The 71608-nt window shown below is 47.3% G+C and overlaps 4 protein-coding genes across 4 annotated transcripts in view; 3 read left to right on the forward strand and 1 right to left on the reverse strand.

Moving 5' to 3' along the window:
- Window positions 1–4991, reverse strand: part of ZNF283 (zinc finger protein 283) — an 18570-nt gene extending 13579 nt beyond the window's left edge. Inside the window, exons 1-3 of the mRNA XM_082676982.1 lie at window positions 4847–4991; window positions 1704–1770; window positions 1307–1394 (exon numbers count right to left, since the gene is read on the reverse strand). Coding sequence (XP_082533108.1) covers window positions 1307–1394; window positions 1704–1735 — 120 coding nt within the window. The 5' untranslated portion in view covers window positions 1736–1770; window positions 4847–4991. The remainder of the gene's footprint in view (window positions 1–1306; window positions 1395–1703; window positions 1771–4846) is intronic.
- Window positions 4992–7236: 2245 nt separating this feature from the next.
- LOC309836852 (proteasome maturation protein-like) lies at window positions 7237–7912 on the forward strand (the record flags this gene model as incomplete). Its single annotated transcript, XM_082677041.1, has 2 exons — window positions 7237–7615; window positions 7833–7912. The coding sequence occupies exons 1-2, from the start codon at window positions 7270–7272 to the stop codon at window positions 7910–7912; spliced, it is 426 nt and encodes a 141-aa protein (XP_082533167.1). The 5' UTR covers window positions 7237–7269.
- Window positions 7913–24734: 16822 nt separating this feature from the next.
- On the forward strand, window positions 24735–28238 carry LYPD5 (LY6/PLAUR domain containing 5; the record flags this gene model as incomplete). Its single annotated transcript, XM_082677490.1, is given in 8 exon segments — window positions 24735–24816; window positions 26509–26637; window positions 27181–27293; window positions 27297–27357; window positions 27586–27626; window positions 27630–27732; window positions 27980–28117; window positions 28120–28238. Coding segments are annotated over 8 exon segments (786 nt in total).
- A 12843-nt stretch (window positions 28239–41081) lies between these two features.
- On the forward strand, window positions 41082–53437 carry KCNN4 (potassium calcium-activated channel subfamily N member 4; the record flags this gene model as incomplete). Its single annotated transcript, XM_082677878.1, has 9 exons — window positions 41082–41240; window positions 44124–44219; window positions 45474–45904; window positions 47952–48087; window positions 50618–50728; window positions 50924–51042; window positions 51360–51429; window positions 52625–52792; window positions 53104–53437. The coding sequence occupies 8 exons, from the start codon at window positions 41082–41084 to the stop codon at window positions 52787–52789; spliced, it is 1287 nt and encodes a 428-aa protein (XP_082534004.1). The 3' UTR covers window positions 52790–52792; window positions 53104–53437.
- Window positions 53438–71608: the final 18171 nt, after the last annotated feature.

The raw sequence follows: 71608 nt of genomic DNA on the forward strand, positions 1-71608 counted from the left end.
CAGCATTTTTTCTTATTATGATGAATCAAATATGTAAAATGTTTTTATTACCTGCAATTCAGTTCATCATGTGGATATATGAGATTAATAACTATTATACATTCAGGTTGAACAAAACTTCCAAGATTTTCTTAATTCTAGGAGTCTATTATCAGCCAGTACTTAAGAATCTGGATCATCTTTTTACATGGTACCATCAACCACCTGTTGCTTAACACATTCCTTGTTCCCAAGTTGGAAGATATTGATAGAGTATATCAGACACAACACAGGTGTCACATCCTGGTCAATAACTAAACAGACTTTGACACTGGTGTTTACTGATAAGGGAGTCCCTGGAAAGAACCACTCACTCCCCGCTCTAATCCTAAAAGCTTGCAAAGCATGTGATCCCATACAAACTGAGGCTATGCCGAAGAAATCCCATATTCCATCTCGTCTTTCTGGAAAACTCAGGTCTGTGAAGAAGTTCCACGTTTTCCTGTGTGGTCCAAAGGGACCCTCATCACTAACTCATCACACCGCAGACCTGTCTTGGGAATGAGAAATTCTGATAAGGGAAATGGGGCAGCCCTGGCCGAACAAAGATGGAAGTGATGACAAAAGGCAAGACCCAAGACAGCCTGCCATGGATACGTCCCAGTTAAACACCAAAGCTCTTCCAGATAATACACAGACTACTGAAACTGTTCTCGTGGGTGGCCATCCAGCTGGCTAAGGGCAGAGTATCCTGACCGACTTCTTTGCTAGCTGTATCTTAGCCTGAAAAAGAAAAACAATTGGGGGAACTTCAGCCATTTTTTTCTAGATAGGACATGAACTAATCAGCATCTTAGCTTGAAAAAGAGAAACTGTTGTTTTCCAAATGTCTGCAGTCTTTCATTCTCTCCTCTTTCCTTCTTCTATGAAATCCTCTTTGTGCCTTTGAAAGATGAACTCAATCTACTGTTGGTTTTCCTTGTATACAAATAAAAGCGAGCTGATTGTTCTCTATATTTCTTTACATTATTCTGTGACAGACACTCAAATATTTCCCTTAAAGGACTCCATTCCTTCACTGCTCTTGATGGAAGACTGAACCGCAGGAGACGTTGAGTAATGTGCTCAATGAATATGATGTCACTGATTGGAAAAGGCACAGAGGGAGGACGCTGGGCTCTTTGGCATCATCCTTTACTGGAACAGAAGGAACCGAGAAGCAGGTTCAGGCATGGGGTTCTGTTAAGTAGAAAGCTTTAGGGTTAATTCAGGAAAAGATTCACATGACCTAAAAATCACAACACTTCAAGGAGAAATACCAACTTACGTCAGTCATGGTTCTAGAATTGCAGGAACTAATTAATGCTCCATAGGGTTCCTCTACTGGTGAAGCACAGAGTCCAGAAAAGCCAGAGCTGCAGAAGGAAAAAGAAGCTTTAGATCAGGTGTGCTTAAGTGATCCTGTCCTGCCTTAAGCAACTGAATAAAAATACATCAAAATATTAGAGATGATTAACTCTACAGGATATAATTTTAACTTCCTTCTCTATACATTCCCTGGATTGCTGAATTTTTTGCAACACACCCGCATTAACTCCATAATCAGAAAAATAAAGATATTTCCAAACGTAGAAAACTGAGTGACAGGGAATTCAGTCATTAGGAAAACTGAACAAACAGGCCCAACACTGAAAATCGGTGGGTCTGAAACAAATGACACCTACCAGCTCTTCAACATCTTGTAGCTGTAGCTCATCACTACAGTGAGACACTTTCACTGTCAAGATTCTCCTGTGAATGAACACAAATTATGTAAGTCCCCTTCAAAGTCGCAGCAAGGAAATATATGCATATAAACAGAACAATATTTGGTACAGAGTAGATACTTAACAAGTGTGGCTACACCTCTCTAATTCTTCACTGAATGGTCAATTTAAAACATTTGGATACAATCCTTGAAAAATGTCTTTCAAAACTCTCTCTTATTGGATGGCATCCATATATAACTCATAATATTCTTAAGTACTTTTGTTCATAACTATAACTATTGCTTGATATTTTATCATTTACATTTTCCCTTCCTTTGATTCTTTATAAACATAATGTTTATTAGGTGCATATTATTCCATCAAATGGTATACCGCATTTACTTAACTGTTTCCATGTCATTGGATTCTAAATTTGTAAAAGCTCCTTCCAAGCTATTATAATTTTATTCCAGACAAATGGAACTAGATCTTTTTGGGGTCACGCATACTCGGTAATCTCATGAAATTAGGGACACTCTGCCCACTTAGAAAATTAATTTACAAATATTTACAAAAATTCTGTCTCTATTTCAAGGGATCTGTGATCACCTGGATGCTTATAAATGGAATAAGAAGACCTCAGGTTAAGATTTCCTGTTCTAGACCATTTGAGCCCCTGGTAACTTTTTCAAACTTGCAAGCACCCACCACAATCATTTTATTTCTCTTCATATTTTGATCTATAAAAAGTTGATGTGGAATGATCCAGAATCACCACATAACAGCAAATCTTAATATTTACTAAGCCTGTATCATGGGGCAGGCCCTGTTCTATGGAGCTTTACACATATGAACTCGACTTACATCATTATAACTCCATTAGGTAGGTATTACTTTGTTCCAATTTTGTAGACATGGCACAGAGAGCCTGAGTCGTTTATTTACACTCACACAGCAAGTAACAGGTAGAGCTGGATCCAGATGCTCTAGATCCAGAGCCTTACTCTTAACCACAGCACAGTACTACCTCTCAGACCCGCACAGAATTGGACCTGAAATAACTCACGTTTGGCAATGCTACAGATTTCTACCTAAAAATTATCTGAAAGTCTCTGCCCTTGTGGGTACAAACTGCAAACCACTACTGTAATAGGGAAGAACCTTTATGTTCTATTACAAGTTAATCACTAAAGATATGTTGCCTATAAGCTTAAATTATACATAATGGCCCATCTCTGGGAACCCTGCCTAAACCCCCCAGGTAATGAGCATTAAGCTAAAATACCTTTGTTTAGCTCACAGGAAACATCCTGACCAGATTCACCTACGAATGCCCACAGGGAGGAAAAAATGAACACATCCCCTCCAGAGGCTGACAGGAACCAGGAAATGTTTGACTTCACTCCCTCCCCTTTCAGTATAAAAGAAGCCTGAATTCTAATTCAGGCCAGATGCTTCTTTGGGACATGAGCCCACCGTCTTCTCAGTCTGCTGGCTTTCTGAATAAAGTCGCTATTCCTTGCCCCAACAACTCGTCTCTCGATTTATCGGCCTGTCCTGGGGCAAGTAGTTTGAGCTTGGACTTGGCAACACCATGCTCAAACCTCAATCACATTCCCACCCCTGAAAGCCTCACAACATTGTAATTTACTACCTGAAATAACCAATCCCCTCCTACCTTGCCTTGCTTTGAAAACCATGACTGTGGAACAGATAAAAAATAATTTGTATTCGATACCACCTAAATGCTAATCTCCTCAAGTAATCATAGTCTAAAATAAAGCCCTAACATCCCACCTCCAGCCCACCTTTTGGAGGTGGTGTGCTTCTATACCATCAGAATGCTTAGAGACTTCCCTGGCAGTCCAGTGTTAAGACTCCGCCCTTCCACTGCACGAAGGAGGGGCGGGTCCCATCCCTGGTCGGCAAACTAGGATCCTGCGTGCCACGCGGTCGGGCCAAAAAAAAAAAAAAATTGCTTAGAAAGGGAAAATGTACTGGAGGATTTGAACAATTTGCCATATGAACGGATGGCTACTGACTGAGGAAAAGGACAATAGGGGGCCTCTGGGAAGAGGGAGGCACCAGCATGATGGGTCATTCACCAGAAGAAAGACCCAAGATAGACACTACTAGTCAAGTGTCTTGAAAAATAGTCAAGATATTTCTGGTCAAGGAAAGCAAATAGCGTCATGATCTAAAAACAAAAGTAACTATGAATAAAAAAGAAACACAAATTCACCTGAACCTTAATTTCTAAATATGCAACAATTCTGTCCTTCTCAGGGTCCTTTTCAGAAACCCAGCAGCAACTAGGGTTGGGGGGGATGGGCGTTAGGGGCAGCAGGAGGGGGTGGGGAGAAATCACGAGACACCAGTATTTCTTGGAACACAGACAAACCTAACTAAAATCAAAACAAAATAAAACACTCCCCAGGGCCACATCTGCCTTCATCCACAAACGGAACATACACAAACGGAACTCAAAGGGAAACTGGAATTGAGTTGACAGCAGTTCTTGGGGACAGAGGTCTGTTGGTAGTGGAGCTGAAACAGGTAGCCGGTCCCCCAAGGAGGTGATTTTTCTAGGAATCCTACCTGTAGGACCTCCCCAATCATGTCTTTCCAGGAGCCTGTCACAAGGACACGTCCAAATGTCAAATTTTCATCCCAAGACTAGATCTGTACTTTCTTACTGGAAACGTACATTCTAGGGCTTAGTCCTGGAATTCTTTTCTTGCGGTCACTTAACTCTGGCAGCCCCTAAGAGAGTCTAGAAGGAACCTAGAGCATCCCGCCCAAGCAAACCACACCTACAAACAAGGTCACGCACTTCATGATCCCGTCACACATTCCCAATAGCACACACCGTTAGGGAGACACACCCCGGCCCTGTCACGCCGTCTGTCACACACCATCCTTCTCAGCCTCTCGTTCGCACACAGGCTTGAGGCTCCGGACACGACTCGCCCTGTCCGCTGCCCGGGCCTTCTCACCTCGAGCGCCTCCCAGTGTCACCCCCACACGCACTGCTGGTTCCGACAAGGCTCTGGCGAAGTCCGCTGAGCCCTCCCACCCTCACCCGGCGCTGATCACTTCCTCGGACGCGACTAACTCACCGCGCAGAGTCCAAAAATCTCGAAGACACCGGAAAGGCACCCAGAAACGGAGGTTAGTTTGGGCCCAGAGGGTCATGGGAAATAAGAGCCGGAACATCCTCTGAGGCTCGGAGCCCGACGCTTCCAGGCGCTCTCCGCAGGCAATCTCGCCCTGCCCCGAGAGGTCCTGTGCCCTGAGACTTCTGGGAAATGTAGTCCGCGGCAGACGAATCCCCAGAAGCTGGGAACCTGGACCTTCAGAATGCTCGCAGCATGCAACTCGGCTCCGCCTATCAGAGACGCCTTTTCTAAAGCCCACCCGAATCTCTGGTCTTAGGTGGGAGGAATAGTTCGAGTCTTGGTCGAGCCTAGTGGCTCAGTAGTCTTTAGCATGTCTCTGGGCGAATTAAGAGGTTCCCAGCGAAGGCTGAGGAACGCATTCTGGAGTCCAGAGCGGGGGCGGGGGGGGGGAGAGGGAGGGGGCGCGTGACCAGGGACTTAGGCCTCAGTGAGCGGGGGCATCCTGGGTAAAGTCCGTGAGAATGACCCTGAGCGGGGTCACGAGCTTACCTGGGCACGAGAGACTGGAGCAGGGTCTGGCAGTTGAAAAGATGAATGTGCCTTGCTTTGGGTGCGCTTGTGGGTCCAATTCGGTGTCTGGAACCCTGTGTAGACTTGTTTATTTTCAAGGTATAGTCTCTGCAAATGTGAATCTTTGTTTCCTTAGGTGTAAGGCGGTTTGTATCAGAGGTTATATGCTACTGTTGGAAAGCAACAATGAGTGGTCGTGAATGGATAGTGTGACCATGGAGACTTGTGAGAAGGTCTCTGTAGGACTGAGAGACTTGAGGAGGTCTGTGTCTTTAGGTATTTCTATTAATGTCAGTAACCGAAGATGACAATATTTGTAAGATGTTTTTTCTGATAGGCTTTTCTTTTGTGTGCATACCATGGTAATTGTGAAAGTGGAACACTGTCCAGCTGGGATTGAAAAACAGTACAGTGTTATCTAGCTTGGCATGTTAGTTTGATTATCTGACTACCAACCACTATATGTGCCTGGAAATTGTGACTGTGTGTTTTGATAGTGAGTGACAATAAACCAGTTTTGTTACGTATAAAGTAGAATAGTGTTATTACATCTTCTTGGAGAATCAAATTTAATATGCAGAAAAAGACTTGCAATTTATCTGCCAAAAGATTTGGACGTTTTATGATGAATCAAAGATGTTTTGGGAAAGACTGCAAATCAGCATAACTTTCAAAAAGAAAGAAGAAACCAAAGTAACAGCCAGTCTTGGAGTGGCTGAGGTAGGCTTCCAATCTTCATGATGTTAAGAGAACTTGAGCAAATAACTTTGAAAACCCTGGATTAAAGAAATAACTTCCCACGGGTAGAGGCAGATAGATTAGAGCAGAGCCCAGAATTAGGTAATCAGATGTCCTAGCTTATAGGTCAGACAATGCAAGGAACCTGTTTGCGACTACATAATTATAGTCAATCAGAAAACTACTTGTTTTATTTTTAAGAGTGATCATTGCATTTTAAAATATTCTAAATATACAAAACCAGGTTTCCATTTCCTAGGCAGGGCCTGTTGCAGTTGGCAGTTTTGAACCAAAATATCTGTAGCTTCCTCTGGCAGACTTTTTTTCTGATCTGAAATGGTAGGTAAAAACAGTTAATGGATATAGTATTAGGGAAGAAGGTAAAATTCCGTTCCTATTACAAGTTCAGAATAAAGTCCCAAGTGTTCCTGAAAAAAACGCATTTTTTAATATCTTTATTGGAGTATAATTGCTTTACAATGTTGTGTTAGTTTCTGTTTTACAACAAAGTGAATCAGCTATAAGGATACATATATCCCCATATCCCCTCCCTCTTGAGCCTCCCTCCCATCCTCCCTATCCCACCCCTCTAGGTCGTCACAAAGCACCGAGCTGATCTCCCTGTGCTATGCAGCTGCTTCCCACTAGCCATCCATTTTACATTTGGTAGTGTATATATGTCAATGCTACTGTCTCACTTCATCCCAGCTTCCCCTTCCCCCGACTGTGTCCTCAAGTCCATTCTCTACGTCTGTGTCTTTATCCCTGCCCTGCCACTAGATTCATCAGTACCACTTTTTTAGATTCCATATATGTGCATTAGCATACGGTATTTGTTTTTCTCTTTCTGACTTACTTCGCTCTGTATGATAAACCCTAGTCCATCCACCTCACTACGAATAACTCAATCTCGTTTCTTTTTATGGCTGAGTAATATTCCATTGTATATATGTGCCAAAAAAGGATTTTCTTTTCTAACCTTTTTTCCAAGTCTCTCTTTTGCTTCACCCTAATTGGCTTCATCACAGCTAAAAATCCTTAAAACAATTTCTCTGTCATCAAAATCAATAGCATTGGGTTACAGGCTGAGAGGCTGTTTGCAGAGCTAGTTGAAGATGAATGTCAGAGGACTTGGATCTCAGCAAAAGGATAGTATTCCAGTTACTGAACTTTCAGCAAGTGGACCTTTTGAAAGTCATGATCTTCTTCAAAAAGGTTTTTCTTGTGTGAAAAATGAACTTTTGCCCAGTCATCCTCTTGAATTATCAGGAAAAAAATTCCAGCTCGACCAAGATAAAATGAACTTTTCCACACTGAGAAACATCCACGGTCTATTTGCTCCACTAAAACTACAAATGGAATTCAAGGCAGTGCAGCAGGTTCAGCATCTTCCATTTCTTCCAAGCTCAAACCTTTCATTGGATATTTTGAGGGGTAATGATGAAACTACTGGATTTGAAGGTATTCTTTTTTTTTTTTTGCGGTACGCGGGCCTCTCACTGTTGTGGCCTCTCCCGTTGCGGAGCACAGGCTCCGGACATGAAGGCTCAGCGGCCATGGCTCACGGGCCCAGCCACTCCGCGGCATGTGGGATCCTCCCGGACCGGGGCACGAACCCGTGTCCCCTGCATCGGCAGGTGGACCCTCAACCACTGCGCCACCAGGGAAGCCCCTGAAGGTATTCTTAATGACCCATCAAAAAGTGAATTAATGGGAGAACCACATTTGATGGTTGAATATAAACTCGGTTTACTGTAATACAGTGTGCTGTTCATGGAAATAGATGGGTTGCATCTTGTTTAGAGTTGTCTTTTTACTATAATTTGACATGCACAACATTAGAAGTACTGACACATGAGAAAAATCAATAGCATTGCTTTCACTAATATCATTGCAGTAACAAATCTGGAAATGAAACATGCCCATCAGAAGTAGGATGTTTAATTAGGTGTGGAGTACCTATACAGTGGGATAGTGCACAGCAGTGAAAATGATTGAATTTAACAAATATGATAAACAAAGAGTTATAGATATATACATACAGTATAATTCCATTCATAAAACTTTAAAAAGAGGCGAAACAAATGATATTTTCTGTGTAAGTGGTACATAATAAAAAAACAAGGGGACTTCCCTGGTGGTTCAGTGGTTAAGAATCTGCCTGCCAATGCAGAGGACACAGGTTCAAGCCCTGGCCCAGGAAGATCCTACATGCTGCGGAGCAGCTAAGCCTGTGCACCACAACTACTGAGCCTGCACTCTAGAGCCCACGAGCCACAACTACTGAAGCCTGTGTGCCTAGAGCCCATGCTCTGCAACAAGAGAAGCCACCACAATGAGAAGCCTGCGCACTGCAACAAAAGTAGCCCCCACTCGCTGCAACTAGAGAAAGCCCAAGTGCAGCAACAAAGACCCAATGCAGCCAAAAATAAATAAACTAATTAATTTTTTTAAAAAGGATACGATAAAATTCAGGAATGTGGTAGCTACAGGAAGGCAGGATGATGAAGAGATAAGTTGGCAAAAGGATTCAAAGTTATTTTGTGTATTCTGTTTCTTAACTGGATTGTATTTACACACTTGTATACTTTTAAAATATATTTATTATAAAGAATTTATCTGTGATGAAATTTTAAAGTTTTTTATATAGAAATTGAAGGCAACCATGTGTATTTGGGTATGTACTGTATGAAGATGAAGAAAGTTATGGGATATGTATGCCAGATTTTAAACAATGCTCTACACAAGGGGAGTGTGGGAGCTTGTGAAGGTATGTGCAGAGGAGAAACTTACAGGTAAGTGATGTGAAAAAAAATGCCTGTTAAAAGTGTAAAATACATACATCTCTGTTATTTACATGTATATGTGTTAGAAGATACTAAGAAATACTAAGAATCATTATAACAAGGTAGTGAACTTTCAGGTGTTTCACTTGGTATTTTTATGCCTTGCTTGAACTTTTGACAAAGTCTATTTTGTATAATATAAGTATGGCCACCCTTGTTTTCATTTACAATTTGCATGGTATGTCTATTTCCACACTTTCACTTTCAGGCTCTGTGTGTCTTTAAATCTGAAGTGAGTCTCTTGTAGACAAAATATAGCTGGATTTTGTTTCTTTTTTCATTCATTCAGCCATTCTGTCTTTTGATGGAGAAGTTTAATCCATTTACATCTAAAGTAATAATTAACAGGGTAGGACTTACTATTGTCATTTGTTAATTGTTTGCTGTTTGTCTTATAGCTTTTTTGTCACTCTTTTCCCTTGCTGTCTTCCTTTCTGTTTCATTCATTTTTTTTTCTGTGTGTGTGTGTGGTGATGTGCTTTGATTCCTTTCTCATTTTCTTTTGTGTACCTTCTATAGGCATTTTCTTTGTGGTTAACATGGGACTTAAACAAAACATCTTAAAACAAGCTGTATTAACTGATAACAACATCATATACAAATGCTCAGCACTTTTATTTCTCCCCTCACACATATTTTATGTTATTGATGTCACAAATTATGTCTTCATATTGTGTATCTACTAACGTATTTTGTAGTTATTATTTTTACTTCTGTATTTTAATCTCTATTCCAGAATTAAATGTGATTTATGTACCACCATTATAATATCACAGAATTCTGTATTTGTCTATACATTTACTTTTTCCAGTGAGCCTTTTCCTTTCATATTCTTTCATGTTGCTGTTTGGCATCATTTCCACTTGAAGAACTTCCTTTAGCATTTCTTGTAAGGCAGGTCTAGTGGTGATGAACTCCCTCAGCATATTATCCCACTCCCTCTGGCCCGCAAGACACCTGCTGAGAAATCTGCTGAGAGTCTTATAGGGGTCCCCTTGTACATGACAAGTTGCTTTTCTCTTGTTGCTTTCAAAATTCTTTGTCTTTGACTTTTGACAATTTGATTACAATGTGTCTCACTGTGGATTACTTTGGATTCATCCTATTTTGACTCTATACGGCTTCACTTTTTAATATAAATTTATTTATTTATTTTTGGCTGTGTTGGGTCTTCATTGCGGTGTGCAGACTTCTCATTGCAGTGGTTTCTCTTGTTGTGGAGCAGGGCTCTAGGCATGCGGGCTTCAGTAGTTGTGGCGCAGGGGCTTAGTTGCTCTGCAGCATGTGGGATCCTCCCAGACCAGGGCTCAAACCCATGTCCCCTGCATTGGCAGGCAGATTCTTAACCACTGCCCCACCAGGGAAGCCCCTATATGGCTTCTTGAATCTGGATGGCATACATTTTCCCAGATTTGGGAAGTTTGGGGCCATTATTTCCTTTCTTTCTTTCTTTTTTAAATCGAGGTAACATTGGTTTATAACATTATATGTTTCATGTGTACAACATTATATTTCTACTTCTGTATACACTAAGGCATGCCTACCACCAAAACTTTAGCTTCCATCCCTGACTCTACAGTTGACCCCCTGTTGGGAAGCCAAGATATCGAGTAATATCCTCTGAACTGAGAAGGAACTTTGAGGCTGAAATATGAAGCAGGCCACTCCATAAAGGGCAATTATGAAGTTTTTTATGGGTAACTTACATACAGGTGGGAAAGATCTGCTGGATGGATGATCCAGAAGCATTCGCAGCTGCACTCCATGTCATCGAAAAGGGCACAGGGGAGTTCAAAGGGGCCGAAGCTAAAAATAGAATCAGACTACCAAGTAAGAAGCATACCCACACTGACAAGAACTGGGGATTTTTCCTATCTCTGGGGGTCTCTTGACCATTGACCATCTGCATCAGCAAAGGCATTCTTCCAGTTTTCGTATCAGATGAAGGCAAGGGCAAAAATTGATAGGGAACTTATCTGGCTTGGGTGCATTCCTTGTGAGTAGGCTAAAGTTCAGTCACTCAGAAAAGGGAGAGGGTAGGACTGTGGGCCTGAGATGGAGTTGACAAAATGGAGTCAGTGTGGTGAAGCCACACACTCCCTTTAACCATTTCACCTTCCCGCACCCACCCCCTATTCCTTCCCCTCTGGCAACCACCACTCTATTCTCTATATCTAAACATTTGGTTTGATTTGGTTTGTTCATTTGTTTTTTGTTTCTTTTTCTATATCTCACATATGAGCGAAACCATATATTATTTGGTTTTCTCTGATTTATTTCATTTAGCATAATACCCTCAAGGTCCATCCATGTTGTTGCAAATGGCAGGATTTCACCTTTTATGGCTGAATAATATACCTGTGTGTTTGTGTGTGTATCTCCCACATGTTCTTTATCCATTCATCTGTTGATGGGCACTTAGGTTGTTTCCATATCCTGGCTATTAATAATAATACTAAGATGAACATAGGGGTGCATATATCATCTTCAAGTAGTGTTTTTATGTTCTTTGGACAAATACCCAGAAGTGGAATAGCTGGATCATATGGTAGCTCTATTCTTAATTTTTTGAGGAATCTCCCATCCTTTTTTCCAAAGTGGCTGCACCAATTTACATTCCCACCAACAGTGTAGGAGGGTTCCATTTTCTCCAACACTTGTTATTTCTTGTCTTTTTGATAATAGCCTTTCTAACACATGTGAGATGATGTCTCATTGTGGTTTTCATTTGCATTTCCCTAATAATTAGTGATGTTGAACATCTTTTCAGGTGCCTGTTGGCCATCTGTATGTCTTCTTTGGAAAAATGTCTATTCAGCTCCTCTGCCCATTTTTAAGTTGGATTGTTTAGGGTTTTTGTTGTTGTTGTTGTTGTTGAGTTGTATTAGCTTTAATTATTGGCCATGTGATTGAATTTGATCTGTAGCCTCCCCACCCCCGCCAAGGTAGAACCGATATCACATGGTTCAAATCCCCAACCCTGTAATCACACAGTTGGTCTTTCCAGCATGACTAGCCCCTATTCTGAAGCTATTGAGGGGTTCCCTGTGAATCACCTTATTAGCATAAACTCCAGTGTGATCTAAGGGGCTTATGAATAACAAAGACATTCTTATTACTCAGGAAATTCCAAGGATTTGGAGTCTCCCTCCCAGGAACCAGGCACAAAGGCCAGTCTACTTCTTTATCATTCAACAGTGCTGCAAAGAAGACACAAATAGATTGAAATTAAGAGGACAGAAAAAGATATACCATACAAAAAGCAACCAAAATAGAGCTGAAGAGGTTAACAAATTAATAGATCTATGAAAGGATCAAAATAAACCGTTAAGTGAAAGGCCCAAATATAATGGAAAACTAATATCTGGGAAGTACATTATTTAATATAGTAGGAGAAAGATGGTTTATTCAATAAACAGAGTTAAGTAAATGGACTAACAGTATGTGTGTGGGAGTAATTATATACCAATTTTATTTTATATATATATACACACGTGTGCACACACACATTTACAATGCATGGAATAATTAAATGACTCAGTGAAAATCAGGTAAATATATACTTAAATTCTGATATAGGCATGGATTTTCTAAGCATAACACCAAAGATAAAAACACTAAAATACTGAGAGGTTTGACTTGATAATTATTTGTAAATATCCAAAAAAAAAGCCTGAATGGCAATAGTTATATTTTTAAAAATTGAATTGGGACAGAAAGTTTAATGTATATGATTGACAAACAGATGATAATTTTAACACAATGTGCCTGCTTCACTCAGTATTGTTTTTTTGTGTGTGTGTGTATGTTTTTTTTGGTTTTTGTTGTTTTTTTTAATAAATTTATTTATTCATTCTTGGCTGCGTTGGGTCTTCGTTGCTGCACACGGGCTTTCTCTAGTTGTGGCGAGCGGGGGCTACTCTTCATTGCGGTGCGCAGGCTTCTCATTGTGGTGGATTCTCTTGTTGCGGAGCACAGGCTCTAGGCGCACAGACTTCAGTAGTTGTGGTACATGGGCTCAGTAGTTGTGGCTCGCGGGCTCTAGAGTGCAGGCTCAGTAGTTGTGGCGCACGTGCTTAGTTGTTCTATGGCATGTGGGATCTTCCCAGACCAGGGCTTGAACCCGTGTCCCCTGTATTGGCAGCCGGTTTCTTAACCACTGTGCCACCAGGGAAGCCCCAAGATCATCTATTTTGTAAAGAAATGGGATCATGCTATACATATTGTTCTGCTATTTCCCCTTTTCACTTGAACACAATTCCTCTACTTCATTTTACGTCAGGTATAGAGATTTAACTCCTTCTTTTTAATGTTGAATTATTATCTAACTGTCCACTAGTCACACTGGCTAACAAGCATTTGAAATGTGACTAGTTTGACTAAGGAACTACATATTAAAATTTTATTTAATTGTAATGATTTTAAATAGCCACAAATAGCTACCATGTTGTTCAGCATAGACTAACAATTCCTCAAAGGATAAACATAGAGGTTAATTTCAGTTCTTCAGTATTACAGACACGGCTTCAGTAAGCATTACTGTATCCACATCTTTTTCTTTCAAGTCAGCATTTTTGTAAGCTAGAATCTTATATGTAAAAATTCTGGTTGATTAAGGGTTTGCTTTCAGACATTGTGATAGATACTACCCAACTCAACTGTAAAAAGACTGTAGTCATTACCAACAGCTACCTATGAGCATTCTCATTCCCCCACATTCTCAACAATAGTGTATACTATCAACATTTGTTTTTGATATTTGTTAAGTGAAAACATGGTAAATCATAAGTTTCCATTATCAATTAATTGCCTCAGCTCACAATGATAAGCTTAACCAAAAGACGGTGCTGGAGGGACATTGCAGGACGAGGAGGTAGGACTTTGGGAAGCTTCCCCATCCCCAGATCAACAAAACAATAAATCAGGCCCTCATTTGTAGTAACTGCCAATTCCCATGGTGTAAACAGTCCTGTCACCGCCAGTTTCTAGCTGCCAATGTGGTATCACTGAAGGTGGAGTTGGGAAGAGATGTACAGTGATACACCACGATATAATTATTTCCGCCCTACAGACACAATTGACATAATCTCAATAGCATAGATAATAGTTAGGAAGTGATGTGTTGGGTATTTATTACCTTAGTTTTCTAAATGCATTTATCGTAAGTCTACATAACTTTTAAATACAATCAGCCCTCCATATCATGGGTTCAGCATCCGTGGATTCAACCGTTAATCAAAAATATTTAAAAAATCCCAAAAAGTTCCAAAAAGCAAAACTTGAATTTGCTTCATGACAGCAACTATTTACATAGTATTAGGTATTAGGTACGTAATACCTAATACAAGTAATCTACAGATGACTTAATATATAGAGAAGGATATGCACAGGTCACATGCAAGTACTATGGCATTTTATAAAAGGGACTCCGGCATCCTCAGCACTATCCACAGTGAGTCCTGGAAGCAAACACCAGCAGATACTGGGGGACTACTGTAATGGTTGTGTTAACACGTCTCAATTTTTCTGAGAATCTAACCGTAGGGACCGGCTCCGGAACACTGCTACATCCATCTACAGCCATTCAGTCTGTCCCACGACTGTCACAGTAACACAGAGTCACACACACACACACACACACCCCACCTGCTGTGTCCCCAGTGCGGGTCCAGGAGCTGGCGCACCTCAGGGACCATCAGCCTACACTGGGCCTTCCGGAGCGCAAAAATGTTCAGGCACAAACGTGGTCAGGTAAGTACTACCGCTGGGGACTCACCCTAGACTCCCACGCCCAAGACGTCACTCACACACGGCAGGCGCGAGCCGGCGCTTGCGCACTGCGAGCACCGACTACAACTCCCAGAAACCTCCGGGGCGGAGACGCCCCCCGGCCCTTGGGTTTCCGATGTCTCCTGCTTTTCCGGCTCTGGACTACATTTCCCACAGGCCACTGGGCCCCAATGACCGTCGGTCTCGGAAGTCCACCTAGAGCTTCCTCGTGGTTCTTGGGCTGCGCGTGTGAGCAGGTTCAGTGTAAAGACAAATCATTGCGGGGCGTGGAGGGGAGGGCTTTGAGAACTCCGACCCTAGCCGGCGGTGGGAATGGACGGAGGGAAACGCTCCAGGTAAACGCGAGCTGTGACGGAGGTGATGGTGTGACAGACAAGAGGGGAGGGGTCGTCAAAACAGGTGAGGGTGTCTCCAGGCTGCGTGTGATGGAGAGTCAAGTATGCGACAGCGCTGGAGTGTGCTTCAGTGACGGTGAGGGACAGACGTGGTGTAGGGGTTGTGTGTGAACACTGCGCGTGGTAGAGCCAAGGATACGTCACGCTGTGTGAAAGGTGATATTGCATTTGCATGATTGTTCACGTGACGGGGCTGAGCTATCCTGTGACAGATGGAATGGTGTGTGTGTGTGTGTGTGTGTGTGTGTGTGTGTGTGTGTGTAAGTGGGCATCTGTGCACACGAAATGGCCAGTGTATGTCTCTGTGACTGCATGTAAAATACGTTGTATACGTTTATCTGGTGACCATGACGGAGCTGGAGTGTTTCTCCGCGGCCGTGTGACAGAGTATACGTGTGTGTGCACCAGAGAGAAGAGAGATTGCAGTTTGTGTATGACAGGATCAGGATGAATGTGTGACTGTGGTGGAAGTGTGTTTTTGTGTCTGTCATGACAGGGCGAGGGTATGAATGTGTTGTGTGGTTGTGACAGGTCTGGGGTGTATCAGTGATTGTGTGATACGTGTGTAGGTATGACCATCTATGCGTGTGCGTCAGCATATATTTCTGTCACTATGTGTTACAGGCATTGTGTATGTTTGTTAGGTGGGTTGTTTTTTTTTGAGTGGGTTCTTTTTTTTTTTTTTTTTTACGGTACGCGGGCCTCTCACTGCTGTGGCCTCTCCCGTTGCGGAGCACAGGCTCCGGGCGCGCAGGCTCAGCGGCCATGGCTCACGGGCCCAGCCGCTCCGCGGCATGTGGGATCCTCCCGGACCTGGGCACAAACCCGTGTCCCCTGCATCAGCAGGCGGACTCTCAACCACTGCACCACCAGGGAAGCCCGAGTGGGTTCTTTAGTATGATGTTTTCTTCTTCTTTTTAAAAAAACACACACTCAATCCAAAGAAATAAGTTCATTTCAATTATTAGTTTGCTATGAGTTTTCATTATTATGAATCTCTGTTGATTATTTATCAAATGTCTTTTCTGTGTCTACAAATATGACCATAAATTTTTCCTCTTTATTTTGATAACACAGTAGAATACATGTTTTTGGTACATGGTAGAATACATAGATTTTTTAAAATGTTAAACCAACCTTACATTTTTGGAAGAAACCAACTAGGGCATGACATAAGATTTTTTTTCTAAGTTGCTGTCTACCTCTTCTAATATTTTGTTAGTACCTTGATTTATACTGCCAGCATGTTCTGGAAAACTCAGGCTGAGAAATGAGTGTAAAATTGATCCTGGGCTTGGAATACCAGGGTGCTTGGAGAAATCATCAAGGAAATTCTCTGGAGGATTGTAACTTCCATTCATGCATTGAAGAGTTTTTACAGATAAACCCAAAGTTAACATAAGGAAACAAGCCACCATGTATTACAGTAGCAAAAACAGCAAACAACATAAATAAAATGCCAAGAAATTAAGGTATGAATTTTATTGGGTACAGATAAAGATATGAACTCTATTGGGTACTTATGATATAAGTTCAAAGGAAGAGGAAACTAAAAAGGATGAAAATTATAGGCTTTGTCTATCTTGGGAAGTTAGAAAACAAAGAATAAAAGAATGAATAGGAGAAAATGGGTCAAAGCAAATTATAAGCATAAATTAATGAAGTAGAAAACACTGATGCAACAGAGAGGCTAAACACCAACCACTGCTTAATTAAAGTGAGTATTTGAAGTGATGCACTTCTGAGGTGATTAATTAATAAAACAGAGAAAAGGCACAAATAAATAATATTAAGAAGGGAAAAGACTACACAAAAATAGAAGACTTTTTAATTAGAATAAATTTGAAAACAGATGGGAATTCCCTGGTGGTCCAGTGGTTAGGACTCAGCACTCTCACTGCTAGGAGTCAGGGTTCCATCCCTGATCGGGAACTAAGATCCCTCAAGCTGCACAGCATGGCCAACAACAACAACAACAAAATAGATGACATAACCAATTTCCTAGAAAGATACAACTTAAAGAATTGACAAGAAGAAATAGAGGGATTTCCCTGGCGGTCCAGTGGCTAAGACTCCGTGCTCCCAATGCAGGGGGCCAGGTTCAATCCCTGGTCAAGGAACTAGATCCCTCATGCATGCCACAACTAAGACCTGGTGCAGCCAAATAAATAAATAAATAAAGATTTTTAAGAAGAAGAAGAAATAGAAACTTTTAATAGGCAATTAACCACTCATGATATAGTATCAGTAGTTTAGGCTCTAAACTCTAATCATAACTAGGCTCAGATAATTGTATAGAAGAATTTAATTAGGGAAGGGCTCAGACACATGTGCTATCTCATTCATATCCTCTCAGCCTCACCTGTGCCTGGGGCCTTGGGAAAATTGTTTCTCTTGATTCACTGATGGGGCAATCATCCCTGCATGAACTCTGGCCAATTCCACATGGGCACAACCCAGTGCCTGACCTCATGCTGGCACTGGGCACCTCTTGCCTCAAGCCACCTAGGCCCATCTGGTTGTGCTTTTATCTTGATCACACAAATAAAATAGATTCTCCAAAGGGTTTTAATAGATGTTGTGGCTCAAACCTGTAACTTCTTTATGGGTAAAAGTTCATGTTTGTAAATATTTCTCTTAGTTGGCCCTGTGGGTCTTCCTATGTTCTTCATTATTGTTGCAGTTATTGTGTGAATGGGAGATGAATGACCAAGTTTCAAATCATTTAGCCCTTTAAAAATAGCCTGAAGAACCTAAGTGTCCATCAACAGATAAGATGGATAAAGAAGATGTGGTATATATACAAGGGAATATTACTCAGTCATAAAAAAAGAATGAAATAATGCCATTTGTAGCAATATGGATGGACCTAGAGATTATCATACTAAATGAAATAAGTCAGAGGAAGACAAATATCATATGACATCACTTATATGTGGAATCTAAAAAATGATGCAAATGAACTTCTTTACAAAACAGAAATAGACTCACATAGAACACAAACTTATGGTTACCAAAGGGGAAAAGGCAGGGGGAGGGAGGGATAAATTAGGAGATTGGGATTAACAGATATACACTACTATGCATAAAATAGACAGCAAGGACTTACTGTATAGCATGGGGAACTATATTCAGTATCTTGTAATAACCTATAGTGGAAAAGAATCCGTAAAAGAATATATATATTTGAATCACTTTAATGTATACCTGAAACTAACACAACATTGTAAATCAACTCTACTTCAATTTTTTTAAAAAATAGCCTGCCGAGAGGGAAGAGGAGAGTCACATTAGGGAAAGATCCTTTGCTTACTACATGATTTATATTTATAAGTGAAGCAAAATGATATCTTCCATTTGCTTTTATTGGTTCAACAGTGATAGTTAAATAGAACAAAAGTAACACAAGTTATTCCCCTCCTTCTATCCACACGGTTAATGCCCTTCCACACTGATTCTGGGCAAGCCTTGTGACTTGTTGGCCAGTGACATTAGCAAACATAACTTGAGCAGAGGCATGAAAAGCACTTCCTTATTGGAGGTTGCCCTTTCTCTCTGCCCTTTGGAAACATGTCATTTCCATGTGAAAAGTGTCCAGTCTAGCCTGCTGGAAGATGAGAGGCCATATGGAGGAGAACTGAGGCCTGACTGATAGCCAGCCGACTACCAGTCTCGTGAGTGAGACCATCCTAGATCATTCAGCCCATCAGCTGACCATAGAAACATAAGAGAGCCCAACAGAGATTGGTCAAGTCAGCCCATACCAGAAGAACAACCCAGGAGAAACAGAGGATCAGGAGATAAATAAAGGGCTTGTTGTTAACCCTTTTTGTTTGTTGTTTGTTATGCAGCAGAAGCTAACTGATGCAGAAACATAGATAGAATAAGCAAATGTTAATATAGTTGACCCTTGAACGATGCAGGGGTTGGGATGCCAACCCCACACACAGTCGAAAATCCATGTATAACTTTTGACTCCCCCCAAACTTAACTACTAATAACCTACTGTTGACCAGATGCCTTACCAATAACAAACATTCAGTTAACAGGTAATTTGTATGTTATATGTATTATACTGTATTCTTACAATAAAGTACGCTGGAGAAAAGAAAATGTTATTAAGAAAACCATAAGGAAGAGAAAATACATTACAGTATTGTTCTATATTTATCGGTACCATAAGTTTACTTGTCAGTTTACAAGATGAATGGTCTGTCAGTACCTACATCAATATTGTCTTATATGATACAAAGCACTGTAGATGTTATATGTATTACTAACACTAGACATCAAAAATAAAAAGATAATGTGAAAAAGCAATTCATATTTATTTACAGGTATAACATTATCATGCATTGATCACAAAGAAGCAGCAATATTGCTTTATGGTAGCCTAGAGTAATTGATACAATTGCTTTATGGTAGCCTAGCCTATATACTAATGAATGAATCATTATAAAATTTTTATGGCATACAGTATTACAGTCATATTCATAATACAGTATTGAGAACATTGTTACTTTAAAAAATAAACACCTATGATGATAGGCTGATACACAGTTTCCCCAGTTATAAGAGAGAGAGGCATACTGTACAATACTGTAATTCTTTGAAAGCAAAGTTATAAAACAGTGAGAAAACTAACACATTATTGATTTTATAATATCACCTTATGCCTATGTAAGGATAGACTAGTATCTACATATATTTGTGCATCCATGGCATACCTAACTTTAATTTTTTTCAATATTTCTAGGCTACATGGTTCATCTGTTAGTTTTTTCAAACTGTTGCAAATCTCCAAAATTTTTTTCCAATAAATTTTGAAAAAAATCCAAGTATAAGTGGACCTGCACAGTTCAAATCCATGTTGTTCAAGGGTCAACTGTACTTTAGATCTAGATGATAGGTATATGCATCATATTTGAACTAATTTTCAACACTTTTGCACCTGAAATTTCTCACAATAAAATTTAGGAAAATACTCTTTATTTTCATGATATTATGATTCTCTACCATTTCATATCATCTTTTTATTTCAAAGCTAATCAACTAAGCATTGCTTATATTAAGTTGATTCAAAATATTTACCTCTTGCCTCTAATTTAGATCTTTGTTCCTCAAAAAAGAGAATATTTAATAGTTCGTTATGAACATATTTTAGAAACTACACAGGGACTTCCCTGGTGGCGCAGTGGTTTAAAATCCACCTGCCAATGCAGGGGACACAGGTTCTATCCCTGGTCCGGGAGGATCCCACATGCCACAAAGCAACTAAGCCCATGTGCCACAACTACCGAGCCTGCGCTCTAGAGCCCACGAGCCACAACTACTGAAGCTCTCACGCCTAGAGCCTGCACTCCGCAACAAGAGAAGCCACCACAGTGAGAAGCCCGTGCACCACGATGAATAGTAGCCCCCGCTCACCGCAACTAGAGAAAGCCCACATGCAGCAACGAAGACCCAACACAGCCAAAAATAAATAAAATTTAAATTAATTAATTAATTAAAAAGAAAACAATTATTGCTGGATGGACAGAGTCCCAGACTGCACTGATCCTTACATGCGAGCACTTTGGGGAATTCTGTCCAGTAGGTGATATATACTAAGACAGGGATGCACACATTTAGTAAACTGCTTAAACCAAATCTGGGGGGAAAGTTATTTAAGAGGCCAGGTCTTTGTAAATGTGCATGGAAATGGAAAAGTGCGTGGAAGCTTACAGAATACAACAAAAGATCCTTGAAAAATTTCCAAGGCATTCTGTAATAGGGAAGAACAAATCTGACTCCATATTGGATGTGTTTCTTTTCCTTTAACCTTTGTATTCTATTGCTTTTGCTTCGAAGTAATCACTAAAGGGATGTCGCCTGTAGCTTAAAGTATACATAATGGCCCATCTCCTGGAACCCTGCCTCCCGTGTCTGAGTGTTAAGCTAAAATACCTTTGTTTAAGCTCACAGGAAACATCCTGACCAGGCCCTGACCTGTGAATGGCTGCAGGAAAGAAGAACCAGCAACTATTTGCAACACCTTATCACCTTTTTCACTTTACCTCCTCACCTCCCCCACTTTGTTCTATAAAAGAAACTAGCATCCAAACCTGGGCAAGATGGTTCTTTAGGACGCTAGTCCACCACCTACTCAGTATGCTGGCTTTCTGAAAAAAGTTGCTATTCCTGGCCCCAGCAACTTGTCTCTCCATTTACTGGTCTGTCCTGCAGCAAGCAGTATGAGCTTGGACTTGGTAACAATTGGACTGACCCACGTAGACGCTCAAACACCGGGCAGTTGAGGACATCCACATGGATGCTCCTGTAGGTGGTTGGGGCTGGGCAGAGACTCTAGGTAACACCCCCGATCTGCCTCCTTTCTCTCTTCTTGAAGGAGCAAATCCTTGTGCTGCCCATCCTTTAAACTGGATAGTGAATAATGCAGCAAAAATTTCTATACCACTGAATTTTAAAATATCATTCAAGCACTCTACAGCTACTCTTCAGCTTCTAATAAATGTTGGAATATATTGAAAATACATGTATCGCAAATAAATTTGAAACTATTCAATATGCAAATATGTTGATTTGGTGACATCATATGACTAAGAATTCAACTCGAGGTAGTGGTTAAACACCCTTTTAGAAATTGTACGTTACGTTCCTGAAGATTGCATCTTAGAACATAAGCCAAAGTTACACTTTGAAAATCACCAACTTTTAAATGTTGTTTTAAGGAAAATTAATATTTTGAGAAAATAATGAAGGCATCTAATTCAATGCCCTTAAGAGCACCAAAGGGGGTAAGAATAACATAGGATTAGTAGATATGTTAAAAATTGTTGAGTCTGGGTGGTGGGTATGCTATTCTCTGTATGCTTGTGTGTGTTTGAAAATTTCTACAGTAAAAAGTTTTAAAAATAGCTCTTTAATGGCTACCACAGAGCATCCTCCATTTTCTCCAATCTCTCAAATAATTAATCACTTAATTACAAAGCTTAATTACTAAAACGTGATTACAAAAAAAAAAAAAGAATTTCTGGGTTCATAGGGAGCTTCGAGTTCATGCTCTGTGGATGGATGCAAGAGCCCTGCCAAAATCTCTAGACCTAGATCACTGGGTCTCCATTGGATTACCTGGATGAAATAAAATTTATATTTTATGGCAAGACAAGAAAAATTTAAACATAAAATTATTTTCTACCAGTTTGGGCCTCTGCCTTTCCCTTTAGTGTGTATTGTACATCTGCATTGAACAGGCTTCCTTAGGGGATAATGTTCCTTCTTAATCTTGTAAGGGATCACAGTAACCCACTACTTGCTCTGTACATACAGATCTGGATTGTATAAACTGTCAATACATCATTTGTTGGATAACTCTTTGCCTCAAAAGCTTATATAACTGTGCTTTGACCTCTAATGGGCAGAACAGTCCTCAGAGCTTTCTGAAAGACTGTCTCCCAGGTTATAATCCTCAGGTTGGCTCGAATAAAATTTTCCATTTCTTTCTTAGATTGACCATTGATTTTTTTTTCATCGACAGCCTCCTGCAGTGGGACACACACACACACACACACACACACACACACACACACACACAGGCTCACACACTAAATGGGCTGGTCAGCCAACTCTTCAAGCCTCAGTCTCTGAAACTGTGAATACCTCCAATGCCCCCACCTTCCACAGGGGCCTCAGAAAACCCAGCCTCCTTTCCTGGCCAGTCTCTACTCTCCAGGGGTTGTTAGCTCCACCCTCTCCCTGAAGGGCCAGACCCTGACAGAGAGGCAGGAACAGGAGAAACAGGAAAAATAATTTGGATACAAAACAGGTTCAGGGAAGTGAGGCCTGTTGGGAGGAGCAGGGTTTTGGCAAAACGAGGGTGAGTCCAGAACCCTAGTGAGTATCCACAGTTCCTGGGTGTTTGCTGTCAAAGAAAAATCGCACCGAACAAAGTTAAACAGGCACAGGAGACTTTATTCAAGACTATGGCAATAAGAGAGAGAGACTGAACTCAACTCCACTGAAACAAAAGGTGGGAGGGGTTTTCAGCTGGATAAGCTAGTGGGAAAATGCCAGAGACGGAGGGGAGGTTGGTGCATGGGATGGTCCAGCACCCTGACTTACTCCTGAGTTTACAAATGTTTTTCTCTGTAATTAGGCATCTGTGTTTGCTAACTGCCACTTATTCAAGTTCGGCTCCTACCCTCCAACAGAGCCTGAGGGTCAGGGGTGCTATCTTCCTTGATGATGACATTTTGGAGGGGTGGCTCCCAGGTCCCCTGAGAAAGACATTCCTGGGCTGTAAAACTGGCAAGAGGCTGGGAGAAAATTTACCTACATTTCAAAGGGACAGAGAAAGAATCGGCAATGACAAGTTTTCTAAAGTAAATGCTCTAAGGAAAGGGAAATTGGGGGCGTGAAGTCAGGAAGAAGCCCGTGTCAAGTTTAGTCAAGCTCAGGAGACCGTTAAGGCTGTCGTGGTCACCGCTATTGTGTCCCCTCTGCCCATTCATCTGGGGGTTCGTGACCCTAGGTCTCTGCACATGCCTGGTACCCACCCTGCATGGCACGGTGAGTAGGTGTGATCCCAGCAGGCAGTGCCTCCAAGCGCAAGAAGCAAGGCAGATCAGGAGATGCCAATTTGGCATCAGCTCCCACTACCCTCGATAGCATCCATCTGGAAGTTCCCATCTGCCTGGTGTCTGAGTGTCCACATGGGTTTGGCTGAATCCTCAGGGGACAGTGTATCCCTCCAGTTGTCTGCCTGTGTCTCTATCTCCTCCGATGTTTTAAAATTCATTCATTTCAAAGTCTAATAAAAAATGTATTAAACACCTTCTGTGGGCATGTCCTGTTCATCAAGTCTGCGTTTGTCTGCGTGTCTACATCTGCATCTGTCCACACCGGATGTGTCTGTCTTTTTGCATCCCATGTGTAACTGCCTCTCTGGGAGTCTCTATCTCCCTGTCAGTTTGTTTCTGAGTTCCTCGATTCACTCATTCCTACAACATCACAAACATCCCCTGAGGCCTCTGAGGAGTTCACAGCCTGATGCAGTGACAGACACTAGCCCAACCCAGGGTGACCAAGGCTGGGAGACGGAGGTATTTGAGGCTGAACGTGGGTGGATGATTGTAGGCGGGCGTGGCAGGTCAGAGAAGTCTTCAAGGAGGAGGTGATGTTTGTGTCTCTGGGTCTGGAGACGTGGGCCCATATAGATGGTATGTGTTGGGATAGAGGAAGAGAAGAGAAATCAAGAGGCCGTGAGTGCCAACCTCAGACTAGAACACAGTGTTGGGGAACAGGGTAGAAAGAGAGCCTGCAAAACACGAATCCCCCCAAAGTTAAGGGTTACAGGCCCCTAGCTCCCTCCTCCCTCAGATCCAGGAGTCCAGGCCCCATCATGATTATCTAGGAGGAAACGAGCCCAAGCAAGGGAGGGCGGGGGTGGAGGAATGCCTGCCGGCCTGGGGCTTTGCTGGGAGAACCAGCCACGCAGAAATCAGAGCAGGAGCTGTCCTCGGTGTCTCCACTCAGGTCCACAACCTGGCAATGGGGGGCCCCAGAGCCACCCTGCTGTGCCTCTTTGGGGCTGTCCTCTGTCTTACAGGTATTCAGACTTTTGAGTCCAGTGGTAAGAGGGCAGTTGGGTGGGAGATAGCTGGACTCTCCTGGGTCTGAGGGAGCAGAGAGTGGGGGGCGGATTCCAGGGACTCAGGGAGGAGCGAACTAGGGGCCCTGATTCCTGGGTCTGAGGGAGAAGGGGCTGGGGGCCCGGACTCCTGCGTCTTGGTTGGGAGAGGCCTGGAGACTGTGTCCTCTCCAGTTCTCTTCCCCTCCTCTGTTCTTTCCATATCACTCATTTCCTCCAGCGTCTCTGTTCCACTACTCCAGCCTTTCTCATCCTCTTTGCCCATGTCCTCATTCAAAGGTACCTCTGGGGAGCCATGGGGGCTCTTTCCAGAACTGGCAGGAAACCTTGGCCTCATCCTCAGGCAACCCCTTCCCCTAGTTTGCGTAAGGACAGGGACATAGTCATATCAGGACTGAAGTGGCTACAAAGGCAGGGAATTTGAGAGGTGGGAAGGAGGTTATGCCTGCATATAACAACTTTGTGTGTGTGCGCACAGGCACGTGCACACGCTCGTCCACGGAAGAGAGTTCGATTTCTCTGTGTGTCCATGTGTCAGGGTGTCCTGTGGGTCTCTGTGCTTGTGTGTGTTTATCTGTACCAGGTTTTGATGTCTGGGTGTTTGAACAAATGCTTTTATGGGTCTGTTTATCTCTGAGCCTCACTTTCTTTTTAAAAGAGATGTGTGTATAATTTTGCATCTCTGTTTCTCTTTGTGTTTGTGCATCTCTATGACTGGTGGGCCTGTATTTCTCTCTGTGTATGTGTGTTTGGGTATTTTGATGTGTATCTGTCTCTCTGTGTATCTGTTGTGTGTCTCTATGTATCTTGCATCTGAATATGATTTTAAATTGTTTGTTTTTGTAGCCCTCTTTTTTGGCTATCTCTAACTTCGCCTGATTTCAGGGTCTCATTTTATTTGTATGTCTGTGATTCTTGGGTCTGTATTTGTCTCTCTCTGGGTATGACTTCCTGTGTTCCTGGGTCTGTGTGTTGTGATTATTTCCGTACCCACACAGTTTTCTGTCTGTGAGTGTGATTTTGCATGTGTGAGATCCTGTGCCTTGGTTTCCGGGGTTTCTATTGGAGGGTCTGGGTGGTACTCGTTTTGCTTGTAAATGTAGAACTCAGTGTGAATGCATTCAGGATACTCTGTGAATATTTGTGAGATCTGCATGAGCCTGTGTCAATTTTGTTATTTTGTGTTTACGTCAGTGTTTAAGTGTTCTGTGTGTGTGTACCTGTATTGCTAGGGGCTGGCTCTGTGTGCATTTGTAGCATGAGATTGTACATCCCAGTGCCTATACTGGAGTGTTTGTTTTCCATCAGTGACCTTTTAGTGCTACTGGATATCATGAGTATAGTTGGGAAAGGGATAGGCAGGACAGGAGTGAATCACTTCCTCCTTTATCAAAATCTTGGAGGGCTTCCTGGAAGAGGATGGAGATTCGGAAGAGCCTGGGGAAAAAAAACCTGGACTGGCAGGTGCAGATGCCATTGCTGTGCCAAGAGGTAGACACAGCCATGACCAGCCACAGCAGCAGCCCCTGCTTCTTTCAAGGCAACAAGGCCTGTCTCCCCTCAGAGCAGAAGAGCCTGGCCCATGTGGCTGTCATATGCAGGGTGGAGCCTGATTTCTTGCACAGGCTCATCCTTGGCCTGTTCCACTCACTCCACCCCTGCTCCTCTCCCCAGGGTCCCAAGCCCTGCAATGCTACAGCTTTCAACACTTCTACTTCGGGCCCTTTGACCTCAGTGGCAGGAAATTCCTCAATGTCTCCTGTCTCCTCGGATGCTCCGAGGCTGTCTTATCCCTGAACACTGGTGAGGGGCAGGAAACACACAAAGAAAGGGCGGGAGCGGGGGACAAGGACAAGGATGAAAGATTAGACGGGGTGGGGGGGATGGGGGTGGAGGAGCAGACAAGGGGTTGGGAAGGAACTGGGTAGAAGAGGGGAGGGAAGGTCAGGATAGAGATGCAGAAGTGGAGGTTGGAGAAGGGGTAGGACGAAGGAGGGGATGGGGGGGCAGGAGGTGGGAGGAGGAGACAGTGGGGGGCCAGGAAGAGGAGGTGGGAGAGGGGCAGAAAAGCGGAAGAGGGGAAGGAGAGAAAAGGAGGAGGAGGAAAGGGTTGGTGATGAGAGGAGAGGGGGAGGCGGTGTAGAGGGAAGCAGAGTATGACAGGGAGCGAGGGACTAAAGAGAAGGGCAGGGCTGGAGGGAGAAGCCAGGTTGAGTGAGAAGCGAGAAGACAGAGGAGCAAGAGACTTGAGACTAGAGGGAGAGAGGTGGAGAGGAGGGGGCGTGGGAGAGGAGCAGAAGGGCTGAGGGGGAGGCAGCGCGCCAGACCCCATCCCCTCGCTCCCAGGGTACCGCGCCTCAATGACCATGGTACAGAAGGGCTGCTGGACAGGCCCGGCTACGGGCCAGATGCAGTGGAATGACAAGGCGCTGCCGCCTAACTACTCGGTGGTGCGCGGCTGAGGGACCGACCTTTGCAACGCGAACTTCCAGACCCACGACTCCCTCGCCAACCTGGGCCGAGGTATGCGAGGGGCGGGGCTGGGTGTGGGGCGGGACTGTACGGGGCTGGGAGGGGCCCCGGCCCGCGCGCGCGCCCGGGGAGGGGTGTGGTCTCCGTTGGGCTCCTCCTCCCGGCGCGCTGGGATTCCAGCGCCCCAGTCGGGCCAGACGGGAGCCCTGGCGCAATGCACAACCCGCACGACCGTACCGAGGACCGTTACCTGAGTGTGCGTCCACGCTCTCTTGCCAGCGCCCAACCCGCCGACGCTCAGCGGCCCCAAGTGCTACTCCTGAGTGGGGATCCACCCGGAGGACTGCACCCCGGAGAAGTTCTGGCGGGTCCAGTGTCACCAGGACCAAAGCATCTGCTTCCAGGGCAATGGCAGCATGACCTTTGGTGAGAGGCTGGGAGGGTGAGAGGGCCTGGGCAAGGGGTGTGGAGGCAGGGCAGGGCTGACAGGGAGACACGGCCCTGGTCTAAAGAAGGAGGCATGGTCCTGGACTGAGGGAGGAGGCATGGCTCTGGTCTAAGGAGGGGACTGGAAGTAAGTCTGAGGACCCAGTCATGGCTGTGATCTCTGAGGTGGAGGTTCAGGTGCAGCTGCCTCCCTCGGTTCTGACCCTCCTCACTGCCCGCCTCCCAGGCAATTTCTCAGTCCCTGTGTACATCAGAACTTGCCACCGGCCCTCCTGCACCACCCAGGGCACCACCAGCCCGTGGACAAACATCGACCTCCAGGGCTCCTGCTGTGAGGGGCACCTCTGCAACAAGGACTCCATCAGCCTTCACCAGCGCCTCGGGCACCGTCCCTCCTGGGGCGCCCCCCCACCGTCATAGTCCTTCTCCTCATGGCTACCCTGCTGGCTAGCACTCTGGGAGGACCCCTCGGGCTCTCCTCATAGCCCCTCCAGCCCCTTCCTGAGCAGGATGCTGGGGGCAGGGCACACGCGCCCTCTTCTCACTGCTTCAGTTCCTGGAATGTGGAAAATAAGAGCTGCACTCCCGTGTCTCTCTCTCTCTCTCTCCCCCCTCTCCCCCCCTCCCTCCCGCTTCCCTACTAACGCCCAGCCCTTACCTGGTCAGCAGGCCTGGGAGAAATTGGGCAAGGTCCCTAGCATCCCAGGGTGGGGAGAAACAGCCACATCCCACCCCGCATGCAGAGCAAACCTGATCATAGATCCTGCTTGCTGAGCACCAACCAGGCCCAGGCTCACCACAACCCCACTTCCTGGTTGTGGGTTTCCTGGTCCTAGGCTCTCCCTCCAGAGCCTGGAGCCAGGCTGCATGGGTTCGAGTTCCAGCTTCAGCATGTTGCCTGTGGGTGACCTTGGGCAGGTTACTTAATCTCACTGAGACTATGTTTCCTAACTTGTCAGGCAGAGGTGAAAATAAAACCTACAGTAATGACAAGGTCCTACTTCACAGTGGTTGTGGGCGGGATTTAATGAATTCCCTCTCTTTGTCATCTTGATCTGTGATCATCTGTTTGAATATTTAGTCATTTAAAAATACTCATTCAACACCTACTTATTGCTGTCTGCTAACTGCAGTGCACGAGAAATATCTGGTTTGGGTAAGAGGGAAAAGGCAGTAAGAAAGTAGAATGGGGGCTTCCCTGGTGGCGCAGTGGTTGAGAGTCTGCCTGCCGATGCAGGGGACACGGGTTCGTGCCCCAGTCCGGGAAGATCCCACGTGCCGCGGAGCGGCTGGGCCCGTGAGCCATGGCCGCTGAGCCTGCGCGTCCGGAGCCTGTGCTCCGCAACGGGAGAGGCCACAACAGTGAGACGCCCGCGTACCGCAAAAAAAAAAAAAAAGTAGAATGGATGCTATTGATAAAATTTTAATTTATGAAGGAACCTTCCTACACTGTTGGTGGGAATGTAAAATGGTGCAGCCACTATGGAGAACAAAAACTAAAAACAGAACTACCATATGGCCCAGCAATCCCACTCCTGGGCATATACCCAGAGAAAACCATAATTCAAAAAGATACATGCACCCCAATGTTCACTGCAGCACTATTTGCAGTAGCCAAGACATGGAATAGACCTAAATGTCCATCAACAGATGAATGAATAAAGAAGATGTGGTATATACATACAATGGAATACTACTCAGCCATAAAAAAAGAATGAAATAATGCCATTTGCAGCAACATGGGATGACCTAGAGATTATCATACTAAGTGAAGTAAGTCAAACAGAGAAAGACAAATATCATATAATATGGCTTATATGTGGAATCTAAAAAAAAATGATACAAATGAACTTATATACAAAACAGAAATAGACCCACAGACGTAGAAAACAAACTTATGATTACCAAAGGGGAAAGGTGGGGGAAGGGATAAATCCTAATTTAACATATACACACTACTATATATAAAATAGATAACCAACAAGGTCCTACTGTATAGCACAGGGAAGTATATTCAATATCTTGTAATAAACTATGATGGAAAAGAATGTGAAAAAGAATATATAAATATTATATATATATCCTATATATATAATGATGTGTGTGTGTGTATATATATATATACACACATCATTTTGCCATACACCTGAAGCTAACGCAACATTGTAAATCAACCATACTTCAATTAAAAAAATTAATTAGGACTTCCCTGGTGGCGCAGTGGTTGAGAATCTGCCTGCTAATGCAGGGGACACGGGTTCGAGCCCTGGTCTGGGAGGATCCCACATGCCGCGGAGCAACTAGGCCCGTGAGCCACAACTACTGAGCCTGTGCGTCTGGAGCCTGTGCTCCGCAACGGGAGAGGCCGCGATAGTGAGAGGTCCACGCACCGCGGTGAAGAGTGGCCCTCGCTTGCCACACCTAGAGAAAGCCCTCGCGCAGAAACGAAGACCCAACACAGCCAAAAATAAATAAATACATTAATTAATTTCTTAAAAAGTCCCTTTAAAAAAATTAATTTATGAACATCAGGACCACCACCGATAATCTTTATATAAAATAATAAAGGGAAAGAACAGGCAGGATTAAAAGATATGGATAGACAAATATATGAAAAGATAAAAATAAAGGGAGAAAGGAGGGAAGGAAGCAAAGAAGCAAGGAAAGGAAGAAGAAAAAAAAAGCAAAGAAGAAAATATGCATATCTAATACCGTTTGCATTTCTGTAACTGGTCACAAGGCCATAGTTGAAATGTTTAATTTCCTTCTTCCGTTACTCATTCCAAGTGTCCTTTGCCCTCAGCTGGCTGGTGTTATTTATCAAGTTAGGCAACCGAAACCCTCATTCCTGAAAGGTCTAAATCCTTAGTGGTCCTGCATGTTTTTGAGGGGGTTACATATACTATGGGACATGAAATCTCTAAGGAGTGCTCCAGAGAATGCCTTGGGTTCCAGACACGGCCTTCCTTGGATCTACTCTGCAGGAGGAACCCAATTTCCCCTTAGTAATTGAGATCAGTCATCCCAGCAAATAATCTTCTTCTTTGCCCATTGGTTCAGTGGAGTGAGGAGCCCTAAAAGGCCAGGTGAACGTCTCACCTTCCCACTCAGTGGAAGCATTGCTGTGTCCTCTAGTGGAAGCAGGAAGCATTCTTTCCTTGGGAACCAAAACCTCCAAACCAGCAGAGCTCAAAGTCATGGGGATGGGAGGCAGAAGTTCTGCAAGGGGCTTCCGTGGTGGCGCAGTAGTTGAGAGTCCGCCTGCCGATGCAGGGGACGCGGGTTCGTGCCCCGGTCCGGGAAGATCCCACATGCCGCGGAGCGGCTGGGCCCGTGAGCCATGGCCGCTGAGCCTGCGCGTCCGGAGCCTGTGCTCCGCAACGGGAGAGGCCACAGCAGTGAGAGGCCCGCGTACCGCAAAAAAAAAAAAAAAAAAAAAAAAAGGAAGTACTTGGGCTGGAAGCGCTGGCAGGTAGAGAAAAAAAACCTCTGACTGGGGGTTAGGGCATCAGGAGTGATTTCATAGAGAACGGAGCCTGTGCTGGGTCGTGAATGATGAGGGGCGTCACCAGGTGGACAGAATGAGGAAGAGCATTCCAGACAGAAGGGCCAGCCCACACAAGCTCATGAAAGGAGATACTTGGTTTGTTTGCTTTTTATCATTATTATTATTGGAGTACAGTTGATTTACAATGTTATGTTAATTACTGCTGTACAGCAAAGTGATTCAGTTATACACATATATACATTCTTTTTTAAATATGTTTTTCTATTATGGTTTAACATAGGATATTGGATATAGCTCTCTGTGCTGAAGAGTAGGACTTGTTATCCATCCCTTTTATAAAAGCTTACATCTGCTAACCCCAACCTCCCAATCCATCCCTCCCCCAACCCCCTCCCCCTTCACAACCACCAGTCTGTTCTCCATGTCCTTGATTCTAGGAAACACTTGTTAAATGGCAGAGGGACAGCAGGACAGAAGCAGGAACAAGTAAGAGACAGAGGGAGCTGCAGGGAGGCACAGTCAGCAAACATTTATAACCTATTCTTCTGAGCCGGTGACGCCAGGGACCCAGCAATGAGTCAGACCCAACCCTGTCCTCCTGGTCTGGAAAGAGTCAGTCACAAACTCGGAGGCTGATTGTTGGTAAATCATAAAGTATGGAGGTCTAGGGGAGCTCCAAAGAGGAAGACCAGGGAAGGCTTCTGATAGGAACGAATCTCTGAGAAGACACTTAAGTGACAAGTAGGAATTGGCAAAGGAGAAGGAGGAAGGGCGGAGTGCAGAAAGGCTTGGTCTGTGTACAAAATGTGAGAAAAGATGAGGATGAAGTGATGGCAGCGCTCCTGAGGGGCTTAAAATGTCAGATGAAGCTAAAGTTTCCTGAACTTATTCTGCAGCCAGTGGGGATCCATGGAAGGGCTTCGAGCAGGGGAGAGGTATGGTCGAAGCCAGGGGATGGGAAGCTCTCCCTGTGAGCACGCAGGGGACAAACTGGGGGAGTGAGACTGAAGGTAGGGACACCAAGGAGAGGCTGGTGATGGGGTCTCTCATTCATGGTCTCCAGGGTCAGGGGCCACTTAGTGTTGAGGGGCTTGGAGGGAGAAGGAAGGAGTGAGAAAACAGTGTGTCAGGGCTGAGGAGTAAAGTCCCTTATGCATGAGGATTGTGGCTTCCTCTGGAGATTGGGAAGAAGGCGGTGGTCATAAAGAAGTACACAGGAAGATTCTGGGGAGTGGCAGTATTCTCTCTGGGTGTGTGGTAATTTCATGGGGATACACAAATGTAATCATTTGTCCAATATAAATCTCTATATGGTATGCACTTTCTGAACATATGGTATATTGCATAAAAAAATACTAATGCCAACAGCAAAGTTAAGGCAAGAGCCTAGGTTTTTGGACTCCCATATTGTGGCTTTCTAATCTTTGGTGACAGAGGTCAGGATGCTGGCTATCTCTGGTGTATCAGTTGGGAGACGGTTCAGGAGAACCTCCTGTGGCAATGGCGATGATCTATGACTTGCCTGAGGTGATGGTCACACGTGTCTATACACAGGTAGAACTGCATCAATTTGTACACTTAAGACTTGTGGGGGACTTTCCTGGTGGTGCAGTGGTTAAGAATCCGCCTGCCAATGCAGAGGACATGGGTTCGAGCCCTGGTCGGGGAACCAGATCCCACATGCCATGGAGCAACTAAGCCCGTGTGCCACAGCTCTAGAGCCTGGGTTCTAGAGCCCGCGAGCCACAACTCCTGAGCCCACGTGCTACAACTACTGAAGCCCGCGTGCCTAGAGCCCATGCTCCACAACAAGAGAAGCCACCGCAATGAAAACCCCGCGCACCGCCACGAAGAGTAGCCCCCGCTTGCCGCAACTAGAGAAAGCCCACGCGCAGCAACGAAGACCCAACGCAGCCAAAAATAAATAAATTAACTAATTAATTTTAAAAAAAGATTTGTGACCTTTCCAACGTGTAAGCCATAACTCCACAGAAAGCAACAAAATTAAAATACGACATACAATTAAATGATATCATGTCTGGGATTTGCATGAAAATAATATAGGAAGTGAGGAAGCAGGTGGAGGCACAGATGAAATGCAATTAACCATGAGTTGCTTTTGTTAGATGGGTACGTGACGTTTATTATATACTCTTCTGTTCACTTCTGCTTGTTTGAAGTTTTGCATAATAATAATATATATACGTATACGTATACATGGATAGATAGATAGACAGATAGGCGATAGATAAAACAAATACCTGTTGAACCCAGTGACCCAGGCACTTCCTCCCTTCAGAACTCAGATGCCTGCTGCGCTCAGTGACCCAGGTGGTCCAGTGCTTGGATCACACTCACAGCGCCCCTCTCCTAAGATTCTGTTGCCCTCCCCAGGTTAATGCAGGTGGGAGCCTAGGTCAGCACCAAGGACAGATCCACAGCATTGGGTCTCAGAACCACAGACAGCAACTCAACTAATAGGTGAGACAAAGGACACGGAAATGAGGAAATGACATCCTTCCGATTTCCAGAACAGTGTGGAACAGGGCAGGAGGGTGGAGTCGAAGAAGAGCCAATCAGTACTACTGAATAAGAGCATTCCTTCAACAAATAGCCATTGAGCATCTCCTCTGTGCCAGGCACAGTTCTAAACACTGGAGATGGCAAAATCCCTGTCCTGAACAAGTAGGAAAATAAGAAAACAGGATCATTTAGATAAATGCCATGCGCCATGATAAAGACGTAGCAATGAAATATGATGCAGTTATTTATGGGGTGGGAAAGGAGCATTTCTGAGGAGATGGTCAAGGAAGAGACTATATTGAAAAGAGAACTGGATGAAGTAAGGAAATGATCCAAGAGGAGACTGGAGGTAAAAGCATTCAGGCAGAGGAAGAAGCAAGCACCAAGATGTTGAGGCAGGAAAGAGCGTGGCATGTTTGAGGACCAGCAAGAAGGCCAATGTGGTGGAGCAAAGTAAGTGGACGGGAAAGGGCAGGAGGGCTTTTGGTAAGATAGGAGTAGACACACAGAGAGAAAGAGATAGAGAAAGAGAGACAGGAAAATATGAAAGACAAGCAGAGACTGAAAGAGTCAAGAAAGACCCACAGGCAGAAAGAGAGAAGCAAAATAACACTAGCTGTAATTTATAAAGTGCATTTTCCATTATCTATTCTATTACCTATTCATATATACGTACTCATATATATTAATATATACATACTTTTTTTTTTTTTTTTTTTTTGCGGTACGCGGGCCTCTCACTGTTGTGGCCTCTCCCGTTGCGGAGCACAGGCTCCGGACGCGCAGGCTCAGAGGCCATGGCTCACGGGCCCAGCCGCTCCGCGGCATGTGGGATCTTCCCGGACCGGGGCACGAACCCGCGTCCCCTGCATCGGCAGGCGGACTCTCAACCACTGCGCCACCAGCAAAGCCCTACATACTTTTTATTACGGAAAACTTCAAACATAAAAGTGAACATAAAAGTGTAATATTTATTGTTATTATTATATAACAAACCACTCCAAAATTTAGTGTCTTAAAACAAGAAGTGTATTATTTTTCATGATTCTGAGGGTTGACGGGGCACTTCTGCTGGTCTCATGCAGCTGCATTCAGATGGGGCTGGACTGGGGCTTTTGGCCAGAGTGCTTTGATTCTCCTCTGCATGGCCTCTCCATGTGACTAGCTTGGGCTTCCTCACAACATGGCAGTCTTAGAGTTCTAAGAGAACAAAAGCAAAAGCTTCTAGTTCTCTTAAGAACTGGACCTGGAACTGGCCCAGCATCATTTCTGCCACATTCTATTAGTCAAAGCAAGTCACAAGCCAGCCAGATTGAAGGAGAAGAGACAGAGTCTACCTGTTGGTGGGAGAAGCCACATACCAGCACAGAGGAGGAGGAATTACTGGAGCCAGCTTGGGAAACAATGTGCCACGAGGGCTTAATGTATGCCAGGTCCCGTGCTGAGGGCCCCACATATTCCACCTTACCTAATCCTCAAGCAACCCTGTGACACAGGGTATAATCATCCCCCCATTTTACAGGTCTCATAGGACACAGAGCTAGGGATAGCAGAGTTAGATATGAACTCAGGTCTGTCTCTAAACCAGGCTGTATGTGTGTTATGTTATTATGTTCCACCCAAAAATAAAGTCAGTGACCATGGCCATGTCAAGGCTTAACCCAGGGCTTCCCTGGTGGCTCAGCGGTTAAGAATCCGCCTGCCAATGCAGGGGACAGAGCCCTGGTCCAGGAAAATCCCACATACTGCGGAGCAACTAAGCCCGTGTGCCACAACTACTGAGCCTGCGCTCTAGAGCCCATGTGCCACAACTACTGAAGTCTGCACTCCTAGAGCCCGTGCTCAACAAGAGAAGCCAACAAAGTGAGAAGCCTGCGCACCGCAACGAAGAGTAGCCCCCACTCGTCGCAACTAGAGAAAGCCTGCGCACAGCAACAAAGACCCAACGCAGCCAAAATAAATAAATAAAATAAATAAATAAATTTTAAATAAAAAAAAAAGGCTTAACCCAATTGACCCAAAGTCTCTAGATACCCAGATTGCGAGATATATATCTATATAGACAGATAGATAAATAGCTTAACATAATATAATACATAATTTTTAATTGGTTGGGAACACAGAGATACAAAGGATAAACTAAAAGCAGAGGGCTTCCCTGGTGGCACAGTGGTTGGGAGTCCGCCTGCCAGTGCAGGGGATGTGGGTTTGAGCTCTGGTCCAGGAAGATTCTACATGCCGTGGAGCAACTAAGCCCCTGCACCACAACTACTGAGCCTGCCCTCTATAGCCCGTGAGCCAAAACTACTGAGCCCGCGTGCCACAGCTACTGAAGCCTGCATGCCTAGAGCCCGTGCTCCACAACAAGAGAAGCCACTGCAATGAGAAGCCCACACACGGCAACAAAGAGTTGCCCCTGCTCGCTGCAACTAGAGAAAGCCCACGCACAGCAACAAAGACCCAATGCAGCCAAAAATAAATAAATAAATTTATTTTTAAAATAAAATCCGGGCTTCCCTGGTAGCGCAGTGGTTGAGAGTCCGCCTGCCGATGCAGGGGACGCGGGTTCATGCCCCGGTCCGGGAAGATCCCACATGCTGCGGAGCGGCTGGGCCCGTGAGCCATGGCCTCTGAGCCTGCATGTCCGGAGCCTGTGCTCCGCAGCGGGAGAGGCCACAACAATGAGAGGCCCGCGTACCGAAAAAAATAAAAAATAAAATAAAATAAAAATTAAAAAAATGAAAGCGGAGAGGCATGCACCTGGGGACAAAGACCAGGAGACAGAAACTCAGAAGCAAGGCCAGTGAGATACAGAGAGAAGCAGACTCACAGAGACAAAGCAAAAGCAAGAGATAGATTGACAGAACCACAGGGTCTCCCTCCTTTAGCCAGGAAGCTCCATGGGGGCAGGGATTTTGTCTGTTTTGTTATTACTGTATCCCCAACGTGTAGAGCAGGACCTGACTCAGCAGGTGCGCAATAGATGGATACTAAGCTGGAAAAGCAGAGAGCCTGCAGTTCCCTCAAACAGCACCAGGTGGCAGTATCCCAATGCCCCGAAGCCTCCAAATGCCTAAATCCAAAAGACAGCAGTTGGAGGATTTGCCGCCACAGGCCTCAGACTTTCTGGACGTCTTCCCCTGGGCTGAGCCCCGCCTTTCCCTGCACAAGCCCTGGGTGATGAGTGACCTTTCCATATGAGACTACCTCTTCACCCGCTCCACCACCAGGCCGAGTTAAACAGCTCTTTCTTTGTCCTTGGCCCCTTCCGGCTGGGCACCAAGGCATCTGGGTCCATTCCAGGCCCGGAGATGGGGCTGGGATGAAGGTGGGGCAGCTGGGACGAGGCCAAGGAAAAGTCCTAAGGATTTTGGAATCAGTTTTCCTAGTCTTCCTGGACCAGCAGTATGGGTCCAGCCCCCTCCTCCCTCAGACCCAGGATCCAGGACCCCGGCCCCTCCTCCCTCAGACCCAGGATCCTGGTCCCCGGCCCCTCCCCCGTCAGACCCAGGATCCAGGTCCCCGGCCCCTCCCCCTTTAGACCCAGGATCCTGGTCCCCGGCCCCTCCCCCGTCAGACCCAGGATCCTGGTCCCCAGCCCTCCTCCCCTCCAAGTCCCTTGCAGCTGCCCTGCTCCCTCCTCTGGGCAGAGAGGTCCTCTAGTGCTCCCCCTCCCTGTCTTTTACAGAGACCCCCTCCCCCTCCACGCCCCCCTTCCAGGGTTGAGACTAAAGGTGAGTCACAGGAAGCGCTGGGGCCCTGAGTCACCAACCCCCTCTCTGGGCTGCAGGGAGCTGGCTCGGGCGCAGTGTGCTACCAGCTGACCCCCATAGCCCAGAACTTCCGTTTGGAGGCAGGTGCCCTTCCCACTCTGGCATCTCCCACACCCTGCCTAGTCTCCGCTTTTCTCTTTTAGTCGTGGTCTCTTTGGAGGCAAAATTTCCCTCTGCTCCAACTTCCCTGTCTTGATTCTGACTCCTGCTTTCTCTTCACCACTAGGTCTCTTCTGTCTCCAGCTCTTTGGGTTTGTAAAAACTTCTTCCCCCAACCTCCTCCCTCCCCTCTCTCCCCCTCCTTCTCTGTCTGTCTCTGTCCCTCCCTCTCCTCTGGCTCCAGCATTCACGGTCTCTCTGGTTGTCTCTCTCCCCTCAGTTTTTCACAGTTGCCTGCACTGGAGCACAGAGGCTGTGGAAGGCCTGGGCTGGAGGTCTCTGTTCCATGGCCACTGACCCTCTCAGGCAGCTGCAGTCTGTGTCCCTGGCCTTTGGCCCCTGAGCTTAGAGAGGCCCAGAGACACAGAGCACTAGAGGCAGAGAGAGGATGAGACAGAAAAGAGAGCACAGGCAGAGATGGAGACAGTCAGAGAGCAACAGACAGAGACACAGATAGCGACGAACAAAGAGAGGGACAGGGACAGGTAGCGAGAGTGAAATAGAAAAGCAGCGGGATCATAGGATCTCACTTCTATGTGGAATCTAAAAAAAAAGGGTGCAAATGAACTTATTTACAAAACAGAAAGAGACACAGAAAACAAACTTATGGTTATCAAAGGGGAAAGGGTGGGAGGGATAAATTGGGAATTTGGGATTAACGGATACACACTACTGTATATAAAATAAACAACAAGGACCTACTGTATAGCACAGGGGACTACATTTAATATCTTGTAATAACCATAATGGAAAAGAATCTGAAAGAGAATATATATATTATATATACATACATATTAACTGAATTACTTTGCTGTACATCCGAATCATTGTAAATCAACTATACTTCAATAAAAAAAATGTTAAAAGCAGTGGGATGCAGGGATAGACACAGAGACAGAGATGCTGAGAGACATAGGGACACAAAGAGAGGCAGAGCCAGAGAGAGAAATGGAACCAGAGAAATGGACAGAGAGAGACAGAGCCAGAAGGTACTTAGGCAGAACGGAAATAAAGGCATAAAGGAGAGGAAAGCAGAGACAGAGAAAGACAGTCGGAGAAAGAGATAAAGACGAACCGAAAGGCTTCCAGAGCGGGAGAGACCGAGACAGCAGTCTGAGGCAAGGCCTGGGGAAGCCGAGAGGGAGGGGAGGTGGGGGGGGTCCCCCGGCTGCAGCATCTCCTCCAAGCAGACAGGCGTGTGTCTCCATCACTACCCCCACCGCGTCTCATCCTGAGTGGGAATCACATGTGCACCATGGGGCCGGGCTCCAGCATAGGTTGTGTTTTTGTCACCGGGTGTGTCTGTGTGTGCGGTTTGGTGTCTCTGGGTGTGTCCATGTGGGTTGTGGTGGTGTGACGCCAAGCATGTCTGTGTGTGTCTCATTGCCCTGTGGCTGGAGGGACCATGTTCCTACATGGCATACAACTCAGGAGGGGAGAGGGGTTATGTCTGTGTGTTTCCCCAGAGAGTGGTGTCCATAGGGCCACACACCACACGGTGAGAGGGGTTTCGTGTCACCTCGCCAGTGAGTCCTGGTGTGTTGCTGGCGGAGGGTTTTGATCTGTGTCTGGATGTACGGTGTGCAGCCCCGTGCATAACTTGTGCTGCTGCGTGAGGTCGCATGCCGCATGGTTACCACTCTGGGGGTCACCATGCATCAGTCTGCATCGCATTTGCTGTTCTCTTCCTTATGGGTGTTGTGTGTGTAAAGCTGTGTATCACTCAGTGATGTGACCCTGTGTCTCCCTCCAGGTGTGTGTCCCTGTTGGGGCCTCTCTTTTCCCTGCCAAGAACACAGACTGGGGACCCACACGCAGAGTGTTGTGTTTGCACGGCTGTGTATTACATTGTACCAGAGGGCGTCCCCCGGGGCTGTGTGTGGTGTCATTGCAGGCCTAAGTGATGGCTGTGTCAGTGGGTCACATCTACTGGTTCATGAGACAGTGTTTGTGCTGGGAAGTAGTGTAGCACGTGTTTTGTGTCATTGTGTCTTTGTGTATTCCACTGTATATGTTGTGTTTGTGTGGCCACCTGTGTTGGAGTGTATCATGCTCCAGGCTGTGTGTGGGTGTGGTTTATGGCGTCGGTCCCAGGCGATGGTGCACGTTTTACTCTGCTCACGGTGCTCTTGGGCATCAGGGTCCGTGTAGCCTGTGGCCAGCCCCCCTCCCTCAGGGGCACCATTCTTGGTTGTGTCCTGTGTGACGCACCAAAATAGATCAAAATGTCTTACACGGGGCATGTGCCGCTTGGGTTTCTGTGTATGTCACTGTGCCTACTGGTCCGTTCCTACACGCATCCGTTCATATTGTCCTCTGACTGCATATATGAATGGCATTGTGCACCGGGGTGTATTGTGTGTCAGGGTGAATCCATGTGTGTTGTGAATCATTCTATGAGCATATGTGCTTGAGTCACCACGTGCCGTGACGTACGTCAGTGTGCATTTCTCCAGGTGCTGGGTGATTGGAGACTGCCATGGGTGTGTCCCTAAGTGCTGTGTGTCTGCACACGTCGTGTTTTGTTCCACAGGTGTGTGATGGCTGAGTGCTCTGTTCACACAGATATGTTGTGTGTGGCATTTGGGGATTGCGAGGTCAATACAGATCGTGTGTTTGTGGAACACCCGTATATGTTGTGTTTGTGTAGCTACGAATGGGCATCATCCTGTGTGAGGCGTCTGGGTGTGGCTGTTTGTGTCAGAAGATGTCGTGCCAACTTTGATTGCAGTGTTTGTGCCTGCGTGTGGACAATATTTAAGTGACCGTGTGTGCCACGGGGCGCTGCCTGCCTCACTAAGTGCCGGTGTGTGTCGCATCATGTGTGTGGTGTCCGGGTGTGGCTGTGAGTTTCAGAGCTTGTCGGGAGTTGTGAGTCACTCGTTGTAGGTTGTGTTGTATGCCCATGGGTGTTATAGGTTCTGTCTCCGGCCATGCTGTCCATGGTTGAGGGTGTTATCACCGTGTGTTGCATGGTGTCCGGGTGTGGCTGAGTGTAGGTGTGTATTACACGCTGCAGACCGTTGTGTATGACAAAGCCCATTGTGTGTTGGTGTGTGTCTTAATCCATGTGGACACACGCCTCTTCCTTGCTCTGCCCCAAGACACACCCAGCCCCTCCTTAGTCTGAGAAGGGGGGTTGGGGAGCCTCCCCTCTGCCCAGGGGCCTCCCCAGCACCTCCCCGCCCTGCCCAGCAGTCACCACCCCCCAGAGGGCACAGGCTCTGCTGTGCCTCAAAGCAAGAGTCCAGAGCGAGGGAGCAGAGCAGGCCGGGGACCTGCAAGCCATAGTGGCTGCTCTTTGTGTGCTGCGAGGTGGGGGACTCTGGGCGGGAAGCTGGCTGAGCCCCAAGACCCCGGGGGCCATGGGCGGGGAGCTGGTGCCGGGCCTGGGGGCCCTGCGGCGGAGAAAGCATCTGCTGGAACAGGAGAGGAGTCTGGCAGGCTGGGCACTGGCACTGGCAGGAATCGGCATCGGACTCATGGTCCTGCACGCGGAGATGCTATGGTTCGGGGGGTGCCTGGTGAGTGGAGGCTGGAGGCTGAGACTCCCGAGCCTTGAGGGAGGAGGGGCTGTAAGCTGAAACTGCTGGGTCTGAGGGAGGAGGGGCCTGGGGGCCAGGACTCTCGGGTCCTGAGTGAGTAGAGGCTGGAGACCCCTGGGGCTGAGAGTGGAGGGAGCTGAGGGCTGGACTCCTGGGACCTAGGGAGGTAAATGCTGGGGGCCCTCTCTGCAAAAGGAAGGGAAGAGGGGTCACAGAGTGTCAGTTTGAAGGTATTGCAATTAGACAGTTGGAGGTCCAGGAGCCCTGCAGGCCAGGAGGTGGCTGGTCAGATACTTGAGCAGATTAGGGGAGAGGTAACCCCAGGTTCAGTGAAGGGAGGGTGGGGAGAAAGGCTGACTTCTTCCAGTAGGCAGCAGCTCCTTGGTCCTTATCTAAACTCTAATGTTTGCACAGTATCTCAGAGGCAAAGGGCAGAGACCAAAAGAACTGGCTGGGTGGGGGGGTGGGAAAAGAAAACAAAGCACCGCCCCCCTCCCCCTTCCATCTCCAACATTAAGAAGCTCAGCTTCCCCAGAATCTATGGGCTATTTAGTCTGGGAAACAAGGGAGAGGTAGGTTTATGGTAGCCTGGACTCCTGGGTCCCAGGAGAGGAGAGGCTGGGGCCCGGGTTCCTTAGAGGTGACTTAGAGCGTTTTTAGGGGGAGAGGGGCTGACTTCGAGGATAGTGTGAGTGGGGAAGGAAAGAACAAGTGGGGCTAGGACAGGTCTGAGCAGGTTCCCAGCACATTCCAGCCCTGGTCCGGGCAGCGATGGGGGCAGATGAAGGACACGGGTCAGAACTGGCGGCTTGAGGACGGGACAGAATTGCTCAACAGGAAAGGAGGGGTTGGAGATCTGTCTAGGGTAAGGGACGTGGAATTGGGCTGGTTGGAGGGCACTGATTGGAGGATTGAGTTGGGGGGACTTCTGGGGGACAACACTCAGGCTTGGATTTGGGGGTGGGAGAGGCAGACAGCTTTGAAGTGACCAGGAGCCACACGGACTGTCAGGGCAGGCTGGCTTCCTCTGGCCGGGTGGCCAGGCGAGGGCAGCGGGCACTGAGGGGGTGGGGCCGCCGAAGCCCATGCCAACAGGAAACATGGTCAGGCCGACCCGCCGCTCCCACACTTCAGCACCCCGCCCAGCAGGCGAGGTGAGGACAAGGGAGCCCTGGCAGATGGGAAGGGACAGGGGGTCTTTCCTACGCCACCCCATCCCTCCGCTGCCTCACCTCCAATTGCTTCCCTCTACCACCTGCCAGGCTGCTGCCTCCAGCACGGGGACTCTGGAATCTGCTGCAGCTCTCTGAGCCTCAGTTTCCGCAACTGGAAACCGGCAGTGAGGGTTGAAATACATGATCCGAAGGGTCCTCCTCGGCCCCCTTTCTATGACTGCCTTGACAACACCCGTGTCCCCTCCCCACCTCCATCGTAATCTAATAAACTCATTTTGCAGGGATCCAGACACCTGCTCGCCAGGAGGGAAGGGCTGGAGGAGAGGCAGGTGCCAGACGCCACCGATGCAGGGGAACGTGATAGAGATAGTGGGGCGGGAGAGGGAGGATGGTGAGAGGTACCGAGAGGCAGAGATACACAGAGAGACCGAGACAGAGAGAGACCAAGACAAAGATGCAGTAAGAGACGGAGTGGTACAGACAGAGAAGGGGGTCGGGGATTCGGGGCAAGAGGAATTGGAAAGGAGAGAGGACCACCAGAGAAGTGGATTGCAGAGTGGGGAGGGGGTTGGGCCTAGTGGGATGTTCTTTGGGACAAACTAAAGAGCGGGACAGGGAACTGGGGAGCCACAGAAGGATGAAGGGGTGGGGAGGGCTAGGGACAACAGCACCATTGTTCGGGGAAGGGGGGCAGGTCCCATGGAACAGGAAACTGGCCCTCTTCCCCTGCACAGAGGGGGGCCCTGGGTCAGGGGAGCTGGCAGTGTTTTAGGAGAAACAGGTGCTGAGCTCAGAGTGGGAGCCCAGGTGGCCCCTTCCCCCTGACACCACCTCCCAGGCAGGGATCCACACACACACCCCCTCCTAGGGAATCCAGCAGTCCCAGTCCCCTCTAAATCCCTTCCTCAAGAATTCTAGATTCCTCCAAGGTATTGCCACACAAAGACAGGGGAAAAAACTTCCTGTGGTTTCTGGAGGCCATGTGCTTCTGGGCAGCTCTGCCCTGGGCTTAGAGCCAGGAGAGAACGCAGGAGGTGGGGAGGGGGGGCAGAGGAGACACACGGGGCAGCAGGACTGGGGGGCCTTTCTCAGAGCTGGGGCTGGGGTCTTAGGAACCCACCCCCCTGGATGAGGGCAGGGGAGGGTGTCACTCATTCCTTGGGGCCTGAGTGATAGTTTCTAGGCTCCTCAGGAACTGCGAAGGGCAGGCGGGGGGAGGGGAGGGACCTGAAGTTGCTTTCTAGGGCAGAGACCAGCTGGGTGGGAAGGGAAGGGGAGGGACCACTTTTTAGAAGCTAAATGTCTGTTTCTAGACACCCCCCCATACACACACACACAACTGAGGAACTATTATTGATGGGGACCAGCACAGGGGAATTAGGAAGGAATGTGAGTTTCAAGGTCTTCCCTCAGGGGTGTGGTCCTAGCAGAAGAGCTGAGGAGGAGGGTGAACACTGGCACCTGGGCCAGGGCTGTCCCCTTGGGAAGGAAGAGGGCACTCTCCCTGGGGACCAGATGATGGTTTTGAGACTTCCCCAGACCTGAGGCATCAGGGGGAACTGGGCTGGGGGCTGGGGGTTAGGAGGCTGGGAAATTGGGACTGGAGAAGGGATGGCGGTTTGGGAAGAGTGCAGCGGGGGCTGAGGGAGGCCTTGGCTCTCACCCCTCTCTCCCTCCCTCCCAACAGTGGGCGATCCACCTGTTCCTGGTTAAATGCATGATCAGCATCTCCACGTTCTCGCTCCTTTCCCTTATTGTGGCCTTTCACGCCAAAGAGGTCCAGGTAGGCCCCCAGCCCCTTCCTAGCTCCCCTCAGCCCACCCCCACGCCCTGTCGGCTCACCCTTCCCACCTCCTGGGCTGAGTAATGAGCTTCCTCCACCCTGAGATACATCCACACCCTCATCCACCCGGAGGGGATGAACCACGGACAGACAGACAGCCCCCCCCACCCCCCGAGCAGCCCTGACCTTCCTCCACCTGCTGCCCTGTCTCACCTTGCACACCTGTAGATGCTGAGAGTTCCCGCCCCCAGGCCTCTGTCCACTCTGTCCCAGGTTGCCTCACACAAGACACAGCCTCCCAGATCTCACTTTTTCATCCCTGAGTCCCTACCTGTTCCTGTCCCAACAACCCAAGATCCTAGCCATGTGCCCGCAGGTCCTTCCCCACTGCTGAGCTCCCCACCTCTGTGCCAACGACTCCACAGACCCAGAAGCCCTTCCCACCCGTATCCCCCCCTCCCATCTCATGTCTCAACCCACACTGGACTCTCCACCCCTTCCCCTCTCATCCCATCCCCCACATCCCCAGATCCTGTTTCCTTCCCCCCACACCTCTGCAGTATAAAATGAGGGTTATTGGTCGAGTGTGGTGCCGCCCCTTGCAGTGCCTGGCACACAAGATGTGCTCAGTAAGAAGTACACATCATTAACGCAGTCGTTCGAATAGTTAAGTGGCCTGAGAGCCCAGGGCCTCAGTTTCTGCATCTGTAAAATGGGGGTAAGAATATTTTCAATCTCACTGTCTTGTGAGCATTCGCTGAGTCACACACGTACAGAGGACAGCACAATGCCTGGCACCTCCAAAGTGCCCTGTAAATGTTGGCCATTATCATTGCTAATGGGACGATGGCAATTACTACTGCGTCCCCAGAAACTGGAGTTAGGACACAGCTCTATGGATGTGGAATGTAAGTCCTCGGAGAGGCAGGGGTTTTGTTTCGTTTGTCTTGTCCACCCATATCCTCAATGTATCTCAACATATGGAACAACGTCGGGCATACAACAGGCACTCAATAAGTGCTTCTGGGCTGGAAGTTCTGGAAGTGGGCTGAAACTAGGGGGAGAAGGTGGAGAGATGTCTTCCTCGGTTCCTGCCCTGCCCCTTCCCACCCTCCCGGGCCCCATGCCCTGCGCTATCTGCCTCCCTCTCCGGCCCCGCGGGCGCGCCCCCCTTATCTCCCCGCGCAGGCTGGGGAGCGGGCGCCAGACCTTCGTGTGACCCCCCTCCTTCTGCATCCGTTCCCCTCCCTGCAGCTGTTCATGACGGACAACGGGCTCCGGGACTGGCGCGTGGCGCTGACCGGGCGGCAGGCGGCGCAGATCGTGCTGGAGCTGGCTGTGTGCGCGCTGCACCCGGCGCCGGTGTGGCGCCCGCCGTGCGCGCAGATCTCGGGGTCCCCGCAGACGGCGGTCACGCAGTCCTGGCCGAGCTTCCTGGGCCAGGCGGAGGCGCTGCTGTCGCTGGCCATGCTGCTGCGCCTGTACCTGGTGCCCCGCGCCCTGCTCCTGCACAGCGGCGTCCTGCTCAACGCCTCCTACCGCAGCATCGGCGCGCTCAACCAGGTCCGCTTCCGCCACTGGTTCGTGGCCAAGCTGTACATGAACACGCACCCCGGCCGCCTGCTGCTCTGCCTCACGCTTGGCCTCTGGCTCACCACCGCCTGGGTGCTGTCGGTGGCCGAGAGGTGAGGGTGCGCGGGGAGGGGAGGGCGGGAAGGGACGGTACCTGGAGCCTCTGGAGGAGCCGCTTACAACCACCATCGCCCTGTACCGTGGTGCAGGTTGGGACTCCCTGGGACCAAGAAGTGGAGAAAGCCTATCGCCCCAAAGCCTTTCCTCCACCTGCAGTCTCCAGTCTCCCCAGACACACACACACACCATAGGAAGCCCTGCCCTTCCTGCTTCCAAATCTCTCTTGCCTCAGGTTTCCAGGCATCTGTTCAGTCTCAACACGCAGGCTCTGGGCCCTGGCCAAGGGTTGCACCTGCTTTGGAGGAAGGGGACGTCTCTTCCAAATTAGCACAGATGCACTGTAGGTGCTCCCAGTGACCCCCGGGCTGCGCCAGAAGGGAATTCCGTGCAGAGCATTGGTATGAGAATTCGAGACCCCCTGCTGGACTTTGACCTGATGCTGGAACTGTACCCCTCAGGGCCTCCACTTACCTTACAGATAAACAAATTGGGGGTAATCTTAGCCAGTGGTTCTCAAAGTGTGGTTCTGGGACCAGCAGCATCTCCTGGGAACTGGTTGCAAATCCAAACTCGCAGGCCCCACCCGGATCTGTGGAATCCAAAACTCTGGTGGGTTGGGCCCAGCAATCTTTTTTAACAGTTCACGCTGATGCTGGCTCAAATTTGAGAACCTCTGGTTTCGTACATCTGGCAAAGGATTCTTGAGGGGAGATGGAGAATGGGAAGAACTGGCCTTAGATCTCTCCTCTCTGAGCCTCTGTTTCCGCATCTATAAAATGGGTATCAAAATCCACCATCTTTAAAGTCTCCCTGGCAATTCTAATCTTTCATGATTTTAAACTCATTTGTCTCACAGGATCTCAGTTTTCTCAGTTGGGAAATTGGTCAGGATCAGTAAATGATCCTCCCACCAATTTTCTCACCTGAAAAATGGGAGGATGGGGAGGGAGCCAAATTTCTAAATCTGTTTGAGGCAGAAGTCCTCAAACTTGAATGTATTTTGGGATGAAGGGATTGGAGCTTAACAGGGCAGATTCAGTCGCCACCTCCAGACACAATTTAGTGGGTTTGAGGTGTCTGGGGCCCTGGTGAGTGATGCTTTCCCTGCTTTGGCCTAACTGTGGGTCAAAGTTAGACAAATCCTGATTATCCATCCTTTCCATGGCTGGACCTAAATGTCCCCTCCTATGAAGTGAGGGGAAAAGAGGCAGAGTCTGCCAAGCCTTTTTATTTATTTTTTTAAAGTGCATTTATTTCCTTATTTTAAAGATTTATTTTCTATTTTATTTTATTTACTTTTGGCTGTGTCGGGTCTTGGTTGTGGCATGCGGGATCTTTTGTTGCGGCGCGTGGGCTTCTCTCTAGTTGTGGTGCGCAGGTTTTCTCTTCTCTAGTTGTGGCATGCAGGCTCCAGGGCGCGTGGGCTCTGTGGTTTGCGGCACGCAGGCTCTGGTTGAGGTGCGCAAGCTCAGTAGTTGTGGTGTGCAGGCTTAGTTGCCCTGCGGCCTGTGGGATCTTAGCTCCCTGACCAGGGATTGAACCCGTGTCCCCTGCACTGTAAGGTGGGTTCCTTACCACCGGACGACCAGGGAAGTCCCCCGTCAAGCCTTTTTAGAGTCCCACCTTTTTAGTCCTGATAGGGCCACCTCTAGGCCATAGAGCATCTTTGTGGAAATTAGAAAAAGGTGCCCCTTCCTTTGAGTGGATGCAGCCCCCTGCCGGGTCTGACAAGTGGACTTCAGGCTGGGTGTCTGCCCCCCTCTCAACCCCTCAACCACACGCTCTGAATGTAGCAGCCCTGGTAGCCTAGCTGAAACCAAAAAGGCTTTGGAATTGGTCGGATCCAGGTTCAAATGCCACAGCCCAGAGTGGTTGAGCATCTTGCCCAGGTCACACAGCAAGGAGGAGGCCAGGCAGGCTCTCCAAAGCCCAGAACTTAACTGGCTTTTTCTGAGTCCTTCTTGCAACTGTGGGTGTATGTTAAGAAAGAGGGTATCAAACATCACAGGAACCCCAGAATTAACCCACTCTTCCCCACAGACAGACCGTTAATGCCACCGGGCACCTTTCAGACACACTGTGGCTCATCCCCATCACATTCCTGACCATCGGCTACGGGGACGTGGTGCCGGGTACCACATGGGGCAAGATTGTCTGCCTCTGCACTGGGGTCATGGTGAGTACACCCACTCAGGGACCCTGCCTTTATCCCACACTGCTCATCCCCTGGGCCCCAGGAAACCACAGAGCCAACTAAGGCACTCAGGGACACCCCCAAGAAACTCGGGTGTCTGGACCCCCACAGCCCCATTCCCTGTCCAGGACACAAACACTAGCCTCATTTCCTTTGAAAATCCAGGAATCCATCCCCTGAGTCCTTGCTCTCTCCAGAACCTAGGACCCAGCCCTCGTCCTCCTCGGGAACACAGGCCCCTGACCTCCCAGCCCCATTTCCTCCCAGATTCCAGGAGTCCAGTCCCAAGCCCCACCAAGACTCAGGTATCTTGCCCTCTCCACCCCCCTTTACCCTCTCAATCATCCAGGACTCAGGTACCTGGTTTCCCAGCTCTAGGCTCTTCCAGGACCCAGGAATCCAGTCTCCCAGCCTCCATTAAAGCTGTTTAGACATCAAGAGCATGCCTGTGGACTCAGGCTGCCTGGGTTCAAATCCTGCTTCTGCCCACTTCCTAGCTGGGAGTCAGCCACACAATCTTTCTGGGCCTCAATTTCCTCATCTGTAAAATGGGGATGCTGATACCAGCGTACTCCTCACGGGGTTCCTGAGAAGACGAAATGAATTAAACCATGTAAAGGGTCTCAAACACAGAAAATGCTCAGTAACTGGGTCAGGGGGTGGCGATGCGGAAGCTGTTGTTGTAACTGGTTCCAGGCGTCCGGCTGCCCCTACCCCAGCTCTTGTGCCCTCAAGGATGAGGCAGAGGCTCCCCAAGCGCCAGACTCCAGCCTCCTCCCCAGGGTCGGCCTCCTCCTACATCTAGACATCTGCCCCCTTCCCCTCATAGACCCAGCACCCAATGCCTTGGCCTTCACCTCCCTGTGAGATCTGGCTCCCTTCACCCGCAGGAATTCAAGCCTCCAGCCCCAGCCCTGATTTGTCCCAGGAAGGACATGGTGAATCCCCCAGTCCTGGGTCCACAGGTGATGCATGGGGGGAAATGTGACAGCCCCCTTCCCTCCAGCAGTGAGTCTTTGTGACTAGGAAAGAGGGGCAGAGACTCAGCCAGGCACACACTCCCAAAGGGAGATAAGGCGATTTGCACTCGAGCTCACAACCAACTCCTAGCTGAGAGGTTCCAAGGTACAATGAAATTATAACGGCTAACTTTTATTGGGCACATACTCTGTGCCAGTCTCTGCTCTAAAGGTGTCGACTTATGGAATCCTCGGAGTAATACTGTGAGGGTGTACACATTTTACAGATAAGAAACTCAGACACTAAGAGATTAGATAACTTGCTCTGAAGCTGGGCTTGAAACCCAAGCAGCCCCAGAGCCAAGGTTTACAGCTAGTAATTATCCTGAGGGTCAAGAGTTGAAACATATGGGGTGGGGGAAGACTTCAGGAGATTCATTCTAACTCCAGGTGCTACAGAGCAGTTGGGATTTGTTGGGGCCTTGAAGGATCAGAGGCCTCGAGAAGGAAGGGAGAAGAGTGAGACCTGCTCAGGCAGGTGGGGGCTGAGTTGCCTGGGACGGGAGCTGGGCAGAGGAGGAAGAGCGGCCTGGACCTTGGAAGGCCTTGAGGGCTACACTAAGAAGTCTGGGGCAGTGGGAGCCTAGAAGGAGATTAGGGTGAGGGCATCAGGGGCATAACTGGATGTTCGATCTCCCTGGGGTCAGGGTGGAGTGAGGGAAAGGCTGGAGACTGTCCAGAAGGGAGAGGATGTGGCCAGAGCTGGGCAGAGGCTGTAGGGGTGGGGAGGAGGGGGAGGACACCCTCACTGACCTGACGGCCCACTGGACCGTGGGAAGGAAAGGGTCCCGCAGGAGTCTGAGGTCTGCTCCTTGCCCAGAACCAGCCCTTCTCCCCAATCTCCAATCACACTTAACCAAAGAGAACATGGGCTTCCCTGGTGGCGCAGTGGTTAAGAATCCACCTGCCAATGCAGGGGACACGGGTTCGAGCCCTGGTCCGGGAAGATCCCACATGCCACAGAGCAACTAAGCCCGTGCGCCACAACTACTGAGCCTGCGCTCTAGAGCCCCCGAGCCACAACTACTGAGCTCACGCGCCACAACTACTGAAGCCCGCGCACCTAGAGCCCGTGCTCTGCAACAAGAGAAGCCACAGCAATGAGAAGCCCGCGCACCACGACAAAGAGTAGTCCCCACTCGCCACAACTAGAGAAAGCCCGTGTGCAGCGACGAAGACCCAATGCAGCCAAAAATAAATAAAATAAAATAAATAAATTTCTTTTTTTAAAAAAAGAGAGAGAACATTGTGATGGTGTAAATACCACACCTAGGATTTGGACTCGGACGCATGATTTTATGATCCCAGCTCCACCACTGGGAGCTGTGGGACCCTGACTCTCTCTGGGCCGGTTTGCTTGTCTGTCAACTAGCGGTGGTGGTGCCTGCTGTCTGTGGCTGGTGGGAGGGCTCAAGGAGAGAGAGAGTTGGTGGCACACGGCTGGTCCTCAGATCCCCACGGGTCTTGTGTCATAGTGCCTGCTGTGCCCACAGGGGGTCTGCTGCACAGCCCTGCTGGTGGCCGTGGTGGCCCGGAAGCTGGAGTTTAATAAGGCAGAGAAGCACGTGCACAACTTCATGATGGATATTCAGTATACCAAAGAGGTGAGGGGGGCCTCCAGGACCCAGGGCACACCCCTTCCACAGCCCCAGGATCCAGGCCCCCGGCCCCTCCCCCCTCAGATCCAGGATCCAGGCCCCCGGCCCCTCCTCCCTCAGACCCAGGATCCAGACCCTGGGCCCCTCCTCCCAGAACCCTAGGAGGACTATCTCGCTTGACACTGTGAAACCCACCCCCAGATGAAGGAGTCGGCCGCCCGAGTGCTGCAAGAGTCCTGGATGTTCTACAAACATACACGCAGGAAGGACTCTGGAGCAGCCCGCAGGCACCAGCGCAGGCTGCTGGCCGCCATCAACAGGTGAGGACCTCTATGCGTGCGCACGCCATGTCCAAGTCTCTTCCTCTCTGCAGGGTGCACGCGCACGCGCGCGTGTGTGTGTGACCAAGCATGAACATGTGCCCAGGTCAGGATGCCCATGTGTTGTCTCACTGAACGGATGCCCACCTGGACCTCACAGTGACTCTGCGTGATGGTTTCGTTTACATGTCTCAGAGTGTCTGTGGGCCTGGATGCCCGGGTCTCTATGTGGGAGGCGGGCTCATGGGTGCAGCCACCCCCTCTCATCCCACCTCTGAGCTAGGGCCACTCTGACCCCCCCATTTTTTTATCCCCAGTTTCCGCCAGGTGCGGCTGAAACACAGAAAGCTCCGGGAAAAAGTGAACTCTATGGTGGACATCTCCAAGGTACTGGGATCCCATGAGAGGGGGTCTGGGAGAAGAGGGAGGTTGGGGGCAGCTGGTAGGCAGATCTGGCCCTGGAATAGGGAACGCTGGCACACACAGGCACTCACTAAAGGTTTGTGGCTGAACGAACGAATGAATGAATAAGTGAATGATGCAATAGCGTTTCTCATGTGAGGTGCGGTTTCCTTTGAAACTTAAATAACTTGTACAAAGAACTCCAGTGTTCGATGTGAAATTATCTCCATTGTCAAGTTACTTACATGTGGACGGATATAAAATTCCTTTCAACTATGACTCTTATACAACAATAAAACCAAAGCAAATTGACAAACCAAGTTCAGACACAAAGGGCAAAGCAATAAAATGCGAATTAACAGCACTGACACCGGACAGATAGAAAACTCAATCTGTGTTGCTATTGTGAAGAGGGGGCCCAGGAGCGCTGGGCAGCCTTGCCTGGCCAAGGGGTGACTCAGCTTGCCCTCCTTCTCCTGGGTCCCCTTGATTCTGAAGTGCTCGAGTAGGTGACATCATGCACCCCGGCTTGGCTCACAGCACCTCTTGCTTATCCGGTAGCCTCTGCTTTTTTCTCATTAGTCCACGACAATTCAAACAGTGGCCCTTGGCCCCAATACCATGGTAAACACAGTCACAGATGCCGGCCCCTAAACTGCATGGTGGTGGCCTAAATCTGACGGAATTGGCAGGTCATGATTTCCAAGATTATCCACCCGGCTCAAAACATGGAAGTCAAGAGTTCTCATAGAAAGCTCACACACTCTCAAGGACGAAGCTGTGAATCCTAGTTTGAGAAGGCAGAGAAAGGGCTCTGTGGATTGTGAAGTCAGGCAGTCATCAATTACACAAAGATTTAAGTGAGCACCTACTAAGTTCTAGGGCCTCCCTGATCCAGGTGCTGCCTTGGGCGTGTCATTTAACTGCTCCAGGCCTGTTTCCTCAGCTCTTAAAAATAGAAACAGGATTCCCACTGCCCACACTTTTAGGAGGATTTTAAACTATAAAAAGCACCGGGCCAAGTTGCTGGGCGGTGGCAGGTGGTTGATCAGGTACCTGATATTATTGAGGATAGTCCTCCAAGGCCTGTAAGGACTTAGTAAATGCTGGTTCCGCTGCCTTACTCCACGGGGCAGGGAGAGTCTCCCCCAGCCGATCCCTCTGACCTCTCTCTGCCCAGATGCACATGATCCTCTGTGACCTGCAGCTGGGTCTGAGCACCTCACACCAGGCCCTGGAGAAGCAGATTGATGCGCTGGCAGGGAAGCTAGACACCCTGACCGAGCTGCTTAGCGCTGCCCTGGGTCCACGGCAGCTTCCAGAACCAAGCCAGGAGGCCACGTAGCTGGTAAGGGAGCTGGGACTTGGGCAGGAGAACATCCTGGAGGAAGGGTGCCTGTGGCCAGCACTCCATGTGACTAAGGGGGTGGGGGATGGGTGGCCTGGAGGTGAGGCCACCCTTTCTCTTCCGCTTTGGCTCTGTCTGGAGGGAGGGACTCCAAGTTCGGGGCTGGACCAGCAGCGAAGGAAACAGACGTTCCATCCCCCCTTCACAGACTCTCAGTACCCGCTCTCTCTTTCTTTGCTTGGTCTCTGTCTCTGTCTCTTCCTCTGGTGTCTGGCCTGCTTGTCTATCCAGCTCTCTGTTTGTCTCCCCAGGACCCAGCCAGGAAGAACCAGGCTACTTTCCCCAGGATTGAGGTCAAGGACATTCTCTCTGCTACTCCTAACCCAGCCCCATACATAAAGCCAGTTAAGCGTAAGGACCCAGGGGGGCCACACCTTGGGGTGGGTTGACTCCCTGATGGCTGCTGGCGGGGACACTAGCTGAAGGAGGGAGGCCGTGGCCCATCCCCACCGAGGCCCCAAATGGGAAAATGGTCACCCCTGTCCCACATACCCTGTGCCTGGGGACTGGGACTCCTGAGACCCAGAGGAGGAGGGGAGCGGGGGCCCAGAGTCCAAGATGCTGGACTGCATCAGTTACCCGCTGACCAGCACAGATGAAGGAACGAGGCCCGAGGCAGAAGGCAGAGCCCCCTGGCGGGAGATCGAGGAGGACACCAATTCTCCAGAGCTGCAGAGAATTATCTGGTGGGGGAGAAGGTGGGACCTGGGGGGAAGGGTGAAGCTCACCAGTCTCTGCTCTTATACTTTGTAATAAATGTTAAACAAAGTCAGAAGAAGTTGCTGTTTCTTTCGAAACATCCACACTCCAAACAGGCAGGTCAGCCAGTGGAACGCCCTTGCCCTGTCTGAACCTGTTTCCCCATCTATAAAACAGAGGCCTCTAAGACGTATCCTCCCGGGTCTGTAGGCTGGGGAGTCCTCAACTCCCACCTGGCCCCAGCCCAGATCTGCGGCGAAGAGCAAGGGCTTTCAATTCAGGCCCAGGAGCCCAGCCCCCCAGCCCCTCCTCCCTCAGACCGAGGAGTCCAGGCCCCCAGCCCTCCTCCCTCAGATTTGGATCAGGGTCCAAATCCTGGCTCTGCCAACCACTGGCTGTGTGACTTTGGGCAAGTGGCTTCACCTCTGAACATTTCACTTCACCTGTAAGATAGGGCCACCTTCCCATGGGTCAGCTGTGAAGATTAAAACTGGGAGTGCACAGAGGGTCAGGTATTTAGTAAGAACAAATACAGGCGAGAACTTAATCATTTTTATTAGTGCTACTGATTTTCAGACACAATGAATACGGGGCTGCCCTTTCTCTTTTTTCTACTGCCCTTTAACCCTCTCTACTCATATCCCACCAGAACCTAGATGAAAACTCACCTATCAGGAGACTAACAGGAATTCCAAACCATCCTACGTACTTGTTTCGTACCTGCTAGGACTAAGACAGAAAAAGGAAAGGGGGCTGGCACTTACAGAGGTCCTCCTGTATGCCCAGCTCTGCGCTCCTGTTTTGTAAGTCACCACCACCACTGCCCGCCCCACTCCACCCCATTGTACAGATACAGAAACTGAGGTTTCAAGAGGAGCAGGGCCTAGAGGGCCTGGATTCACACCCAGCTCATCCCACTGCAGAGCCCTCCCTCTCTGCCCTGCTTGAGGTGAGTCAAAGACAGAGCAGCCTTGGACCCTGAACCTAGGTCTCGTTTCCCACAGCCGCTTCGTTCCACTTGCAGAGGCTGATTCATCCTCGCTTCCCGTGATTTGAGGGGAAGCCCAGGCTGCGAGTCATCCTTCTCTGCTGAGCTATCTTTGGATTTCCCTGCAAGTCCACAGCCAGCCTCCCCCTCAGCCCCAAGAGCTAAACTGGGGTTTGCACCACCCATTGCCGCAGACAGCCCTTCCTCTGGACGCCAGCCCATCTGCGGGGAAGAGGAAACAGGAACATTTCTAACACCCTACCCCTGCAGTAAGCCCTCCTTAGTGATGCCAGATACCCTGCCGAACTCATTCCTCCAGGACCACCCTTTCCTAGTTGTACTTGGCTTCAGCGGGCAAACTCCTTCTTACTCCTCCTTTGGGCCCCTGCTTAGATGCCCCCTCCTCCAGGAAGCCCTCTCTGAAGCTCCCATAGCCCCACGAACCTGTCTCTATTACGATAATAATATTTATTGGGCAAAGCCCCAAGTTAAGTCCTTTATATAAATGATCTCACAAAATCTCTACAAAAGGAGACAAGGTGGTATTATTGGTCCCATTTTACAGATGAGGAAACTGAGGCACAGAGATTAAGAACCCTGCCCAAAGCCACAGCAAAGAGATGGGGGAGCTGGGATTTGACCCAGGTGGCCGGGCTCTGGAGCCCCAGCACTTAGCCAACCAGCCCATTCATTCGCTCAGAGTTCCCTACACCCTATTTTAATTTTTACTCTGTTGCGTCTTCAATGTCAAGGGCCTGGCATATACCAGGCCTCAGTGAATATCACTGAATGAACACACTACCTGGGATGGCTGGAAGCTTCTCACCCTCTACCACATGTTGGTTTCTTCTGGGACAAGGGACGAACTGGTTATAAGGGGCTTTTGACTAAGAAACTAAGAGGACACGTGAGAGCGCTCCTGTTCTGAGTTATCTCAGATCTGCCCCCGCCGCCCTGCCCCCACTCTCCACTGTGGAGCTCAGGTCCTGACCTCTCCCTCCAGCAGTCTCTGCTCTCCCCCTCACACAATCAGCACTTCCTGAAGGCCCTGCACCAGGGGCAGGGCTGCAGGCATAAGTCAGAGGGCTCTGCCCCCAGGGGCTCAGTCTCATGGTGATTTTGGCAACTTCCCCCTCCTACTTCTGTTTTGCCTCCATGCCCACGAGAGGACTGGGTGGGGAAAAGTGGGTCCAGAGAGGGCTGGAGGGCTTACCAGGATTAGAGAGCCAGTCAGGAGCTGGGGCCACCCCACCCCCCACCCCAACCATGCCCCAGACATGCCCTTCCTCTACTCAAAACCCTTCCATGGTTCCCACCTGCCCTTCTCTCAAAGTCTGGCTCCTAGTCCTAGCTCATTTTTTCTCTTCTTGCAGGATCTTAGCTCCCTGACTAGGGATTGAACCCGCACCCCCTGCAATGGAAGCGCAGAGTCTTAACCACTGGACCACCAAGGAAGTCCCCACTCAATTTTCTTTCATTGAGATTTATTTTACATAAACAACACAAATTTTAAATGTGGCCTCAATAGATTTTTTACAAAAGAATTTACCTGAGCAACTACCACTCAGCTCAAGCTTGAAGTTTCTGGGCCCCTAAAAACTCTGATGCCCCTCCCATCTTGATTCCTTTTGCCCAGTTTTGAACTCTGAAAGGAACCCTGCTGCACACCCTGGTGTGTACCTGCTTCTTGGTACCAGCCAGGTGCACATTCGTTTTTACTACAGAATGGTGTTACTACGCACACAGGCCTCACCTGGGGGGGCTCTTCAGGCTCTGCACCCCGCTGCCCCTGCCTCTAGCCTCCCCATCCCCTCCCTGTCATGGCTGCTAATGATTCTGCACCCAATTCCAGTGTGTGAGGGTTTTTTTCCCCCATGCCAAGCAATTCTCAGACACCACAGTCAACTCAATCCTGACACTGTCTACCTGGAGACAGCGTCAGATTCCACAGGTTAAGGGTTCAGTCCTACAAGACTGCCCCCTACCCTCACCCCTTCAGATGCCAATTTCAAGTCCAGTGTCACCCATGCTTCTGACCGACTGGCTACAGATCCAACAACCCCCTTCCTTGGGTTCGATGAGTGGCTCACAGAACTCAGAGACATGCTTGATTTACTAGATTACTGGTTTCTTATAAAAGGATATAACTCAGGAACAGCCACGTGGAAGAGATGCATAGGGCAAGGTATGGGGAAGGGGCAGGGAGCTTCCATGACCTCTCTGGGCACCACTCTCCCCACATCTCCATGTGTTCACCAACCTGGAAGATCTCCAAACCCTGTCCCTTGAGGTTTTCTATGGAAGCTTCATTACACAGTCATGACTGATTAAATCATTGAACTTCCGTGACTAATTCAACCTCCAACCCCTCTCCCCTCCCTGGAGACCTGGAAGTTCTGACCCTCTAATCATCCAGTTGGGTCCCTTGGCACCCAGCCCCTATCCTTAGGTTACCTAGGTGCTTTCCAAAGCCACCTCATTAACATAACAAAACACACCCTTATTACCCCGTTCCAAAGGGTTTAGGAGCTCTGTTCCAGACTCAGGGGACAAAGACCAAATACATATTTATTATAAATCACAGTATCACAGCTGCTCCAGCCACAGGGCTCTTCCCTCCCAAAGATTCTCTGTTGTAATTGCCCACCACTCTCCTGGTCCTTTTGCCCCAACCATGTAGAACAAACATGGCCAGTATTTGTCCAGTTCTTTATGATGGTTGGTGAAGGAAGCTGTATCGTCTACATCAACACCAGACTGCAGTCCAAGGACCTGTTTTGAGCTTTGCTGCTGTGTGGGATTACTGCTAACATACAAAAACTAGGAGACTGCTTTTCACAATTTGGAGGCAATGTCAAATGGTAACACTTTCCTTTCTTCTACCAGGATGAGCTGGCCCTCCTTCAGTTCAAGTCCAAGCCCTGTCTCCACTTGCAACCAGGCTGCATCCTCTCTCGCCTCCTTGAGGGCCTGGGTCCTAAGTCTCCTGCCTCATCCATTTTCCCTGCTATTGAAACAGGAGGCAAGGGGCAGGGCACAACCTTTAAAAGAATGACATAGCCAAAGGACGTTAGAACTAACTAAGTCCAAGATGGCGGAAGATTCAACTTCCAGTGGAACGTGAGCCTCATTATACGCTCATTGTAATACATTAGCATATGCTAAAGGACACACCCACCAGCGCCATGACAGGTCTGAGGACAAGCATAAAAGGCCAAAAAGTGTGCTGTGGTGCAATTCCTGGAAATCCACGCCCATTCCCCTGAAATAGATGGAATAATCCTTCCACTCATTAGCCTATGAAATTACCCAGTCCATAAAAATTAACCACCCCATATTTCAGGGCCTCTCGCCTTCTGAGATGGCCCACACTCTGTCTGTGGAGTGTGTTTCTCTCTAAATAAATTCACTTCTCACATATCACTTTGTCTCTCACTGAATTTTTTCTGCAACGAGACATCAAGAACCTGAGCTTCATTAAGCCTTGAGACCAGGTGTGTCATCTCAATTAAAAGGCCATGGGGAAGATGGCGGAGTAGAAGGATGTGAGCTCACTCCCTGTTTTGAGAGCACTGGAATCACAACTAACTGCTGAACAATCATCGACAGGAAGACACTGGAACTCACCAAAAAAAGATACCCCACATCCAAAGGCAAAGGAGAAGCTGCAATGAGATGGTACGAGGGGCGCAATCACAATAAAATCAAATCCCACAACCGCTGGGTGGGTGACTCACAAACTGGAGAACACTTATACCACAGAAGTCCACCACCTGGAGTGAAGGTTCTGAGCCCCACGTCAGGCTTCCCATCCTGGGGGTCTAGCAATGGGAGGAGGAATTCCTAGAGAATCAGACTTTAAAGGCTAGTGGGAATCGATTGCAGGACTTCGACAGGACTGGGGGAAACAGAGACTCCACTCTTGGAGGGCACACACAAAGTAGTGTGTGCATTGGGACCCAGGGGAAGGAGCAGTGACCCCATAGGAGACTGAACCAGACCTACCTGCTGGTGTTGGAGGGTCTCCTGCAGAGGTGGGGGGTGGCTGTGGCTCACCATGGGGACAAGGACACTGGCAGCAGAAGTTCTCGGAAGTACTCCTTGGCACAAGCCCTCCCAGAGTCGGCCATTATCCCCACCAAAGAGCTGGGTAGGCTCCAGTGCTGGGTCACCTCAGGCCAAACAACCAACAGGGAGGGAACCCAGCCCCACCCATCAGCAGACAAGCCAATTAAAGTTTTACTAAGCTAGGCCCACCAGAGCAACACCCAGCTCTACCCACCACCGGTTGCTCCCATCAAGAAGCTTTCACAAGCCTCTTTGAGAGCTTCATCCACCAGAGGGCAGACGGCAGAAGCAAGAGGAACTACAGTTCTGCAGCCTGTGGAAGGAAAACCACATTCACAGAAAGACAGACAAGATGAAAAGGCAGAGGACTTTGTACCAGATGAAGGAACAAGATAAAACCCCAGAAAAACAACTCAATGAAGTGGAGATAGGCAACCTTCCAAAAAAAGAATTCAGAATAATGATCGTGAAGATGATCCAGGACCTGGGGAAAAGAATGGAGGCAAAGATCGAGAAGATGCAAGAAATGTTTAACAAAGACCTAGAAGAATTAAAGAATAAACATCTAGAAGAATTAAAGAACAAACAAACAAACAAAAAAAGAAAAAACAAACAGAGATGAACAATACAATAACTGAAGTGAAAAATACACTAGAAGGAATCAACAGCAGAAGAACTGAGGCAGAAGAATGGATAAGTGACCTGGAAGACAGAATGGTGGAAGTCACTGCCACAGAACAGAATAAAGAAAAAAGAATGAAAAGAAATGAAGACAGCCTAAGAGACCTCTGGGACAACATTAAACACACCAACATTCTCATTATAGCGGTCCCAGAAGGAGAAGAGAGAGAGGAAGGACCCGAGAAAATATTTGAAGAGATTATAGTCAAAAACTTCCCTAACATGGGAAAGGAAATAGCTACCCAAGTCCAGGAAGCGCAGAGAGTCCCAGGCAGGATAAACCCAAGGAGAAATATGCCAAGACACATAGTAATCAAACTGACAAAAATTAAAGAAAAACAAAAATTATTGAAAGCAGCAAAGGAAAAACAACAAATAACATACAAGGGAACTCCCATAAGGTTAACATCTGATTTCCCAGCAGAAACTCTACTAGCCAGAAGGGAGTGGAACAATATATTTAAAGTGATGAAAGGGAAGAACTTACAACCAAGATTACTCTACCCGGCAAGGATCTCATTTAGATTCCACGGAGAAATCAAAAGCTTTACAGACAAGCAAAAGCTAAGAGAATTCTGCACCACCAAACCAGCTCTACAACAAATGCTAAAGGAACTTTTCTAAGTGGGAAACACAAGAGAAGAAAAGGACGCACAGAAACAAACCCATGACAATTAAGAAAACGGTAACAGGAACATACATATCGATAATTACCTTAAACGTGAATGGATTAAATGCTCCAACCAAAAGACACAGGCTCGCTGAATGTATACAAAAACAAGACCCAGGGCTTCCCTGGTGGCGCAGTGGTTGAGAGTCCGCCTGCTGATGCAGGGGACATGGGTTCGTGTCCCAGTCCGGGAAGATCCCACATGCCGCGGAGCGGCTAGGCCCGTGAGCCATGGCCGCTGAGCCTGCGCGTCCGGAGCCTGTGCTCCGCAACGGGAGAGGCCACAACAGTGAGAGGCCTGCGTACCGCAAAAAAAAAAAAAACCAAAAAACAAAAAAAACAAAAACAAGACGCATATATATGCTGTCTACAAGAGACCCACTCTGAAGACCCACCTAGGGACACATACAGACTAAAAGTGAGGGGACGGAAAAAGATATTCCATACAAGTGTAAATCAAAAGAAAGCTGCAGTAGCAATTCTCATATCACATAAAATAGACTTTAAAATAAAGAATGTTACCAGAGACAAGTAAGGACACTAAATAATGATCAAGGGATTAATCCAAGAAGAAGATATGACAATTATAAATATATATGCACCCAACATAGGAGCACCTCAATACACAAGGCAACTGCTAACAGCTATAAAAGAGGAAACTGACAGTAACACAGTAATAGTGAGGACTTTAACACCTCACTTACACCAGTGGACAGATCATCCAGACAGAAAATTAATAAGGAAACACAAGCTTTAAATGACATAATAGACCAGATAGACTTAATTGATATTTATAGGACACTCCATCCAAAAACAGCAGATTACACTTTCTTCTCAAGTGCATATGGAACATTTTCCAGGATATATCAAATCTTGGGTCGCAAATAAAGCCTCGGTAAATTTAAGAAAATTGAAATCATATCAAGCATCTTTTCCGACCACAACACTAAGAGATTAGAAATCAATTACAGGCAAAAAAAACATTAAAAACATAAACACATGGAGGCTAAACAATACGTTACTAAATAACTAAGAGATCACTGAAGAAATCAAAGAGGAAATAAAAAAATACCTAGAGACAAATTACAACGAAAACATGATGATCCAAAACCTATGGGATGCAGCAAAAGCATTTCTAAGAGGGAAGTTTATAGCAATACAAGCCTACCTCAAGAAACAAGAAAAATCTCAAATAAACAATCTAACCTTACACCTAAAGGAACTAGAGAAAGAAGAACAAGCAAAACCCAAAGTTAGTAGAAGGAAAGAAATCATAAAGGTCAGAGCACAAATAAATGAAATAGAAACAAAGAAAACAATAGCAAAGATCAATAAAACTAAAAGCTGTTTCTTTAAGAAGATAAACAAAATTGATAAAACTTTAGCCAGACGCATCAAGAAAAAGAGGGAGAGGACTCAAATCAATAAAATTAGAAATGAAAAAGGAGAAGTTACAACAGACACTACAGAAATACAAAGCATCATAAGAGACTACAACAAGCAACTCTATGCCCAAAAAATGGACAACCTGGAAGAAATGGACAAATTCTTAGAAAGGTATAACCTTCCAAGACTGAACCAGGAAGAACTAAAAAATATGAATAGACCAATCACAAGTAATGAAATTGAAACTGTGATTAAAAATCTTCCAACAAACAAAAAGTCCAAGACCAGATGGCTTCACAGATGAATTCTATCAAGCATTTAGAGAAAAGCTAACATCCATCCTTCTCAAACTCTTGCAAAAAATTGCAGAGGAAGGAACACTCCCAAACTCATACTATGAGGCCACCACCACCCTGTTACCAAAACCAGACAAAGACACTACAAAAAAAGAAAATTACAGACCAATATCACTGATGAATATAGATGCAAAAATCCTCAACAAAATACTAGCAAACAGAATCCAACAACACATTAAAAGGATCATATACCATGATCAAGTGGGATTTATGCCAGGGATGCAAGGATTCTTAAATATACACAAATCAATCAATGTGATACACCATATTAACAAATTGAAGAATAAACCCATATGATCATCTCAATAGATGCAGAAAAAGCTTTACACAAAATTCAACACCCATTTATGATAAAAACTCTCCAGAAAGTGGGCACAGAGGGAACCTACCTCAACATAATAAAGGCCATATACGACAAACCCACAGCAAACATCATTCTCAATGGTGAAAAACTGAAAGCATTTCCTCTAAGATCAGGAACAAGACAAGGATGTCCACTCTCATCACTATTATTCAATATAGCCACGGCAATCAGAGAAGAAAAAGAAATAAAAGGAATACAAATTGGAAAAGAAGAAGTAAAACTGTCACTGTTTGCAGATGACATGATACTATACATAGAGAATCGTAAATATGCCACCAGAAAACTACTAGAGCTAATCAATGAATTTGGTAAAGTTGCAGGATACAAAATTAATGCACAGAAATCTCTTGCATTCCTATACACTAACAACGAAAGATCAGAAAGAGAAATTAAGGAAACAATACCATTCACCACTGCAACAAAAAGAATAAAATACCTAGGAATAAACCTACCTAAGGAGGTAAAAGACCTGTACTCAGAAAACTATAAGACACTGATGAAAGAAATCAAAGATGATACAAACAGATGGAGAGATATACCATGTTCTTGAATTGGAAGAATCAATATTGTGAAAATGACTATACTACCCAACGCAATCTACAGATTCAATGCAATCCCTATCAAATTACCAATGGCATTTTTTTATAGAACTAGAACAAAAAAATCTTAAAATTTGTATGGAGACACAAAGACCCCGAATAGCCAAAGCAGTCCTGAGGGGAAAAAATGGAGCTGGAGGAATCAGGCTCCCTGACTTCAGACTATACTACTAAGCTACAGTAATCAAGACAATATGGTACTGGCATAAAAACAGAAATATAGATCAACGGGACAGGATAGAAAGCCCAGAGATAAACTCACGCACCCATGGTCAACTAATCTATGACAAAGGAGGCAAGGATATACAATGGAGAAAAGATAGTCTCTTCAATAAGTGGTGCTGGGAAAACTGGACAGCTAAATGTAAAAGAATGAAATTAGAATACTCCCTAACACCATAAACAAAAATAAACTCAAAATGCATTAGAGACCTAAATGTAAGACTGGACACTATAAAACTCTTAGAGGAAAACACAGGAAGAACACTCTTTTACATAAATCACAGCAAAATCTTTTTTGATCCACCTCCTAGAGTAATGGAAATAAAAACAAAAGTAAACAAAGGGGACCTAATGAAACTTAAAAGCTTTTGCAAAGCAAAGGAAACTACAATCAAGATGAAAAGAAAACCCTCACAATGGAGAAAATATTTGCAAACAAATCAAAGGACAAAGGATTAATCTCCAAAATATATAAACAGTTCATGCAGCGCAACATTAAAAAAACAAACAACCCAATCAAAAAATGGGCAGAAGACCTAAATAGACATTTCTCCAAAGAAGACATACAGGTGGCCAAGAAGCACATGAAAAGCTGCTCAATGTCACTAATTATTAGAGAAATGCAAATCATAGCTACAATGAGGTGTCACACCAGTTAGAATGGGCATCATCAGAAAATCTACAAACAAATGCTGGAGAGGGTGTGGAGAAAAGGGAACCCTCTTGCACTGTTGGTGTGAATGTAAATTGATACAGCCACTATGGAGAACAGTATGGAGGTTCCTTAAAAAACTAAAAATAGAATTACCATATAACCCAGCAATCCCACTACTCGGCATATACCCAGAGAAAACCATAATTCAGAAAGACACATGCACCCCAATGTTCATTGCAACACTATTTACAATAGCCAGGACATGGAAGCAACCTAAATGCCCATTGACAGACGAATGGATAAAGAAGATGTGGTACATATATACAATGGAATATTACTCAGCCATAAAAAGGAACAAAATTGGGTCATTTGTAGAGACGTGCATGGACCTAGAGACTGTCATACAGAGTGAAGTAAGTTAGAAAGAGAAAAACAAATATTGTATATTAAAGCATATATGTGGAAACTAGAAAAATGGTATAGATGAACCGGTTTGCAGGGCAGAAATAGAGACACAGATGTAGAGAACAAACATATGGACACCAACGGGGTGGTGGTGGTGGTGGGATGAATTGGGAGATTGGGACTGATATATATACACTAATATGTATTAAATTGATAACTAATAAGAACCTGCTGTATAAAAAATAAAGAAAATAAAATTCAAAATATAAAAAATAAATAAAAGGACGTGGGTTCAATTCTCAGTCTGGGTTTGGCCCGGTTCAAGTCTTGGCACGTGGGTTCAAGTTCCAATTTGAGTTGCATGGTTTCCCTATCACTCCAAGCAGCATACAAACATGCTGTCATTCCTCCCATCTCAAAAACGGCCCACAGGAACTTGAAGCACTTTACATCCTCCACTATGTATTCTCCAAACTGCAAAACATCCGGAATTCAAATTCAGAGTCTTTATTTTACACATTGTAAAATAACCTGTATGTGGAAATCCTTTAAAAGTAAGTTCTTATAGAACAAACTCCTGATACATTCAACAGCAGCAAAGACTCTCACAGACCAAAGAGCTAAAGAAGGAAGACAACACAGAAGACCTGCTGTAAGATTTCATTTATATCAAGTTCAAAAGAGCAGACACAACTCACGTATAGTAACCAGAATTAGATCAGTGGCTGCTTCTGGAGTGGGGGAGCTGACAGGGAAAGGGTCCAAGAGAAATTTCTGGGGTGTTGGAAATGTTCTCTACCTTGACCTGGTTAGTGGTTACACGATTATATATATTTGTAAAAATTCATTGACCAATACTCTTAAGATCTGTGTCTTTTCTGCACTTCGCCACGTTTAAGTTACACCTCAACAACAAAAAAGATAAAGAAAAGTAAGTACCTGTAAACTTTTCCTTATAGATTCCATATTACGATATTGAGAAGTTTCCATGACATAGTGAGACTGAGACAGGAGGGAAGGGGGCAGGACACAACCTTTAAAAGAATGACACAGGACTTCCCTGGTGGTCCAGTGGTTAAGACTCCATGCTCCCAATGCAGGGGCCCTGGGTTTGATCCCTGGTCAGGGAACTAGATCCTGCATGCATGCCACAACTAAAGACCCAGCGCAGCCAAATAAATAAATAAGTATTTAAAAAAAAAAAAAAAAAAAAAAAGAATGACACAGCCCTCGAGGATACGACTAAAACTGTTTAGAACCTACTAGGCCCAAGTTGGCAGAAGATTTGACTTCCCTAGACCTTGAGCCTCATTATACGTTTGTTGCAAGACATCAGCATATGCTAAGTGACACACCCACAGGCACCATAACAGTTCTGAGGCTGACCATAAAAAGCCAAAGAGTGGGTGGTGGCCCAATTCCTGGAAATCCCCGCCCCCTCCCCAAAATATTTGGAATAATCTTCTCACTTGTTAGCCTATGAAATTATCCAGCCCATAAAAACTAACCACCCCCGCACCCCAGTGCCACTCTTGCCTTCTGAGATGGTCTGCATTCTGCCGATGGAATGTGTCTCTCTCTAAATAAACTTACTTTCACTTTACTGTGGCTCGCTCTTGAATTTTCCTGAGTGAAACCAAGGACCCTCACTTGATGGCCCATCCCTGGGACTCGCCTGGGACATGACCATCTTCTTGCACCCCATTCTCCTGCAACAAGACTGGGGGATAAGACAGCCATGTTTTCTCCATGGTGGACCCCACGTCCACCTCCAGCTACTGCTCTGTATCTCTGCTCCCTAGTCGATCACCATCTTTTTGGAACTCTGTTTCCTCGGCCCCAGTTTATCACCTCTCCTGATATTCCTGCTCCATCTCTAGGATGCTGGTCCTTTCCCCGATTCCTAAATGTGAGAGGCCCAGGGCCCAGTCCCTGCTCAACCTACTCCCTCAGGCTGGATGGTTTCAGCAAATTCCGGGGCTTTAAATGTCATCTATATATTAACAGCTTCAAAATTTAGCACACTTGTATAGTTATTGATAAAATGACAGGACATCTGAGGTTTGCTTAAAAGCTTAAAAAATAATACAGAAACTCCAGGAAAAAGTGTGCTTATATGTGGGAGAAGAAAATAGAAGAAATAAGATAAGTAAAATGTGATGGCTCTCCACGCTGGGTGGTGGGTATGTGGGAGTTCTTTATACCAGAAAACTTTTGTGCGTGTTTTTAAATTTTCATAGTGAAAAGTCAGTAAAAATTCTGTCTCTACAAACCCTGGCTTCGCCCTAGTGCGACCACTTACTTGGACCACTTGAGATGTCCAGTGTGCATCTCAAAGTTAAGCAGTTCAAAGCTTGTCAATTTCCCGTCAAGTCTTCTCCTCTCCATCTTGATAAAAAGCATCACTCTTCACCCAGTGGGTCAGGCCCAAACCTTCAGGATAACCTTTAAGTCATTCCTGATTCATGCTTCCTCTCACATAACCCTCTTCCTGAGTCATCGTCATCTCTTGCCCAGGGAAGAGACAGCAGCTTCCTCATCTCCTGCTTCCACAGCTGCCCAGCTGCAGCCCATTCGCCTCATGGCGGCCAGTGCTGGTTTAACTTTTTTGTGCATAGATAAGAGTCACATAGTTCAAAAACATGCAAGTCTTAAGACGTTTTCCTCCACATCTACCTATAACCTTCACCCCCACAGGGAACCACTGTTACTACTTTTTGAGAATAACACTAGAGAAATCTTTATAAAACATACCTCACAACATGCTTGTCCTTGCTCACGGCCCTCCAGAGGCTTCCTGTTACACTTGTAAGTAAATTCAAAAGCTCTTACCATAGCCCACAAGACCCCATGTAACCTGGACCTCTCTACAGCTATATCCCTAAATAATTCTACCCCTTTCCACTCTGCTCCGGTCACTCTGGTCATCTTGATAATCCTTGAACACCCAGGTCCATTCTCACTTCGGGATCTTTCCACTTACTGTTTTTTAGCATCTTCCTATGGTTCATTCCCTTACCATCTTTCAGGCTTCTGCTCAAATGTCACCTCAGAGCAGCCTTCCCTGACCACCTGTCACTCTCTGTGATCTCTGTCACTCTCACTTCCCTTATCCTGATTTTTCCAAGCATCTTTTACCTGACATCATCTGCCCCTACTAGAAGATCCATTCCTGAAGGGCAGGTGCTCTGTCCTGGCAGATGACTAGAGTTCCATAATTCGTTCAGTAGATACAAACGAATGAATGAAGTGAACGGAGAAGTGACTTGAGAAATGAATAGATCGTTTGGCAAAGGGCTCTTAAAATTCCCTGTGCAGGTACCCTTTGACTCAGCAATTCTACTTCAAACGAGATATTCTATTGATAATACTATCATCTACAGGCAGTCAGATGTACAGGATATTCATTGTGGCAAACGTTTGTAAGAGCAGAAGTTCAGAAACAACCTAAATGTTTATCAATAGGGTAATGGTTAAGTATGGTACATCCACAAAACAGCACGCCATCCCATTTATATAAAAGGCAGCTCTCTGGGTGCTTGATTGCACCACTGACTCACCGCTAGGCAGGCTGCCCAATGCCAGGGAAAAAATGTGGGCTCGCCCTAGAGTGAGACAGGGTTGGGTTTGAATCCAGGCCCTGATGCCTCCTGGCCCTGGGTACTTCAGTAAGGCCCTTCTTCTCTCTCAGACTCATTTTCTGCATCTGTTAAATGAGGAGGGGAGAAGGTTACAGTGATGTATATAGTATACAGTGGGCCCATGGTCCAATGCCAAGCCCCTTCTTTTCCCTTAAGTCAAATCTCCACCTCTGAGGGTTGCCCAGAGGTGAAACTGGCATTTGTGAGGGTACTCTGGGGTTGAGAAATTCGGGTAAGAAAAACAGATTCGAACTAACAGATGAAGATGCTAAAGGGGATAATGTCAGACATAACACAAAGATGGCCTGTCATGCGTATCTATTCCAGACACCCACAATCTTCTGGAGAATCCACAAACAACAGGACTCTCAACTCAGTCTGTGTGATGGTTGTTTTCACCCAGCCTGTGACAGCCTGGAGAAATGGTTCCACCTGCCACCTGTGCTGAGAAAATGGCAGCAGGGATGAGGCCTGGACGGGATGGGGGCAGTTCAGACTCAGTCACTATCACTGTCATCGTAAACCACAAAATAATGACAACAGGGCTTCCCTGGTGACACAGTGGTTGAGAGTCCGCCTGCTGATGCAGGGGACACGGGTTCGTGCCCCGGTCCGGGAAGATCCCACATGCAACGGAGCGGCTGGGCCCGTGAGCCATGGCAGCTGAGCCTGCGCGTCCGGAGACTGTGCTCTGCACAGGCCATAACAGTGAGAGGCCCGAGTACCGCAAAAAAAAAAAAAATAATTACAACACACAGTGCTACTATGCACCAGGCACTATTCTAGGCACTGTCACCCATTTAACTCTGCCAGTATCATCATTCAGTGCCCTCATCTCCATTGTAGAAACAGGACACAGACGCAGAAAGGTTAAGGAACTTGGCCAGGCTCAAGCTGTCAACCCCAATGCTTTGCTCTAACAGTAGCTCCAGAAGGAAACTGAGAAGCGGTGCTCTAGGAATGGAATATGGGAACCAGAGAGGAGACGGACTTTTCTTGTCTACCCCATGGACTTCTCGACTTTTGTCAGAATGTACATGTATTCCCTGTCCAAATATAATTTTGTTGTTTGGCCACGCCACGCGGCATGTGGGATCTTAGTTCCCCGACCAGGGACCACCTGTGTCCCCAAGCAATGGAAGCCGAATCTTAACCACTGGACCTCCGGGGAGGTACCCAAATGTAATTTTAAATGAAAAATGGTAAATTCCTCACTCACCTATATATCTATGAATATATGTATATGTATATATACCCTTCTCTCTTCTCTTGAAGCATCTATCGTTCCCATTGGCAACCACCCGCTTCAGCTAAGTCGCGGAGGCCTTTGGGCTAACAGCGCATGCGGTCTTTGCGGGCCTCACTCTCCGCCCGGTATTCACCTTAGGCGCGCACAGGGTTCCCACCGCAGGCGTTTGAATTGTTGACTCTTAGCACTGTATCCCTCCTCCACCGCAGCCCCCGAAGGGTTTATACGTGCTCTTCTTTCCACCAGTCCACGTCTCACATCTCTTCAGGATCTGACCTGCCCATGTCTGCTGCCTCACCTCCCACCCCAGTGGAACTCCATGAGTCCAAGCCAGTTTGGACCTTTCTCCCGGGGTTCCCTCGCCTGGAGTGTCCTTGCCTGCCCTTCAAGGTCCAATCGTATCCGCATCCTTTCCTAAGTGATTTGATTCCCTAGCCGTCTCCCTCCACAGACCGGGATCCCATCCAGGGCCTACGCCAGTTCTGATTCATGCCTGTGTTCTCAGCACTCACTCAGCCCGGGACACTTAAAATTCTTTCCTGCCGTCCCACCCCACCGCGTCCTGCCAACACCACAGCTGAAGCGGTACTCGAACCCAAAGCCTCCGGCGTCCCCGCCCCGCCCCGCTTCCCCAGCTTCTCTGCAAGCCCACGTACGCTCCCTGCGATGAGCACGCGTACTGAAGCGGAGTCGCCGCGCACTCCCAACTGCCCTCTGCAACCCGCCAGCTTGCTGAAGCCAACCACCTACATCAACGCATGCTCAGCCCGGCGCTCACGCTCGATTCTCGCGCGCCCAGCCTGCGGCGCATGCGCACGGCCGGCAGCCCGCGAGACGTGATCTCGGTTCGGCGCCGCGAGATCTTCTCGACTTCTTCCTCCCTCGGACCGGCCTACCTTCGGTGCCGCTTCCGGGATGCTCCCACCGGTTGTGGGTTGACCGGTACCCGTTCTCTCCCGCCACGCTCCCGGGTTCCCAGACACCATTTACAGGCCGGTGGCTTGCAGTGGAACCTCCCCGTCCCCACCCCACCCCCATCTCGGAGAGCGCGCGCCCCCCTTACGCCCCGGGAACCAATCAGCAGCCGCCTTAGGTAAGTGGCCCGCGTGCCTGCGCTAGGCTGGCGCCTCGGCGGGGGGCGGGGCACGGGGCGTGTTTCGGGGCCCGGCTCCTCCTTGACCGCTAACTGGTCGTTCGGACGCCTGGCGGTTGTGCGTAACTAAGTTCGGAGTCAAAGCAACGCGTTAAAAAGCGCGTTACCGGGAGTGGGGTGGGCAGGAGACAGATAATGTGTATATTGGAAAAATTTCAGTTCTGGGAGACCATTTATATTGAGGGCCTGTAAACTGGCGGTAAAGTACTGCGAAATCCCTCCAATAACGTGCAGAGCCCTGGGGACACTCGTAGAGGGCCTACAAACGGATTTTTAAACAGTGGGGAGGTCCTCCAAATTCCTCTAAATACAATGTAAATAGAAACTTAAGTTCTGGGGTTCCCTATAGGAGGCCTGTAAACAGGTGCCTAATTATGCTGAAGTCCCCTGAATAAAACACAGACTCAAGTTCCAGGGGAGACCCCATATGAGAGGCTGTACATATACATGTAATTGCTGGAGAGTCTTGTAGAAAAATAGTGTGAATAGACCCAGGTTCTGGGGTGGGAGTGCTCCATTAGACCATAAATACGGAGTTAGGAATTGGGAGTCTCCCCAAATAACTTGCAAATAGATTCTGGGTGATCCCCCAAAAGGAGCATGTTAAGAGATGCTTAAGTACTGAGGAAGCCCCCCAAAGAATTTGTAATAGGGGAATTTGTAATTTGTAGTTCTGGGAGGTCACCTTAAGAGTCCTGTAAATAAACACAAATAGACTGGCTTTATACTTTTGTGTGTGGGGGGGATCCCCAGAGGAGCCTGGAAACTATTGGGAGTCCCCAAAATGCTTGTAGGTGAACTCTTAAATTCTGGGGAGCTTGCCATAGGGGCTGTAGAATAAACTCAGGTACTGTGGAAGTTCCCAGAATAACATGCATGGGAAGAAGGTCCTCATGGGTTATGTAAACAGATACTTTAGTGGTGGAGCAGAATCCCTATTGAGGCAAGAAAACAGACAATTAAGTGCACTGGAGGCCTCCAGGATAAAGTGTAAACAGAACCTTAATTGCAAGGCGGGGAAGAGTCTCGATTTCTGAGGAGGCTGTCCTTCAGGAGACTGTAAACAGTCACTTAAGTGCTGAATCAGTTTGCATAAGCATCTGTAAACTGGCCTTGCCCTCCTTTGTCTCAGAAGGCAGTCTTCCACCTAGTTTGTGGCTAGGGGAGAGGTCACGTAGAGCAGTGCTGAGAGGAGCTAGACAAGCCCCTACCTGGCTAGCAAAATTACTCCTGCATCTTGTAAACAGATACTTCCGTTCTGGGGAAAGAGTCTTACACAAGGACCTCTTAATGTCACTGTACTGGGGTGGGAGGTGGAGGGATTCATAGAATGATTTGAAGGCACTTCAGAGCTAAGCAAAGGTCAGCAAACTTTTTCTGTAAAGGCCCAGAGAATAATTACTTTAGACTCTGCAGCCCATAGTATCTCTGTCTCAGCTACTCACCTCTGCCATTGTATCAAGAAGGCAGCCATAGACAACTTGTAAAATTGATGGATGTGGCTGTATTCCAATAAAACTTTATTTCCGACAACAGAAGGCAGACCAGATATGGACCCGTGAGCTATAGCAGTTGGCCTCGGAGTCCTGCAAACAGACATACTCAAGAGACTTCCCTGGA

The sequence above is a fragment of the Grampus griseus genome (genome assembly GCF_964374135.1).
Source record: "Grampus griseus genome assembly, chromosome: 19".
NCBI lineage: Eukaryota > Metazoa > Chordata > Mammalia > Artiodactyla > Delphinidae > Grampus > Grampus griseus.